The 72,089-nt window shown below is 36.8% G+C and overlaps 1 protein-coding gene and 1 long non-coding RNA gene across 2 annotated transcripts; both read right to left on the reverse strand.

The window, feature by feature from the left end:
- Nucleotides 1–4,765: 4,765 nt before the first annotated feature.
- Nucleotides 4,766–19,755, reverse strand: LOC140157382 (uncharacterized). Its single transcript, XM_072180560.1, has 5 exons — nucleotides 19,618–19,755; nucleotides 13,818–13,872; nucleotides 11,268–11,344; nucleotides 10,398–10,664; nucleotides 4,766–5,855 (listed from the first exon to the last, which is right to left on the reverse strand). The coding sequence occupies exons 1-5, from the start codon at nucleotides 19,737–19,739 to the stop codon at nucleotides 5,717–5,719; spliced, it is 660 nt and encodes a 219-aa protein (XP_072036661.1). The 5' UTR covers nucleotides 19,740–19,755; the 3' UTR covers nucleotides 4,766–5,716.
- Nucleotides 19,756–42,354: 22,599 nt separating this feature from the next.
- LOC140157383 (uncharacterized) lies at nucleotides 42,355–58,406 on the reverse strand. Its single transcript, XR_011859671.1, has 5 exons — nucleotides 58,265–58,406; nucleotides 56,314–56,379; nucleotides 55,316–55,387; nucleotides 49,097–49,354; nucleotides 42,355–43,947 (listed from the first exon to the last, which is right to left on the reverse strand). It is a non-coding gene; the product is annotated as an uncharacterized lncRNA (long non-coding RNA).
- Between the last annotated feature and the right edge of the window lie 13,683 nt (nucleotides 58,407–72,089).

Here is a 72,089-nt window from a genome sequence, read left to right on the forward strand (position 1 = left end):
ACTTCTTGTGTTAAATGTGGGGTAAATATTGTGTGGTTGTTACTTGGAACAGCACCTATCCTGATTTCCTAGAATGGGCAATTCCAGATAAAACTCATGCACCCCCTATGGGAGACATGATCTTAATCTCCCACACATGGGGTGTGGTTTTCAAATGGAGTCACCCATTCAGGTAACCCTATTTAAATTCATACTCCCACAATGTGGAAGATTAAGGTCAACTGAAATTGCCCAATGTAGTCTGGATTGAGTAGAACTCCTTAATTTAGCAAATTATTTAGCCATGTGTTTGCACACACAATGCAATTAAGAGCACATCAAAATTTGTGAGCATATGGCAAAATCAGACCTGTAGCCAGGGTGTGTGATGCACCCCCTCCCCATCAAAAAAGATGCACTTTTCAGGGGGAAATGTTAAAATGTACCCAAGAAGGTCCAAATAGTAACAAAATTTACGAACAGATTTCATGTTACCTTTCAAAATATCCCAGAAGTCAATTTTAAGGGTGGCAAGTTCACTATTATACAGTGTTGACAGTCTTCAGGAAATTTTACTCTTGATAATCCTGTACAAAAATGTATAGGCAAAGTACATTTTTCAGGAAATTTTTTGCCATTCTAGGATTTTTTTTGACAACACTGACTGGCATCACTGATTATAGTATAGCGTGTAAACAAATTTATTTGTGAAAAAGGTCCACTTTTTAGAAATTCTGCACAACACCAAAAACAATTCTAGTCTATGTGCCTGGGGTGCAGCCAGGCATGCTCTATAATTAAAATGAATGACAGGCCTATAGCAAGCAGGGTGCTTGGTGTAGCCATGCCTGCTTTGGTAATGAATAGCAGGCAGAGTACTTAGTTTAGCCAGGCCTGCCGTGGTAATTATACTGATTTTGATACAAATCTATAATTAATTTGTTTGGCTTATAATCGGTGGAAACTATTTGGTATTTGTTATTGGGCGAATCAAATCCCTACTTATGCTCACTGCAACTAGCTTGAGTCCTGCATCCAACTCCGTACATGCCATTCTATATGGCCTCTTTGATTGGTTATGTTACAAGTCTCTTTTTTTTGCCAAAGAACAAACTATAGCTACCCCAATTCTTGATGGCTGCCCCAATTATGTTTTCCTTGCCATAGTCCTGAACCAAGATGTTCCAATCGGACAATACAAAAAGATACAATGACCACAACAAAGAATGCACAGTGACTCCTCTTCCACTTCAAACACACCTAACCTGCTACATTTTGCAACATGAATCTGTAGTATGAACGAGCACAAGGTGTTGAATGGCAGCTAACAAGGTGCAGGGTTCACTCACAGTGAACACAAAAATACCTTGGATGCCCCAATTTTCATGGTATTTTGGGCCTATGTTATACAATGTGATCCAACCAGGCCGAAGGAGGCAGTTTTGATAATTAGAGTTACTAACTTGCTCTGTATCAATATGTGTTAGTATTGCTGGAATCTGTACATCCCTAACATACTGTATTTATTCTAAGGGGGTGATAATTGGCAGCTAATTTTTGTTTCGCCTGAAAGGAGGTGACTATATATCACTTTTCCAGCTGTATGTATGGCAGGCAGTTGCAAAAGCAGGCAAGACTTGCGGTTTTAGAAATGCCTTATTGATGATAAAAATAATGATATAAACTTAACCATTCTGGGGCAAAATACACAAAAATTGCTTTTGGGTCTGCCATTTTGAAAATTGGCCAATTATTCATGGTGATATTATCGGTAGGATATTGAACGTTATCTCTCCAAACTTGTGAGTGCATTTTCATAGTAGTTCTTTAAATGAACATTCTACCATGATTTGGTTGGTGCAATGAACAGAGGTTGTTGTGCAATTTTGCAATTCATCAAACACGGCAAATGGCAGATTTAGGCTTACTCATGTGACATGACATTTGTATTTCGGCCACTTTGTCATTGAAAAAAAACTCATTTATTAGGGTCCTAGGAGCCTTTTTAACAGTGCTGTACGGTGCGACCATTTTAGGCGCATTGGCGACTAGATATTTTCTGATGCGACTAAATATTAAATCCCTGGCGCCAATGGCGCCCAACTGTTTAAGCTTTTAATCGCCAGCAAATGCAAAACATGTATGTAGCATTCAAGAGTATGAGTGTATGCTATGAATATCCATTTAATATAATGATGTCTCGATGGGGACTTCCTGGATAACATACAGGCTTACACTGTACATGCTGTGTATGAAGTATGTAGCGTTCAATGGAAATACATGTATGTATTGAGTACAGCAGCTATGAACATTCAACACACGTGGCTGTTCAGTTGGCGCCTCAGATTTTTTTACCTGGGAGCAAAATATGGGTGCACAAATTTATAAAGTTAGGAGCCATTGGCGCCTCAATCAGTTTTTGCACCGTACTGCTTTTAGAGTAAATATGGTAGCTGATAATGTTACGAGTATTGTAGTGTTACATATTATGCCTATTGTCTGTATTCTACTGTTTTTGTCAAGAAATGAAACTTGATTTTTGCTTGGTAATGACACATTCTGCTTGACACTCTATATGTTGGTAATGTCACTGGTTGCAATGAACCAGGGCCTGCAATGAACAGTTGACTGGCATACTGCCCTCTGTTGAGGTTGAAGTGAAGAAAATAAACACCACCGACACTGACCTTGCGATTTGTTCATGCAGCCCTATGTCTGTAAGCACTTTTCATTTGGCATCGTGCTCTTTGTTGAGGGAAAGTCAAAGTCTTTAATGCAGAAAAGTAAGGTGAAATGCATAATAAAATGTGTACCAAGAATTTATATATTAGGGGTGCGATTCCTCAGGATTTATTCAGATTTTTTGTGGCTAAAATTTACGCAATTTTATTGATTTTCAGCCCATTTTGTGGTATTTTTGCTCAATTTCACACTGTTTCATGATTTTCTATTCTTCCCTGGATATTTCACAAGCTTTGAACCACACCCCTGATATATATCCAGATGATGTCCTCCAAAATATGTTTCTGGAATAGTTTCTGGTACTGTACAAATATAATTGTTTGGGCAAGAAAATCACACACAACTAAAGTAGTAGGGCTGCATAAAATGAAATTCAATGATATAGGATCCTAGTGCATTGACTGGATGACACTGAAATTACTTTCAATTTCAAAATTAAGTTGCCACACATTGACAAACCAAAAAAAAAACAAGTGAATGCCACAAAACCAACTTTTTCAATATTTCGCAGGATCATTACCAGTTTGGACAAGACAAAACTAAATATTATTACAGAGAGTTCAATTCAATGATTTTGTGCATTGACTTGACGACACAAACAATGACATTGCATAACTTTCAATTTTAAAAATAAATCCTACTACATTGAAAACAAGTGAAATGTTTGAAATACAGAATCATTTACTGTACAAAGTTTGGACAAGACAAACACAGTAGCATAGACTACCCCGTAGTCCACTTGTCCATTGTGCATACTCTGGATATTGTATTTAAGCTTAAAACTCTGATCTAATTAATGTGTGCACAATTGATAGATTTTCACATCTGATCTTTTCAGTCACCCTACTCCCTCTGTTTGTTAGCTTCCCAAGTGGATTTTTAACCTGGAATTTCGCGATTAATAAACTGGCAGATTCTAAAATCAGAATTGTTCAGTATAATTATGACATTATGATAGGTTGCATTCAATAATATAAGCCTACGTACACTTTACTTTTACTGTCACTAATATATTTATATAAACTTTTTCATAACAATTTTATACTAGTATTTTGATGTAATAAATATCAGTATAATTTCGAGTTCAACAGAATGCTTTCATCATGATTAACATTAATAACATGCTTTTATTTATCAAGAATATACTATGGCATAGTCTAACAGTTGTAGAAATGTAGTAAGTCCACCCTGTATAAACTTTGTTTGAGTATAAATATATAAAAAAAAGACCTGTTGTTAATATGTATGGCACAAACGTTGGGAATGTATAATACTCTTTCAAATTAGCAGGTGGAAATATTATTATGCCTCCACCGGAGGTACTTTAGTATTATGTTTCCTGGTTGTCCGTCCATCTGGCCGTCCGTCCGTCCGAGTGTAATTTCTGGTAAGGCGTATAATAATGCAATTTGGTGGAGGGGTGGCAATTGGTGGTCTCCAAATTTAAGCAGGGTTTCATCGCAAAATATGGTAATTAAGTACCTAATTTGCATAATTTATATATCAAGGAAAATAACCTTGTGCACAGATTTAGGGGGGATCTGTATGAGATACAGTGATGAAACTTGGTGGAGAGTAGCAAATCCAGGCGTTCTTGACCTGATTTGTTTTTCAGCCCAAAATATGCGTAATTGCAAGGTCATTGTGAGGTCATCCGGGGTCAAATCGCCATATATTGTTTCAGGTTCATGATATTTGGTGGGAACGACCACTGTAGGAAGACAAAAATGTCAAGGTCATTTTGGGGTCATCCAAGGTCATCCGAGGTCAAATTGCCATAGATTGTCGCAGATTCATTAAATTTTGTGAGGACAACCACTGAAACAAGGCAAAAATGTCAAGGTCATTATGGGGTCATCTGGGGTCAAATCGCTATAGACTGCTGCAGGTTGATGAAATTTGATGGGAGCAACCTCCTTAGTGAGGCAGATAATGTGAAGGTCATTTTTGGGTCAAGTGAAATCGCACAGGTTAAAGTGATGGCCGTCAAGGTGGAGGTATTGCGGCCGACGCTTATGCGTCGAGAACTGCGCAGAGGTCGAGAACCGCTGAAATTCTCATAATATGCAACACATTGTCTATGGAGCAGTGTAATACACATAATCATGCATAACTCGCTAACACAAAATCAGAATCAACTGAAATTTTGAAAATAAGCTTTTTTCATGGATATCTAAGATGCCAGGATCATGAAAAACAAAAATAAATCAAGCAAGTTTTCAAAGTATATGATTTGTAGAATGAACTTTTGCAAAACATCAAAGTGTTATTTTTCAATAATATATTGATTTAAAGAATGAAAATAAATTTTTTTTTGGCTGCTTCGACCGACCAAGAATACATCGTGTACCCTTAAATGTGTAAATAACCAAGCTCCTACATATCTCATTGAACTTGTCCAGCTACTTTAGGTCGCTGCTTCTGACGGATACAGCCAGACTTCGCTCTTCTTTTGTTTTCCTGTTAAAATTGTTTGTGACGGTGCATTGCTCACCTTTGTTTCATAACCATTAAGGTATAGGACGGGTTTTTTTGTGCAATAGCCCCCGAATGAAATGTATTTAATTAATGTTGGTACTCACTCAGGTAGCATTGTGTGCGAATTTTATGACAATTCTATGTTCTATTCTTTTTTATGGGCATTTTAATGTCTAAAATGGCCCAAAATGAGGGTTTTTCAATATTGCCATCCATTTGTAATCCTCATCCCCATAGACTTTACATGGAGAATAACAAGGCCCATAAAAATTTAATAGCACTTAGTTCTGATGTAAAATTCGCACAAAATGCTTTTTGAGTGATTGCAAAGATAATTGAATACTTTTCATTCGGGGGCTATATGGATTTTTTTAATGTACTGCTTGTACAATGAAATATAGGGTCCTTTCACAATAAAATGTCCATCTGAAACAAATTAAAGGTGTGCTACGTTTTGATGCTTGTTTTAACAACCCCCCCCCCGTTCACCAATGCTTCTATGCCACATCACAATTGATTAGCAACAACAGTTTGAGGGCACTTTCGCTGAAATTATAACAGCATATGGATTGGTGCATGATGGCCACCACCATGGACAGGCAAGGACTCTGTGCAAGACATACTTCTGAGTACAGCCACAACCACTTCCAGGGTTCCTGCAAGAAACAAACGAAATCAAGAAGCATTAAAGGATCCAGATTCTATCGCTTTAATAGAAATTAAGCTGAATTATAATTTAGAAGGAGGTTGTCTCAAAACATGTGACAAAATAGGAGTGGAGAGACCTGTGTGTAGGCCTAATATGTACCGGGTATCTCGTTTTATTTTCTGACAAAAAGATAAGCCACAAGCCCGGTCCCCGCACTCCGTGCATCCGCGGGTATTCATGCTTGTCGGTGAACTTTAAAAACACCCCCTTTTGCATCTCATTTCGCGAAGTTTTTAGGGGAAAAACACCCCTTTTTTTAGCGATTTCGCGAATTATTTGCCCTTCGACAATACCCCTATTTTCGCTAAACGCGAACGATATTTCTAACATACCCTTTTCTGACAGAAACACGTAGACTGCTCCATGAAAATACCCTTTTTTCAATTTCGCGAACACGTGGTTTGAAAAACACCCCTTTTTGTGTGTTTCGCGAGTCGCATTTCTTCATCTGAAAACACCCCCTATTTCGCGAAATTTTCGACGAGCATGAATACCCGCGGATGCACGGAGTGCGGGGACCGGGGCCACAAGTGGACTGGTTCTCTGGTCAATGCTCCAAGTGGAGCCAAACAAATAGGGTTGTGTGCGACTGCGGTTTATTGGAGAACTTTTGAAGATGGTTAAGGTTGGTCTGAACCCTGGAATTATGGAAACGGGCCTCATAACTGCTAAATTGTTGGTATAATATATAATAAAAGTATACATATTTAGAATGGCAAAGACTTGATCAATTCATCTGTGAGGTCAAATTTGCCAAAATGCAGGGCCGCCGCTATAAAGGGGTGGGGGTATGGGGTGTAATTAAAAACAAGATAAAAATGGAGCTGTTTTTTGTTGTTGTTGTTTTGAATTTTGACCAACTTTGAGAAATTTGCACCAAAAATGGTCAAAAAATGCTGAATTTTCGCCCACATTTCAAATATGTATTTGATTTGATTTGATTTGGTACTATAATAAGAATAACATACAAATTACACTACATATACAGTATTATTATAACAAAATAAAATAAATTGCACATCAAAATTGTATAACGAAATTACAAATCAACACAAGTACCAAAGATAGCCCAAAAAGCCTTGGGAAAAGCTTATTTCCATTGGGGTCCTTTACAAGCAAGAGAAAATAAAGGAACAAACTGCCATACTTTTTACAAGAACAGAGACAACGTGCACAAAGGACGCAAAAAGCAGATATGTGAGACCAGCTCAAACTCAAAATCAAATAGACCCTTGATCAGCTAAAAACTTTAACAGATTGTTTGTACAATTTAAAATCATTGATGTTCTTGATTTCATTTGGCAGTGAGTTCCAATGATGAATTGCACTATTAAAGAAAGTGAGGCTATTTTGGCCCTTGGAGTGAGGAACCTCAAAGTTGAATGGACTACCCCTGGTACTGTAATTATGAAGAGATGATACTCTAGTAAAATGCATTTTCATATATTCAGGACAACAGTTATGGAAAATTTTAAAAACATGACTAAGTTTTAATTGAACTACTCTGTCTTGACTTGATAGCATCCGGGGATAGCATACCCACCATATCCAATTCTTTCTGCCCAATATGAGTACGTGGCCCCACATCCAAAATAAAACGAACGATCTTGTTTTGCATAATTTGTAATTTGTTTTTGTAGTATTTAGATAACCCTGTATACCATGAAGAGCATGCATAATCGAAATGACAAAGAATTGAAGCTGAACACAGTGTCTTGCGTGTTTTCATGCATAAAAAGTCTGCATGTCTGTACAAGAATTTTAGTCTCCCGCTTGCTTTTTTGATAATTATTAGAAGCAATTGATTCACCGGAAAGAGTATTATCGAGGGTGACCCCTAAATATTTCACAGACAGAGAGGTATTAATTAGCTCCCCATTGCAAGCAACAGTAAAACTATCAACTGAATTTAGCTTCCTTTTGGTACCAAATAAGATGGCCTCAGTTTTACCAAGATGAAGGGAGAGCTTATTATCTATCATCCATTGCCTGCAAGAGTCTAATTCGAGACTCAGTTTATCAGCGATCTTTTGGGGATCTTTATCAGAAACAAACAAGACACTGTCATCAGCGTATAAAAGTGATTTGCAGTCGACACTGGTGGGCATGTCATTCACATAGCAGAGAAAGAGGAGTGGACCAAGGATACTGCCTTGCGGAACTCCACAGGAAATATCAAGTGGGGCAGAATCAACCTGGTTAACATTGACGATTTGCCTCCTACCAGTTAAATAAGATTTAAACCACTCAACCGAGGACACTCCCAAGGCCTCTAATTTTTTCAAAAGAATGACATGGTCAACAGTGTCGAAAGGCTTTTGCAGATCAATCAAAACCATACCAGTAAAATTGCCAGAAGCGGTCTGACTATGAATATAGTCAGTAAGATGAGTCAAACATGTGCCCGTTGAAAAAAGCCCCCTAAATCCAGACTGGAAGCTGTAGAGGATGTTATTCTTTGTTAAGTAGTTCTCAAGCTGGACATAGACGGCCCTCTCAAGGATCTTGGAAGTGACACTAAGAATGCTCACAGGACGATAGTTACCAACTTCTGTTCTTACATTTTTCTTAAAAAGTGGTTTTAATAAACACGAGCCATTTTAAAATCGGTTGGAACTGAACTTGAACTGATAGATAAATTGATAATGTGCGTTAAATGATCTTTGATGACTAAGGCTCCATCCCTAAGAAATCTTGCTGGGATACCATCGAGCCCAGTACTTTTAGATGTGTTCAATGAACAGAGTTCTTTAAAAACAAAATCAGAAGTGATGGATGAGAGTCTAAAACTGTTTGGTTTCACATCCTTTTCTTAATAAAAAAATTTTTTAAACTTCAGACTCAGTCGAAAAAAGACCTTTCGATGGTGGGAGATCTTTCACTAGGTTGCCAGCAACAGTAGTGTAAAAATCATTAAAACAATTGGCGACTTTTTTAGAATTAAAACACTTCTCACCATTCACAGTTAAAACAATTTGAGAATGATCTTTACCTTTGGAGCTGTAGCCAAGAGATTTAAATTGTTTCCAAAGACCTTCAGGATTGTTTTTGTTTTCTTCAATTTTGTTAGAAAAATATGAAGCTTTTGCCTTCTTAATATCCCGTTGAATTTGATTTCTGATTTTACAGAACTTTGTGTAAACCTCAGGATTGTTATCACGTTTAAAATTGTGCAAAAGCTTATCTCTTGTACGGATGTTATCCAAGATGTCATGTCACATTTCAAATATGTATTTTTTGAGTTTGCTCACGCGGTACCTGAATTAGCGTCGATCCCCATGGGCAACATGCCAAGTTTCCACGGTATGCTTGAAACCATGCACGCGCAAGCTGTAGCTGATGTATTTCTAGTGATATCTTATAGTTATACACGGGCAGTGGCGTAGCTAGGGGTTGTGGCACCCAAGGAAACATAATAGAACTCATAATGCCCCTCCCTCAATTCTTGAAACAATTGCGCGCGCGAAATTTTGGACACATAAGCCCTACCACTAATTAATTTTGGTTACTATAAGTTGAATATCGGTCTTAAAATGTTCTTTCAATTGATTTTGTCTAAAATTAATTGGCAACATCTGTAGATTAAATTCAGACATCCACTCTCCCCATGATTCATTTAGAATTGGGTAAATGAATCATGAAAGTACTCCGTCCTTCGGAGAGGACGTTAAGCCGTCAGTCCCGTGTACAGAGAGCTATACCTGTATATGTATCTCGCAGTCAGTTTCGAAAGGAGTAGGGTGTTAACCACTGACTGTTCCCAACCCGTCCCGGTGTTCAAATGGACCCCAATGGAAATAAGCTTCAATGCAGGCTTTATTGGGTTATCCAGGGTTGTCAAAACCCAAACAAATCAAATCAAAAGCCACTTATAGGGTATAGGATATTTTATGTTTTAGCTCTAGCCCCCTCTCCAGAAGTATTTAATTATATTTGTACTTGCTCAAGTAGCATTTTGTGCAAATTTTATTACACAATTTGTTGCCGTTCTTTTTTTTTTTTTTTTTTTTTTTTTTTCTTTGATCATTTAAATTTAACTGCTTTTAAGTGCCGTTTTAAAAAACGGCCCAAACGGCCTAAATTTTAAGTGCTTTTAAGTGCCGTTTTAAATAGCGCCCTTTCCAGCCTTTCTAATATTAATCTCCATAGACCTTACATGTAAATTGAAAAGGTCCATAAAAAAAGAACGGCAACAAATTATGTAATAAAATTTGCACAAAATGCTAATTGAGCAAGTGTGTATGCAATGCACTAGTTTTCGTGAGGGGGCTATACGAAATATTTATTGTATGTATGGGCTATGATCATCCGGTAAAATGTCCATCTAAAACATATGTGCCCATATTTATAAACTAAAACTTAACATTGGCCACTTGAGTGCACATGCCTTCCTCACGGTTTTGGGGCCTCCAAATTTAACCTGCCCCAGGGCCCCCAAAAAGGGTGAATCCGGTCCTGACTAAATATATACTTTGCCGCCAGCTCATACCTGCATGTGCAAGAGTAGAAATATTGACGTAGTGAGTTTCCAGTAACTGGAACCCAATTATTGGTGACATGATCATAGACACCCGATAACCCGCTGATACCAGGGACGCTAAAAATTGGCCTCCAACCACAATCTTCTTCGCAAGAGCTTCCAGGACTGGTGGTGTACGGTAAAGCAGCAATGTCATTTTCTGTCTTGAAACTGATTGGTTCAGACTCGAGTGAACATAACCACAAAGAGGTTGCAAAGGCTCTAACTTGAGTATCACTGCAAGACATAGGTTCAAAATCGTTTATTGAGAATTTTATTACAGCATTTCATTTTATACTTTAAAAATCTAGAAACATGACATTTTAGGCACAGAATGCCCAAGAAAAACTATTTTCAAAATATTCAGCAACAGCTTCTATTGAAAATCAATATAGTTAAATTGGAAGAAGGGCCTAGTGTGCACCCTCGGAAATATATACTTCTAATCAACGTTTCTAGATCAGAAAACCTGTGGTGTTTTTAAGAACAAGATAAGATATGTTAAAAAATTCAAAAAGTGTCCCTAGGGGCCAACAGGGGTCAAATTTCATATAACAGGGTTGAAATTTCAAATTAGCTCAGATTTTGTCAAAAATACGCAAAATTATTCCTCTGGTCATACGGATTCAGAAAAAGCAAAGTTGACCTATCTGCGACTTACCGTTCAGATTACAATAATTATAATCACAAATAGGCCTCAAAAACACGTACAGTAGGCCTATACGTGTACATTGAACTAAAACCGTTTATAAAATTATGTTGTTGGGTTTTTTAATGAACAATAGCCAATTACTTGTTACATCATGTACACAAAACACATTTTTTAATTGATAAACTTACGTGTGATAATGTGCATCGACTGCTACGCAAGTTTTAACAAACATACACGTACACACTATTAGGCCATAATACAAAGCCTGCAAACAAGAAACATTGAGGTAAATAATTGGGAACAAATCAAAAGATCGATGACGTCTTACAGGCCTGTACGCAGGAGGTGGGGGAGGGGGGGGGGGGTGCGGAGGCCGCATCTCCCCCAAATAGGCAATAGTATTTTTTAAAGTCCCAAAATATCATAATTTGCAAGCGTATAGCAAAAAAAAAAGTTTTTTACGCTCTTTTGGACCCAAATTTCGGGATTTAAAAGGGGATTTCGTGATCCACAGCCTCATCCCCCACTTTTCTCCAAAAAAAATGAGATTTTCATACCACTGGATACCTCTGGCTACATAATGCTTATGTACCAAAAAATTTTTTGCAGATTAACTCGTTTAGCAAAAATATCGCCAAATTTGAATTCCGTTCTGGTAGCTATACCAGAACGAAATTACAACAGTCTGCTATAGAGCAGTGCAAAACACTAAATCATTCATAACTCGCAAACGCAAAATCGGAATCAACTTAAATTTTGGGAATAAGCTTTTTTTGTGGATATCTACTGAAAAATGTCATAAAAAGAGGATGCTAGTATCACGAAATCCTCCTTTAAGTCCCATTTTTCACAAAATTGCCCCCTCCTCTTGGAAAAAAAGTCCCCTTTTTCAAAATCAGCCCCCCAAAAAAAAAACCCTGCGTGCGGGCCGCTTAATTTCTTTCTGCAACCATAATGGGCCGCAATATATCACTAACCGCATAGTCCGAGGCAAGGTTCATTATTGCCAGGGTAAGGGTCTTATGGTTAGGGTTAGGGTACGGGTTAGGGGTTAGGGTTAGGGTTAGGGTTAGGGTTAGGGTTAGGGTTAGGGTTAGGGTTTAGGGTTAGGGTTTAGGGTTAGGGTTAGGGATTAGGGTTAGGGTTAGGATTATATACGTATTTATTAGTACTAATATACTAGTAATAGTATATTGTGTGTATGCACTTTATTCCGTAATCAATAAGTATCATAAACAAACACCTTTCTGGCACAACGAATCATAGCACAGTCGTGTAGGCATTAGACTATGGATACATAGATTGTGGGTTCGAACCCCCAGGTAAACCGTTGTAGAATTTTAATTCTATCGATTGCTTTTTATTTTATTAAGTAAGAGGAAATAATAATAGTAATAAACTCGTGTTATATCTAGCCTCATAGGCCTATAATTACATGTATGTACTATGTGTTATCGCATTGCGGCCCATTATGGTTGCAGAAAGAAATAACGCGTGCGGGCCTGACGTCTTTATAGGCCTATATGAAGTTTTTCTACACCGATATTTGACCCGTCTTTTTACAAAATGTAGACATGTACGCATTTTTGGTCCCAAGTACCCATTGTCTTAACGAAACTACATAGACTTATAATGACAAGGGTTAGGGTATTTAAGTTTGGTTGGGTATGGACGTGCTAATGGAGGCCTGTATAGGGACCAATATTAAAATGGGACCCTTGTCTATAATACCAGAGACCCAGATCTAATTTTAGTAAGCAGTAATTGTTGGGGAATGAAAATGACTCATTTGTTGTTGAAAAAAAAAATCTGCCCATGCAACAAGCATGCTCATTCTCCTAATTTTTAAGAACCCGGACGAGAAACATATTTTTATTTTTACTTGGCCTTACTTCATCCAAATTTTCTTGCAATTTAGACCTAACCTTAAGGGGGTAGGCCTACTACACCCCTGGCCAATTTTGTGCCTATTTTTGCATTTTTCTCAAAAATTATAGCACATTGGTGACAAGTAAGATATATATATTATAGGGCAAGGACTACAACTACTGTACTGAAATTCAGCAACTCAAAGCAAATAGTTATTGATTTATTGATCAAATATTGGTTTTCCTCATTTTTGACTGTAACTCCACAACTGTTGTCTGTGCTGAAATAAAATTTCCAGTGCAGTAGTTGTAGTCCTTGCCCCTATAATATACACATCTTACTTGTCCCCAATGCGCTATAATTTTTGAGAAAAATGCAAAAATAAGCACAAAATTGGGCAGGGGTGTAGTACCCCCTTAAAACCCTATCAAACGTGCTTCATACTGGTATACATACTTTATTTTATTGACCGTAACACAGGGTGTATCCCATAGGCGCGGCGTAAATCCGGGGGGTGGATAGGTGATAAATCCCCCTCCAATATTTTGATAAGGGGGTGCAGTTGCGATTTTACCCTATTTGGGCCCAAAACACTGAGTGTTGCGTACTAAAAAGGCAAGTGCAGAGGGCAATTATTGCTTTATTTGTCTTCTGTTATGATTTTTAGGGGGACGTTCCCCCTTGCAAAAATTTAGGGGGCGTCCATACAAAACCAAATTAAACTCATATTTTGGCGTGCATTTGTACATGTACTTATTCTGTCGCCAAAAGGTGCTTCAAGACATTTTTTCCAATCCCCCCTCATGCATGTCAAAAAGAAATCTACGCCACTGGTTGATCATGATCCTGTACTATAGGCCTATACTTACTAATCTTGTTCTCATGTTCATCATGCTGAATTTTCTTGACTTGGAGTAAAATATTCTGAAATAAAGAAGATCACATCGCAATAACGATTTTTAACACCTGGGAAAACATAATACAAATTACTAACTTCACCTTCTCATATCTTGTTTTATATCTTATTCTACTTCATCACTGGTAACATCGAAAATCGGAAATTAAATAAATACAAAATATTGCTAATTAAATATTATAAAACAGAACATAGGCCTAATATAACTCCAGGCTTTATTCAGCGATACCAGCGAAAGTGTAAAAAAATATAAAATTGTGAATAAATTGCCTAAAAATGAAGAATTAAGTCATTACAATTTATTGTTATTACGTATTTTTAAAATGAAAAATTTGGCAACACTGAAAACATTATTTCGTAAGTTCTACTAAATAAAAGTTAGTAAAAACGATGTCTCGTTCTACTAATTAGTGATTTGTAAGGCATGTTTAGCGATGCTATTATATTGGTTGGGTATGCCGAACAAGTCTGCTTTACCAATGAAACTGTTCGTACGGCATACGCTTTACGAATTTCAAACCTGCCGTACTAAGGCCGTGTAAAATTAATATTTTGGTTCTCGTCCCCCCTCCTCAATTTCTGGGATTTGTCAGATTTTTTTTTTTTTTTTTTTTAGATTTTTCTTTTTTTTTAGACTTTGGAATGATTTATGAAATCTTCATACATATAAATAAGTTTATTAGAGAACAATCAACACTTCCAAATCTTTTTGTGGTACTCTAAGGGTTTATCCTCAGAATCTCACATTTGAAAAAAAAAAGGGCCACATCGTTTCCCCGAGCACTGTTGAAAAAAACCAAAAACAACTAACAAAGATAATTTTACATTGAAAAAAAAACAAAAAAAAAAAAATACCTCCCTCCCTCATCAATTCATGAAAATCCTCTGGACGAGAACCAAAACATTAATTTTATACGGCCTAACGTTATAAGATCGTAAAAACGATGTCTCTTTCTACTAATCTTGGTTAGTTCGACAGGCTCAACAAAGTTTAGAACTCGTTTGTCTGGTCGAACGAATCAATTGTACAAATGTGATGTACGATGGTTGTGAAAGTGGAAAACTATGCTAACAGATAATATTTCAAGTTCTTTCTCTCAAAATGAACACTAAATATTGTATTGATGGTGTAAGCTTCTTTTCTGTATGATCAGAAATGCTGTGCCACATGTGCAGTGTGCAAAGTCACAACTGCGTCACATCGCATGTAAGCTTACAGCTTTAAGCTTACATGCGATGTGACACAGCATCATGACTTTTAGTCTTTACGACCACACTGTACATGTGGCACAGCATTTCTGATCATACAAAAAGAAGCTTACACCATCAATACAATATCTAGTGCTCATTTTGAGAGAAATAACTTGAAATAGCCTATTATCTGTTAGCATAGTGTGCATATTTTCTCACATTAATGTAGTGTGCACGTTGACGTTAAAGAACGTCACAGGCTATTCGAAAAGAGCAGGGGATCATCCCGGTCATGTTGACTGTACTTCAAAATACACTCATCTACTCTAGGTTCCAGAGTAAAAAAAAATAAGTACAGCTTGTCTGTACGCAGTGCGATAATACTCATACATATGAGGGAGGCACTTATAAGGAAGAAGAGAAGTTTTCCACTTTCAAGTTTGTCGCTGCACAACCGCTACTCGATCAGTCGTCTGCAAGCACGAGCACATGATCGAAACAGCGGGAATGTTTAAACATCGTAAAACCACCAGAGATTTGTAAAACCAAATGGTACAACGAGTTCGTAAACGCCGCGATGACAGCGTTTACGAACCATCGATGCTGTACTAAATGTTGCATTGTCGTAGAACTTCCAAATCCAATTGGTAGGACCTACTCCACAACTATTATTCCTTCATTTACGAGTCTTGCATACGTCTGCTTAGTATAAATATATCGTAAGACATCGTAAAACTGGTAGCATGCGCTCAAGCAGTTTATTTTACTAATTTAAATTAGTAGAACACAACGAAATACAAGCTTTTGTTTTCAGTGAAGAAACGAGGAAAACAGCAGTATTGACAAAGTTGAATCCCCATTCAAATACATGTATAGGCCCAGGTAATTTCTCTACTTAAAAGTAGGCCTATATAGAAATTACAGATTCATATAAAATGTCTGATACAGCTTCTTATTACACGGTTTTCGGTTTAATCACTTGCATGCTATGTATATATATATATATGACAATAACACAAAAGTACCAAATTCTGAATTTTGATGATTTTTACGATTACTGAATATGCCTTATATGGGTCCCGGTCCGGTAAGAACCTGGGTTCAATACCCGGCGGTGGTAACTTGTGGCGTAGTCAAGGGAGGGGAGGGGTAGCTGCCACCTGTCTGAAGTCTTGTCCCCCCCTTGCCGGTCCCTGTGGGATGTTGGCCGCCCTGATATTTAAGAATTTTATGCCAATACTTTTTTGCCAATTTCTGACCATTTTCGTCCAACTGTGCCACCTTTGAAACTTGCTTTGGCCCCCTTTGCCTTATTTGGCCTTAACCGGACTTCCGCTTTCCCCATAGTTCATTTAGAATTGGGCAAATGAACCATGAGCTAATGAGAGCTTTCCTTCCTTCAGAGTGACCAAAGTTAAGTTAAATTATGTTTAGAGTATTAGTATTATTGCCTATAGGCCTATCACGTCAGTTTCGAAAAGAGTAGGATGAAACCCGTGCATGCACAACTGTCCCAATCCGTCCCAATTACACAGAGGGTTCATATTGAAAGCAATGCTTCAGTACTGAATAATGGCTACCCTCTGTAAACATGTAATCAATAAAATACAGGGTGGTCCAAAAACTGAGTTCATATAGGAGTATACTGTGTGAACTCAATCTGATCAAATGAGCGTACACTGAAAAATATGGGGGTGTAAAATGACACTTTTCACGTGTATATTTTTTCTTGACACACTTAGCTACTGAAAATGACACCATGAAATGCTGAAATTGAGTACCGCATAAGATTGGAGGTGTTATTTGACACCTTTAAAGTGTTTTGATAATAGTACCAAAATGCATTGACACCAGTGTGTTGTTAATTGACACGCCAGCAGTGTATTCAAGGGTGTCATTTGACACTCCGAATTACTCCAGTAGTAGAACATGTCAATTACACTCCAAGGGAGTATGTCACTACACCCCAAGGGAGTGTGCTTCTACTACATACTCTTCTTCAGTGTCAACAAGCTTGACACCTTTGGAGTGTTAATTTGAGCTTGCCGTGCTGTGCGCATGCGTATTTTGATTTTATAGCACTGATCGTCTGCGCAGCGAAGTGGTCGTGTGAAATCGAGAGTTCCGTCTAAAAATGTGAGTATTATCATTAATTTCATGTTTTTGGTATAATAAAAAAGTACAATGACAAATATGGATATTATAGATTATACAGTATTCGTATAAATTCATGAAAACGTGTAAACTACGGCGTTATAGTATAGCCTACTTTTAGTCCCCATCAATTGCACGTATGCCCAGTAAGCTTATTCTACATGTAATGTTCATGTAGGCATACGACTCTTGAGTCACGACGGTCCATGTAGCAACAGTAGCATGCAGTCTGTTATTGTCTAATCACTCTGTTCTTGTCTGATTTTTTTTTTCATCATACAGTTGAGTGTGGTATCTACAACCCTACAGTATACCTGACAATGTGTGATTTCACATATCAACCAACGTGACACTTTTACTTGGTCTCTCAACCCTTGGAAAGCGTCATTTTGACACCTTTCAAAATGGGTCCTGAGACGAGACCCCAGTGGTGTCAATTTAAAATGACACCTTTAGTTGGTCTCCCAACCCTTGGAAGGGGTCATTTTGACACCTTTCAAAATGGGTCCTGAGACGAGACCCCAATGGTGTCAATTTAAATTGACACCCTAAAGGTAGTCAATCATGACACCATTAAGGTGTCAAGATTACACCACATAATTGTCAAAATGACACCATAGCATGCTCATGTGGGGACCCATATGCGACACCTCTAGTGGTGTAAAATGACACCTTTATTTTTTTCAGTGTATATATAGCGAATACCTTATATACCGTATATCAGTACACTATGTGAACTCAGCATGGATGCAAATTTGGTGAGAATCAGAGAATCGATCCTAGCAACGATTCTCCTAACCTTAGTTTGAGATACTCAAAATGAATTCTCCTAATGCCTATTCTACACGCAATAACGTTTGTGAAAAATTTCGACAACATTGCACCTCCTAATTCCACACTCATCTGGCTTACGCGTGGTCAAACTTAACCCTTTGACTTAAAGCCCGGACTTAAAGCTAGCACTGGGAATTCGAATCATATCGTCTGCAGTCGACACCTGTGTGGAGAGGGTTAAGTTAAATTCCTTTTCAATAATTTTGTCACTAAATGCTCTCAGAATGATATTCTTTCAGAATATGTAATATCAAATTCAAACAGACTTTTCAACTTTGAGAAAATTAACCTTTGAAATTAGGTAAAGCTCGTTTTGGACCACCATGTACCTACCATCTCAACTTACTTACTTACTTACTTACTTACTTACTTACTTACTTACTTACTTACTTACTTACTTACTTACTTACTTACTTACTTACTTACTTACTTACTTACTTACTTACGTACTTACTAATAAATAAATAAATAAATAAATAAATAAATAAATAAATAAATAAATAAATAAATAAATAAATAAATAAATAAATAAATAAATAAATAAATAAATAAATAAATAAATAAATAAATATATAATGTTCAAGGTAAGTAAATCTTCAACACTGGAAAATATATATCAGTCAGAGTTAAAAAATTAATGGAGATACACGATACACGTGCGTCAATGTAATTCTTTTGTATTTTGTATTTGTAATTTTATTATTTGCATCTGACGATTAAAGAAACTGCAGTAATGCAAAACTCCGTGTATCGTGTATCTCCGTTTATTTTTTAAACTCTGACTGATGTTTGAGCAAACACGAATATCTATGCCCGTGCCCACTTTCCCTGCTCACAAACGAAAACTTGGTGACCATCATGTAGAAGCCCTTGTTAAAAGCTTTAATTGATATCAGAATCGTCCTCATAGCACCTTGAATTTTTTTTAAACCGGCCAATTGGTGGCCAATTCCAAAAATTGGTAGCCATCATGTGGAAGCCCTTGTTATAAACTTTAATTGATATAACCATTTAAAGGAGGATTTCGTGATCCTAGCATCCTCTTTTTATGACATTTTTCAGTAGATATCCACGAAAAAAGCTTATTTCCAAAATTTCAGTTGATTCCGATTTTGCGTTTGCGAGTTATGCATGATTATGTGTATTACACTGCTCCATAGACAATGTGTTGTAATTTCGTTCTGGTGCACCAGAACGAAATTCAAATTTGGCGATATTTTTGCTAAACGAATTAATCTGCAAGAAATATTTGGTACATAAACATTATGTAGCAACATTATGTAGCCAGAGGTATCCAGTGGTGTAAAAATCTCAACTTTTTTTGGGAAAAGTGGGGGGATGAGGCTGTGGATCACGAAATGCCCCTTTAAGTAGCATGATACTTAAACCTAAGTATTATAGGATGATACTACGTTTAAAAACGTAACAAAAATACATACATAGCAAAAACAAAAAAATACATTATAAAAAATACATGTAGGCCTAACTAAAAGCGAAGTATATCTTCATAATTAAAATCGAAATGAAACAATTTTAATTGTCTTAAAAGTCTTAAAGGACTTAATAATACTTACGTCGCTATAGTTGAGGCAACACCGGTGGTATCTATGCGTTCTTGCAAGTTAATGAGCAGTTTGCTGTCAAAGCCAGAGCTAACAAGTTTCTCTCGGGATGTGCAGTATATAAACATTTTCATACCCGGATTCAGAAGGTGGCAAACAATATGTAGGCATAAGCGTAGGTGCCATCTTATACATTACAAAATTACTATAAATATTTATTGACGTCAGTCTTCTACTATTAAATATAAACGAGAGTTGTTTACTTCAACTGTCTGGTGTTTGGAACACGGACCTGGAGCAATATTTTGTTTTTCTTGATGCACTTTTGCTTTTGTTATTTGACTTTTGACACACATCTTTTATAAGCATCAAAATGTGTCAACAGAAAATTGTGTTTTTTGAACTCAACAAAAATTGTGTACTGGAGTAAAAAATTAAATTAGTGTAAGTTGTCAGGTAGGTCACGCGACAGGTGCACACATAACTTAATGGGTGAATTTGTTGAGGCATTTAGAATGAAAGGCCACGTGATATCATAAAATGATATTAATAAAATTCTATAGTTTAGCATTTTTGGAGTACGTAAAATGTCCTAATATAGTGCAAATATCAAACACGAAAGCCCACTAACCAATCTGATATTAACATGAAGGTATTATAAAACTACGCACGTCGCAAGTGCATGGAGCGTAGTACAAAAGCGAGTTGTCGAAGCTGGTGATCGCCATTAACCCTTGCAGGAAGAGGAATGCGTGCAATGGGTTACGCCATACGCATCATGATCAAAGAAACCTGTCATTTGTAAGGCCAACGTAATAAACTTGAAAGACTAAAGGACTGGATGTTATCTACAGTAGATAGCATTCAGACAATACCTATACTGTATCTGCTTTTAAGATAATTGGTCAATATCTGTTACCTACCGGGGCTACCTACTATAACTTAAGGTAGATAGCAGATCATATCTGCCTGATATCTACGGTAGATAGCAGGTATTGTCTGAATGCTATCTACGGTATAGATAACAGATATTGTCCGATATTGAATGATATCTACGGTAGATAGCAGATCATTTTTTGCATGTTATCCACGGTAGATGGCAGGTATTGTCTGAATGCTATCTACGGTAGATAACAGATATTGTCCGATATTGAATGCTATCTACGGTAGATAGCAGATCATTTTTTTGCATGTTATCCACGGTAGATGGCAGGTATTGTCTGAATGCTATCTACGGTAGATAGCAGGTATTGACTGAATGCTATCTACGGTAGATAGCAGGTATTGACTGAATGCTATCTACGGTAGATAGCAGGTATTTTCTAAATGCTACCTACGGTAGATAACAGATATTGTCCGATATTGAATGCTATCTACGGTAGATAGCAGATCATTTTTTGCATGTTATCCACGGTAGATGGCAGGTATTGTCTGAATGCTATCTACGGTAGATAGCAGGTATTGACTGAATGCTATCTACGGTAGATAGCAGGTATTGACTGAATGCTATCTACGGTAAATATCAGGTATTGACTGAATGCTATCTACGTTAGATAGCATTCGATCAAAACCTGCTATAGTAGATGGCAGGTATTGTCTGAGTGTTTAGTGTCTGGTTGTCAAGCAGGTAAGACGTGTTTTCACGCCTCTCTGGCTGACCATATAAAATCAATGGCAATCAGTTAAGCTTATTATAAGCTTTACCTGCATGTTGTATTACAAGTTTATACACTGTACTGAATATGCTGTTGTTGTAGTATAGTATACTGTTGTTGTAGTATAGTACTATTATAACTCAATGTTGTACATTTTAATATCGCTATGATTGCTATGGTCACAATATTGTAATACCTTTTATATTAATTTTTCCACATCTGGAATATAGTGTGCATTTTGTTTTCTGTATATTCATTGCTTGTACCAACATCATAATGGCTGATCAAGATAAGGCCGAAAAAATAAGTGCCAGTAGTTTTATTGGGGAAGTCATGGCAAGTTCTGAGTACAGAAACTTCATGAAAACCATAATTGCTGTTGTTGATGAAAAAATCATACCAAGGTTAGAAAAATGTGAAAGTGATGTACATGACCTATTTGGTAGAGTAGAAGCTCTTGAGTGTAGTAGTAAAGATAACGATGATCTGGTCGATGTAATCACCAACCTAGAAAAAGAGTTAAATGAGCTTGAGCAGTACAGTCGTAGGAACAGCTTACGAGTGTCTGGTATCCCTGAGAAATTAAATGAATCCACCAATGAAATTGTGAAAAAACTGGCTCAGGAAAAGTTGAATGTTTGTATAGAAGACCAAGATATTGACAGAAGTCACAGAGTTGGTAAAATTATTAACGTAACCAAGGACGAAGGTAAACCAAAGCACAGACAGATACTTGTCAAATTTACAAGCTATGCCGCAAGAAATGAACTAATCAGTTCAAGGTTTAAATTGAAAGGTTCAGGTATCACAATCCATGAAGACCTAACCAGAAAAAACCAATCCCTCCTGATTAAGACATCTAAAAAACAGGGGGTTGTGTCTTCATGGAGCACAGATGGGAGAATCTTTGCTTCGGTTCCAAGTACTACGCCTGGCAAAACAATCAAGTTGTTGATCTCAGGTATAGATGACCTGAAAAAGATACCAACAGTTGATGAAAAAATTGTCGAGAAATGTAGAAGAGAACAAAAATCAAAATCAAGACATCACAGCTCTCCTATGCAACCAAGGGGTGTGCAGACCAGAACAAGAACTGGTAGTCTGAGGTAGTATGTGTTTATGGTAAAATGAAGTTGTGGTGTACAATATGCATCCTTCATGTTTTTCAGACAACAAAATCGTGTTATATCCTGAAAATAAATTTTGTCATTTATGTTACATGAATGGAACTGTCATGCTATGTGAAATTGTTATTTCTTCATATTCTATTGTGCATAATGAGATGATGTTATATTTCTCATGTTATATTGTCAATCTCCTATCATACAGTTTGACAATCAAATACACATTGTATATTTGATAGTACCCTTCTTCATAGGATATGTAATCTATTATATTTAAATAAAAATTGTTTACTGAAATTGGTAAAGTTGAAATACTCTGGTGGTATCAGGTGTGATTAAAAATGGTGGTTGTTTTGATGAATGTGACACATGAAAGGGGTAAATAGCCCATACATCCATAAAAGCTCAAATTGTCACTGGTAGTCTGAAGTAGAAAGTTTATATTATTACTGATATGTGATGTGTGCAATGCATTCATAATATTTGGATATAATACTTGTTATATTTTGATGGTTGAAACTGAAAGTTAAATTACCCTGAATGATTGAAAGTATTATTGAAATCTTCATTCATTTGATAATCGGTTATACATGTGACATGTAATAATGGTCTTGGATATGAAATGATGTATTTCCATTCTCTTGTATATATTTTTGTCATTATTGATATAATATGATATTATATGCTGGTCATGATCCCAAGTTTAACTTTTTATATATTTCCACTTAACATGGTGCTTGTCAAACAGACACACATTATGAGTGATGTTACAATTATGATTCTTATGAAAAATATAATATGGGCCTATATGACGCATGATGTATGATTGTGTAAAATATATTGCCATTATTAATATTTGCTGTTTGTTGGTCATGTTCCCAAGTTGAACTGCTTGTATCTCCTTCTAGTGTGGTGCTTGTCAAGCAGGCACACATTATGAGTGTTGTTACAATTATGATTCTAATGAAAAATATAATATTTGCCTCTATATGGTATAGGATTGTGTACAATATATTGCCATTTAATTATGATATTGTTTGTTGGTCATGTTCCCAAGTTGAACTGCTTGTATCTCATTCTAGTATGGCTTGACAACCAGACACGCATTATGAATGATGTTATACCATTATGTTTCTTATGAGAAATTTAATATGGGCCTATATAACGCAAGATGTATGATTGTGTACCTATATGATGAATGATGTACAATGTATCAAATTTTTTTGATATATGATACTGTTTGTCGGTCATGTTCCCAAGTGGAACTGCTTGTATCTCATTGTAGCATGATGCTTGACAAACAGACAAACCTTTTAAGTGTTGTTACAATTTATGCTTCTTATGAAAAATAGAATATTTGTCTCTATATGGTATAGGATTGTGTACAATATATTGCCATTATTAATATATGATATTGTTTGTTGGTCATGTTCCCAAGTTGAACTGCTTGTATCTCATTCTACTATGGCTTGACAACCAGACACGCATTATGAATGATGTTATACCATTATGTTTCTTATGAGAAATTTAACATGGGCCTATATAACGCAAGATGTATGATTGTGTACAATATATTGCCATTATCAATATATGTTTATATATATAGGTTGAATTTGCCTAGATTATCTCAGGAGTAATTGAAAATTTTGATAATGTGTTTGGTAAATTATGATAAATATGACAGGTGAAATTGGGTATGTTTCGTACATCTATTGGAGAGTTAATGGTTTTCTAAAATGTGTTGTTTGTGTACATGCACATTAATGTTTGTTGTATGACATCTCTAATACAATAATCCTGTCAACTATTATAAAATGATATTATGATAATTCTTACAAATATATGATATTCTGGTTGAATATGAATATTATCTGAAATGAATTGTTTCTATCTTCTTCACTTGTCTTTTACATATGAAATTATCTTTCTATATTCCTAAGTCGTTCTAGTTGTGCCATCATTTGTCATAATGATTGACAACCAGACATGTTGAGGATCATGTCTTTTGTGAGAATCATTTTATTTATTTTTTGTTGAAAATTGCCACCTACATGAACATGTATCTTGGGTTCTTGTAAGTACCAATATTATTGTAAGATGAAATTGATGATATTAAATGATGTGGGTAATCCCAGGAAATATCGAATGTATTGGTAATGTGTTTAGTAATCTTTGATGAAAATGACTTGTGAAGTGTGTATGTTACAGTGCCATCACTAGTAGACTGAGATGACGAGTTAGTGGTATTACAGTTCAAAGTTGTTATACTGTACAGCTTTTCTCTAAAATCATATCATGATATTAATGGTGCACTTTAATGGTCATGTTGTTACAGTTATGTTTCTCTCAATGATAAACTAAATAGGCCTATTGGGCTATATTAATTATTATAATTTTATAATTAGTTGGTTGAAATGATGAGGCTGACATTGTTATGGTTAAACACATTTATGATTGCAAATACTGCTTATGTGTTTGGAATATCTGATGAGTGTGACAATATATAACTTATATTATGTTATAACTTTGTTGTTGTATACATACCTTTGTACTTCAACAATTCAGCTTGTAGTATGGTGTTAGATTTAAAACTTATTTCTGTATGATGCAGGTAAAGTGAAATCTAATTCAAATCTTATTGATCGCTGTAGTAACAGCATCTCTGAGTAATTTTTTCCTATTTTTCTTTATGTCTTGTGTATGCAGTGTATGTTCCCATCTTGTTAAAAGAAATCATAGAAAGCTAACGTGTAAATTATGTATGAAATATGTTCATAAATGCTGTAGTAACCTCACCGCAAAAGAGTTTAGATGTAGTGACACTACTAAATATTGGCATTGTGCTAGTTGTAACGAAAGTCTTACATTACCTTTTAATCATATAACCAATGAATGTGAATTCCAACTTCAACTATACAGGTGTTTTGAAAATGGTGATCTAAACACTGACCATGTAAAACTCACTTTGAGAACATGAAGTTTAATCCTGTTGATGACAATGTAGGTATACCTGAAAATATTGATTGTAATAGTAACTCGAAATATTATTTCACTGATGAATTAAAAGATACTGCTGGTATCAACAGTAACAATTTAACAATGCTTTGTAGTAATGTAAGAAGTGTAAAAAGAATTTTGATTCACTCACAGAGTTACTGTCAGAAGTCGACATCAATTTTCAAGTCATTGGACTTGTTGAGACTTGGTTGGAAGACAAGCCTCATGATTATTATCATCTTAAAGGCTACAACCTTGAAGTATGTAACAGAATTAATAAGAAAGGCGGTGGTGTGTGTATGCATGTTGAGGAGAATATTGTTTATAATATGAGAAATGATATCAATGAGCTTAATTGCCTCAAAGACACAGAATCTCTGTTCATTGAAATTGAAAAGCACAAATCACAAAACATTGTCATTGGTGTGATATATAGGCCACCTGACCAGAATATGAAAGAATTCAACAAATGTGTTGATACGATATTGTCTAAAATCACAGGTCAAGAAAATAAGCTTCTGTATATAATGGGTGACTTTAATATAAACCTGTTAAATAATGACGTCCATGAATCAACTGGCGAATTTGTTGACATTTTGTCTTCATATTCCTTGTATCCGAGTATCATCAAGCCAACTAGGATAACACGTACGTCAGCAACTCTTATTGATAATATATTTACCAACAATTATGCTAAGCAAACCTCTGGTATCTTAATAAGTGATATAAGTGATCACCTACCTATATTTGTATCTACAGATGTAAGTGTCTATGACAGAAATTCCAGTACTGTCGATATAGAAATCAGGGACATGAGTAAACATAATATAGATGTACTTAAAGACAAACTGAGCCAGGTTGACTGGGATAATGTGTGTGAAAACGAAAATGCTAATGTGTCATACAACAATTTTATAGATAAATTCCAAGAAGTGTTTGAAGAATGTATCCCCAAAAAGTGCTTAAAAACATAACGCTAAAAAACAAGACGCCAAAGGCACCTTGGATAACCTACTCATTGTTGAAATGTATACGCAGGAAGAACAGGTTGTATAAAATATCTATGCAAAAACCTACTGAAACTAATGTATCTAAATATAAGATGTATCGAAACAGATTAAACTCCCTATTAAGGAGAGCAAAACAAAACTACTTCAGTTCTCAACTGGATAAAGAAAGATACAATATGAGGAATACCTGGAAAATCCTGAACTCAATACTCAGAAGTCCAAAAAAGGTACAATGTCAAAAGTTTGTAGGTAACAATAAGACCTATACTGAGCCTAAAGAAATTGCAAACAATTTTAATGAATTTTTTGCCAGCATTGGACCAACATTAGCTGGATCAATCAAACATCAAGGTAAAGATTTTAACCAGTACCTAGCTAATAGTTGTAACTCTACATGTTTTTTCCAACCAACAGATGAAAATGAAATCTTGAAAATCATCAAAAACTGGGTAACAGAAAAGCCCGGGTCATGATCTTGTAAAATCTGACTTAGTAAAATTGGTTGCAGCTGAGATTGTGTATCCGCTTAAATTAATATTCAATAAGTCGCTCTCAGATGGAATTGTTCCAGATACCTTAAAAATAGCAAAGGTGGTGCCAATTTATAAGAAAGAATCTCCTGAATCATTTGGTAACTACAGGCCTGTATCTGTGTTGCCTTGTTTTTCCAAGATTCTAGAACGAATTATACATGATAGATGTTGTAACTTTTTAGATGCCAAAGATATTCTTTACAACAGACAGTATGGGTTTAGACATAATCATTCAACATATATGGCGGTATTGGATTTTATTAAAGATGTAAATAATGCTATTGATGATAATATGTACACTGCTGGTATTTTTATGGATTTATCGAAAGCTTTTGATACCATCAACCATGAAATTTTATTACACAAACTATATCATTATGGCTTTCGTGGTGTATCTCATAAATGGTTTAAAAACTACCTGTCAAACAGAAAGCAATTTGTATCCTTTAATGGTGCTCAATCATCATATGAAAATGTACTTTGTGGAGTGCCACAAGGGTCTATCCTTGGTCCTCTTCTTTTTATTATATATATGAATGATATATGTAACACATCAACACTTTTATCATTTATACTGTTTGCTGATGATACAACAGTATGCTACTCTGATAGTAATATACAAAGATTATGTGATACTATGAATGTAGAGTTAAAAGAGGTTGTAAATTGGTTCAAATGTAACAAACTGTCTTTAAATGCCACCAAGACAAATCTTATGTTCTTTGGAACACCTCATCAGACTAATGATATTACCAATGATTATCAAATATATCTTGATGGATGTAAGTTGACACGTGTATATGATGCAAAATTTCTTGGTATTACTCTAGATCATAACCTCACATGGAGGTCGCATATAAATAGTATTTGTAAAACATGCTGTAAGAATATTGGTGTACTAAACAAACTCAAACATTTCTTACCAAAACCCAACATGTACCAGTTGTTCTGTACCCTTATCTTACCATTCTTAACTTATGGTATAATATTGTGGGGCAATGCCAATAAAAATATTTTGGATAGAATTGTAAAGCTTCAAAAAAGAGCTGTAAGGGTCATCTCTAACAGCTCCTATTTGTGTCATACAAAGCCATTGTTTGAACAATTTAATATTCTTGATGTGTATCAACTTTATAATAAGGAATTGGGTCTATTTATGTACAAATACCACATGTGTCTATTACCAAGATCTTTTGATAATACTTTCATCAATATGAAGTCTATCCACAATTATGATACAAGAGGTAAAAATGATTATCGGGCCGAGGTCCATCGACTTAATAATGTTTTGTCACTTGGCCCTAGGCTGTGGAATAGCTTACCAAAGGAAGTCAAAGAAGCAAATTGCATCTCCAAATTCAAAACTGGTATTATTAGAATCGTTAAAGGTGATCACTAACTCTTGATTATCGCATTCATGTAATAATTCTGTTTTTACTCTATTGTACAAGTTACTGAAGTTGTTACATATAAACACTTTAAAAAAAAAAATTGCATTAATTTGCCTGGTTAATGTATATAAGTGATATTCAAGATGGGTTCCATGCTGTCTCTTTTTTTTTCTGTTTTTATACTGATTTTTTTTTTCTTGTGTAAATATCTTAACTTATATATTATTTAATGTAAAGGTGATGCATTGTCTTTCAGGCCTTTGGCTTTGTAATGCATCTACCTCATCACATCATTATTTTCAACATTGTTTATATCTGTTATGCTGATTATGTATGTATTGATGATGATGAAAAAAATAAAATGAATGAATGAATGAATGAATGAATCTACGGTAGATAGCAGGTATTTTCTGAATGCTATCTACGGCCATATCATGCAGGTATTGACTAAATGCTATCTACGGTAGATAGCAGATATTTTCTAAATACTATCTACGGTAGATAGCAGGTATTTACGGAATGTTATCTATGGTAGATAGCAGGTATTGTCTGAATGCTGTGTACGGTAGATATCAGATATTGCCTGAATACTATCTACGGTAGATAGAAGGTATTGTCTGAATGCTATCCACGGCAGATGGCAGGTATTGACAGAATGCTATCTACAGTAGAGAGCTGGCATCTTCTGAATGCTATCTACGGAAGATAGCAGGTATTGACTGAATGCTACCTACGGAGGTTACGGTAGATAGCATTCGATCAATACCTGCTATCTACGGTAGATAGCAGGTTTTGTCTGAATGCTATCTACGGTAGATATCAGATATTGCCTGAATGCTATCTACGGTAGACAACAGATATTGTCGGAATGCTATCTACGGTAGATATCAGATCATTTCTGCATGCTATATACGGTAGATAGCAGGTATTGTCTGAATGCTATCTACGGTAGATAGCAGATAATTTCTGCATACTATCAACGGTAGATAGCAGGTATTGTCTGAATGCTATCTACGGTAGATAACAGGTATTGACTGAATGTTATCTACGGTAGATATCAGGTATTGACTGAATGATATCTACGGTAGATGGCAGGTATTTTCTGAATACTATTTACGGTAGATAGCAGGTATTGACTGAATGCTATCTACGGTAGATAGCAGGTATTATCGGAATGCTATATCTACGGTAGATAGCCGGTATTGTCTGAATGCTATCTATTGTAGATATCAGGTATTTTCTTAATAATATCTACGGTAGATAACAGGTTTTTTATTGAATGCTATCTACGGTAGATAACCGGTATTGTCTGAATGTTATCTACGGTAAATACCAGGTATTGTCTGAATGCTATATACGGTAGATAGCGGATATTGTCTGAATGCTATCTACGGTAGATAGCAGGTATTGTCTGAATGCTATCTACGGTAGATAGCAGGTATTGACTGAATGCTATCTACGGTAGCTAGCAGGTATTGACTGAATGCTATCTACGGTTGATAGCAGGTATTGACTGAATGCTATCTAAGGTAGATAGCAGGCATTGTCTGAATGCTATCTACGGTAGATAGCAGGTATTGTCTGAATGCTATCTACGGTAGATAGCAGGTATTGACGGAATGCTATCTAAGGTAGATAGCAGGCATTGTCTGAATGCTATCTACGGTAGATAGCAGGTATTGTCTGAATGCTATCTACGGTAGATAGCAGGTATTGCCTGAATGCTATCTACGGTAGATAGCAGGTATTGACTGAATGCTATCTACGGTAGATAGCAGGTATTGACTGAATGCTATCTAAGGTAGATAGCAGGCATTGTCTGAATGCTATCTACGGTAGATAGCAGGTATTGTCTGAATGCTATCTACGGTAGATAGCGGGTATTGACTGAATGCTATCTACGGTAGATAGCAGGTATTGACTGAATGCTATCTACGGTAGATAGCAGGTATTGACTGAATGCTATCTACGGTAGATAGCAGGTATTGACTGAATGCTATCTAAGGTAGATAGCAGGCACTGTCTGAATGCTATCTACGGTAGATAGCAGGTATTTTCTAAATGCTATCTACGGTAGATGGCAGGTATTGTATGAATGCTATCTACAGTAAATAACAGGTATTGTCTGAATGCTATCTACGGTAGATAGCAGGTATTGACTGAATGCTATCTATCAGGTAGATGGCAGGTATTGTCTGAATGCTATCTACGGTAGATAGCAGGTATTGCCTGAATGCTATCTACGGTAGATAGCAGGTATTTTCTAAATGCTATCTACGGTAGATGGCAGGTATTGTCTGAATGCTATCTACAGTAAATAACAGGTATTGTCTGAATGCTATCTATGGTAGATAGCAGATATTGACTGAATGCTATCTATGGTAGATAGCAGGTATTGTCTGAATGCTATCTACGGTAGATAGCAGGTATTGTTTGAATGCTGTCTACAATAAATAGCAGGTATTGACTGAATGCTATTTACGGTAGATAGCAGGTATTGTCTGAATGTAGATAGCAGACATTGACTGAATGCTATCTATATTTGATAGTAGTTATTATTTGAATATCTACGGCAGATAGCAGGAGTTGTCTGAACACATGGCTCTATAATTTATATTGTTGTGCGTTGTCATGGTCTCTCCACCCCCTTTTTCTCTCTCTCTCTCCCTCTCTCTCTCTCTTTCTCCCACCACCTCCCCCCTCTCTCTCTCTCTGGCCTACCGAACCGTTGAAGTGGGGACTGTCCCCACTATTTGGACTCCAGAACGAGATAACCAGAGAATATACGATTATTTCGCTGCCACAGTCTATAGAGGGCCCCCTACTTCCATTTGAAGTTTAAAATATCTCTTGCCGATATGCGTTTCCTTTAAAAAAGTGAGATAAAATCAGTGGGGTCCGTGTGTGTTTTGACCCCATAATGGGGTCAAATTATTCTCGTCCCCACATTTTATTTAAACAGTCATATCTTAAAAATATTGTATCTATACTCTCTCACTCGCTGGCAGGATAACGACCGTAGTAGGGGGGACCCCTACTACAGTCCCCATATTGCAGTCCCTCCTATAATGCAATTAAGAAGCTCACCGTTGAAGTGGGGTCATCGCAATGTCCCCACTTTTCGCCCGTGTCCCCACTATGTCGGTGAAAACTCCAACATGAGTCCCCACTTCAACGGATCGGTGGGTTCTCTCTCTCTCTGTGTGTGCTTATTGTGCTACCCTCGTAAAATATGACTCAATAAAATGAAGAAAATTAATAATAAAATAAAACACGGTGTTCCCTGCATGGTAACACATATCAGGACATAAAAAAGGTCGGTAGGTCGAATACCTTTTTTTTTCTCATTTTCTTTTTAGGAAATCAAAAGAGCAAGGTTATATCAGTATTATACACACAACTTATTTCTAATAATATCTTTTAAATGAATTTTTTTTAAAGAGAGATTTGGCAAATTTTATTGTTTGAAACATGAATAGTCGGGTGAATTCAGAAGACAGCTTTGAATAGCAAACCAGCCAAAGCTTGTCATCCAAATTGTACCAGCCAATATGCAGAAGTTATAAGACTTGCACTAGACTTATATATACTTAAATGCCCGCTAAAAGGCAAGTTTTAATGGAATATCCCGTTTTTTAAATGAAAAAGTCTTCATCTGAGAGTAAAATTTATTTACATAAATTTGTTCATTAAGGTTGAAAAAATAAGCAAATATACTCAATTTCCACTATTTTATACCGAACACTGAAAACCCAATTAATGCGTTGCATGCGTGTTACTAACAATAACAATTACACCAAGTTGTAATTGTTGGCAAATTTTAATTTAAAATTGTTGGCAACAATTACACCAAGTTGTGTTGTTGCTCAATACAAGATAAGGTCCGGGATTTTTTATTGCAGTTGAATTGTTCGATTTAATGACAATGCTAGAAATTCCACTTTCCTAATTATTTTTTAAAGAAGCACATGTCACCTGAAGAAAGTCCTTGAATTATCCATGAACTTGAATCCACCTACACCAGACGTATTGTTTCGTCTCCCGGATTTCTATTTTGTTTATATTTACCAGTCCATATCAGTGATATCACCATGGGCAACCACGCGACGTATGCTTCAAACAAACGGCTAAATTCCCAGGTATGATAAGGATAATGAACTGAGTGCAATGCATTCGTCAAGATAATCGCACGCGCCGTGGAGTTATTGCATTTAGCTCGAGAGCCGATAGGCTCAAGAGCTAAATGCAATAACTCCATGGCAAGTGCAATTATCTTGACGAATGCATTTGCACGAGTACATTATCCGTCATACACTTTGAGTGTAGGCCTATTAAAACAATAGGCAATATTAATTGCTGCATTCATTATATTAGTTTTAATATTAGGGAAAATATCTTACATTTTAAAAACACCGTCAGGTCATTGACCAGCTACGTAGCATTTAACTGGTAAAGAAAATCAATCCCTGTAAAAGTTAGCTATCAATGGTATCGATTGCGCCATACGTCATACTTTAGTAACTTATTCACGCATGGTTTGTAACCAATTGACTTTATGTTGTGATCATTTAGAACACTGAACCAGTTCATCTGGAAACGATCGATTTAGATGTCCGACTAGTACTACGGTGAATATCAACTGGACTTTATAGCTCTATAATTTGAACTTTAAAATCTACTTATATTAAAACACACGACATTGGGATTTAACAATTTGTTCAGTATTATCATAGGCCTTCAACACATGTGTTTGAAGGCCTATGGTATTATAAAGCATGATCATGATATTATGCGCTAGTGTGTGTTTCCTGGCCCGGCTATGTTATTTTAGATATAGGCCTACATGTATTTCATTTGTAAAATGCTGAATATTTTGCAATGGTGTCATCTTGTATAATTATGATCCACCTGTTTTTGGCCCTTTTTAATTAATAGAAGCTCGATTTGATTTATTTGAGGTCATTAATCATAGTTTATGACAATGATATTTGCATAATAGGGTGCAACTCTACTAGTCTTATTACAAGACTGCCCTACCCCAACCCTAAACCCTAACCCTAAACTCCGTAAACGAGGACTGGACTCAAGTCTAGCGAGTTGCACCCTATTCGGTAATTGTACCCTATTATAGAACACCGTTTGTAACTATACCATTTTAACACCACAGAATGTATATTCGTACTTTTTGATGGTATATATATCGAACAGACAATTATATAGTTATGTGACCTCTGTGTCGAAAGCGTCACCTAACTCTACTATATGGTTATGTGAAAGTAGTATTTCTAGTATTTGAGCGTGCACGTATTATCTAGAATCTATTGTTTAGCGTGCAGGTTTTAGATAATGCATTGTTTAGCGTGCAGGTTTATATAATTTGGGCTGTGAAGGGTAGTTCGCGAAAATAATGCACGGGAGAAGAATACATAACGATGAATAGAAACGGGCACTAGAAGTGTATATAATAATAATGTTAGTTTATGATAAACTGTTGTTAGACAGTCGTCATTCACAAAAAATTAACCTACTAAACCATGCAGGTATATTGGAGGAGTAGGGGAGACCGGGATGGACGTTACAAAATTTACATTTTGACCCATATAATTCCAATGATAGAACTCAAACACTCCATCTTGGGTCTGTGGTTAGCGCATTATGTTTACTAAAATTTGGGGCATACAAAACATGAAAACGTCAACCAACTAATTAACTACTAATTGATTAATGAAGGTAATGTTTTGGAACAACTTACCCCGCATACCGGGTAAGTTGTTACACCATGTGGGGTAAGTTGTTACAATGTTACAACATTTTATGGTCCTTTTATAGGCCTTAGAAGCATTTAGATTATTTTTATTCTATAATAAGTTCATTTATATTAAACTATGATGCTCTTATATTATGATCAGCCGCTGCAACTCGCAAAGAATCACTATATTCAAACACACGTTGGACAGCTGTCTTCCTTTCCAGGTTCTTGGCATCATTAACAGTAGAACAATAATAGCTCTAGGTAAAGAAAAATACACAGTAATCATATGAAATATTTAAACCTGAAAATTGAAACAAAATTTATTTAAACACATGCAAAATGTAATTGGGGTAGGTTGTTATATGGGGTAGGTTGTTACAGTGTAACAACTATCCCCATAGGGAGTTTTACACACATAAGCCATTATTACACATACTGAGGCAGAATTACAGGTCATGACAGTCAACTCGGGATATATTAGTGACCTACACATACTATATTTATCATAACAAGCTAGCATTATGCACCTCCAGTTGTTAGAGCTATTACAATATTACAGTTTTGTCAAAAAGTTACTAGGAAAGGACAAAAAAAGTTTTTTTGACTTAACTTTTTAGTAGAACAACGGAGAAAGCTCGCGATTGGCAGTATCCCCAGTGATGTGTATAGGCAACATATGGATGTCAGTTAGCCTGCCCTATCTTATTCCAGCTTGGCACACTGAGAGGTGTAACAACTTCCCCGTGTAACTTCCATCCCCGGTCTCCCCTACGTTAATAAGCCTACTAAATGCAACTTCTGCTGAATGTGCTGATGCATGCTTCTGCACTGCAAAAATCGGTAAAAAGTAACGAAAAGATACCTTGTAATTGATGCATCTTTTCTTTGCTTTATTATACTGACCAATTAAGGTCTCTTTTCTTTGCTTTTTATGGGGCCTCTATATAGGGTCTCTTTTTTATAAATCTTTACGAGTCCATTAATTTATCTTTTCTTTGCGTTTTTAAGTGCATCTTTAGGCGACGAAAAAAGAAAACTATAGATGGCGGATAACTTCAAAATACGCCCAAGATAATACGCCTAACCTTAGACGTCTAAGATGCAATCTTAGACGTCTAAGATGCATTCTTAGACGTCTAAGATGCAATCTTAGGCATGTTAGGCGTCCAAGAATTTCGCGGTATACTTAAATCAACGAATCACAGGACCAGAAATCCTAAACAACCAATCATCTTAGGCGTATTCAATTATTGAACAATGAAATCTTAGACGCCAAAGATTTTACACGCCTAAGATTTCTTACACGTCTAAGATTGATATTATAGTGGTGGACGGTATCACAATGTGGTAGCTGGCCTAGCTCACAAAGCACCTTAGAAGACTTCTAGCAGCTCATAATTACAGATACCATGCGCAGTGATCGATCATAAATATTCTTACTAGTCCCGTGACTTGAAATAAGTCTACGGCTCTAAGGGAACAACCCAGAAGTTCGATGAAGCCCTATAAACGAAAGTCCTTTCGTTAGAGCAGAGTGCAGCTTAATCGTGGGAACACTCTTTTAAATTAAATGGGAGATGAATTTTGTGGCTTACGATGTTACGATATGAGATTAGGCCAATTGTCAACCCAAATGGGTTTTTGTTAAAAGGTAAATTTCAAAATTATAGGCCTATAATAATGTGTTTTAGTGAAAGTTGCCCGGGAAAGTTGATACACTGCAAAATTGTTAATTTTTACAGTATTTTATAGGCCCTACCCAAATTAAGGTGTTTACCAAATGTGTACATATTTAAACAGAACTAAGAACAAAGAATTTTGCCTTTGAGTGGGGGGGGGGTGTGTACATATCTAAATAGAACTAAGAACAAAGATTTTTTCCCTTTGAGGGGTGGGGGCAAAGAAAGAACATTAAGAAAGAAATAATATTTAGTCCCTGCTGATTAATATTTTACTCGGCTTCTCAACGTGTTGGTGTATCTACTATTTTAGCCCCCAATCAAAGTGAATTTGAATGTATAGAGGATGAAGTGCGAAATTACAATTTCATACTATTTTAGCCAGAAATCAAGGTATAATACCGATTATATTGTCTGTATTTTACAGTAAGCCTACTAGACCCGTATTTGCCGAAACGTGGGGGGGGGGCATTTGATATTGTGTCCCGCCCCATCCCAAAATGTGGAGGGGACCCGGGATTGACGCCAATGAGACATATTAATCTCTGTTAAAATATTAACTTCAAACTATAATTGGCCTATACGACACATTAGAAGATAGTAAGCAGATAGAAATCATAGAATAAAAAAGGTTCCAAGCTTTTTTGCACACAAATTTATGTCTTCCGAATTAAATCTGGAACTCTGCAAGAAATAATGTTACGGGTTTTCGTGGACACACTACATATTGCCCGCATTTCTGCTCTCAAGTTTGAATCGCGCGCTAACCTAATTCTACAGGACGTTTCTCCGTAGTCCACTCTTGGCTATTACATTTTACATAAAACTCTTAATTTGTGATAGATTTTCACACCTTATCTTTTCAGTCGCCGTACTCTCTCTGGATTTTGCGATCAATTGGTAGCCCATCGAGCCCTCATTATAAATATTCCAATATGTTGCATTCGATGGCGCTATTAGGTGATTTTTGAGTTAGCATCTAGATTTCCTACATAAGTGGAACACATCCTTACACCACAAAGGATAAAACCCCGGGGATAAAGGGGATAAAACCCCGGGGCCACTCCCATATATTGACATACGTCATGCGCCCATGAAAAGACCCGGTAGTTTTGGCAAATCCTACACCCAATGTCCCTGTTTTTTTAGGATCGTACACTGAATGACCCCTTTTTTTGAACAATTGTCCTCAAAATTGAAATTTCAACTGGCAACGCGCGCATTTTCAGCAAAATGAACGAGTTTTGTCTATTTTATACTGTAAAATTGGGTAAAAAGCTATTTTTGATTGTCAATGATGTGCAATTTTGGGCGCTCACATACAAAATCACCCCATTTTTGATGTTGCCAACACCGAATGATCCCTTTTTTCTGAAAATTTCTACACCGATAGACCCCTTGTTTCTCAATTAAATTATTTTCCTATTTGGTTTGTCTTCTGTGCATGCGATATTTGACACTTGACCTTATTTACTCAATAAATCCAGATCTAAGCACCGTGCAATATGACAATTGACTTTTTTGTTCCTAGCAAATGAGAAGAACTATTTGAGATAGGCCTATATTACAACTTGATAGAACAAAATAATTTTAAATTTTTGCTCTATTATGACCTTCGATCCCTTGTGGGAAGCATAGGGGGCATAGAAAAAATGGAATAAATTCTAGTTTTATCCGGGGGGGGGACTCGAATATGAAAAAGACGTACCTGTGCCATCTACGGTAGATATCATGTATTGTCTGAATGCTATCTACAGTAGATGACAGGTATTGTCTGAATGCTATCTACGGTAGATAGCAGGCATTGACTGAATGCTATCTACGGTAGATAGCGGGTATTGACTGAATGCTATCTACGGTAGATAGCAGGTATTGACTGAATGCTATCTACGGCAGATGGCAGATATTGACTGAATGCTATCTACGGTAGATAGCAAGTATTGACTGAATGCTATCTACAGTAGATAGCAGGTATTGACTGAATGCTATCTACGGTAGATAGCAGGTATTGTCTGAATGCTATCTACGGTAGTGTAATCCCAATCAAAAAATATTGTATAATAATAATACATGTAGGCCCATTATGAATAGGCCTGTAAGATGATAACATGAGGTAGGCCTATTAAACATGAAATCCCAATCAAAAAATATTGTATGATAATAATACATGTAGGCCCAATGTAGGCCTGTAAGATGATAACATGATGTATTGAACATGAAATCCCAATCAAAAATATTGTATGATAATAATATACATGTAGGCCCTATATGTATAGGCCTGTAAAATGATAACATAATGTATTGAACATGAAATCCCAATCAAAAAATATTGTATGATAATAATACATATAGGCCCAATATGTATAGGCCTGTAAAATGATAACATGATGTATTGAATATGAAATTCCAAATCAAAAATATTGTATGATAATAATATGAGTAATGTCAAGTGAAGCATGATATTATGTATTAATTATAATATAATAAGGATATATGGAAAAGAGATAATAACAAAGAAATAAAGGCAATTTGCCGCACCTCTTTAAGGTTAAAAAAAAAAAAAAAAAAATCTACGGTAGATAGCAGGTATTGACTGAATGCTATCTACAGTAGATAGCAGATATTGACTGAATGCTATCTACGGTAGATAGCAAGTATTGACTGAATGCTATCTACGGTAGATATCAGGTATTGTCTGAATGCTATCTACGGTAGATAGCAGGCATTGACTGAATGGTATCTACGGTAGATAGCAGGTATTGACTGAATGCTATCTACGGTAGATGCCAGGTAATGACTGAATGCTATCTACGGTAGATGACAGGTATTGACTGCATGCTATCTACGGTATATAGCAGGCATTGTCTGAATGCTATCTACAGTAGATAGCATGTATTGATTGAATGCTATCTACGGTAGATAGCATGCATTGACTGAATGCTATCTACGGTAGATAGCATGTATTGTCTGAATGCTATTTACAGTAGATAGCAGGTATTGACTGAATGCTATTTACGGTATATAGCAGGTATTGACTGAATGCTATCTACGATAGAAAGCAGGTATTGACTGAATGTTATCTACAGTAGATAACAGGTATTGACTGAATGCTATCTACGGTAGATAGCAGGCATTGACTGAATGCTATCTACGGTAGAACACAGGTATTGTCTGAATGCTATCTACGGTAGAGATTGAATGCTATCTACGGTAGATGACAGGTATTGACGGAATGCTATATACAGTAGATAGCAGGTATTGACTGAATGCTATCTACGGTAGATGACAGATATTGACTGAATGCTATCTACGGTAGAGAGCAGGTATTGTCTGAATGCTATCTACGGTAGATAGCGGGTATTGACTGAATGCTATCTACGGTAGATAGCAGGTATTGACTGAATGCTATCTACGGTAGATAGCAGGTAATATCTGAATGCTATCTACGGTAGATAGCAGGCTTTGTCTGAATGCTATCTACGGTAGATGACAGGTATTGACTGAATGCTATCTACGGTAGATAGCAGGTATTGACTGAATGCTATCTACGGTAGATAGCAGGTATTGACTGAATGCTATCTACGGTAGATGGCAGATATTGACTGAATGCTATCTACTGTAGATAGCAGGTATTGACTGAATGCTATCTACGGTAGATAGCGGGTATTGACTGAATGCTATCTACGGTAGATGACAGGTATTGACCGAATGCAATCTATGGTAGATAGCAGTTATTGACTGAATGCTATCTACGGTAAATAGCAGGCTTTGTCTGAATGCTATCTACGGTAGATGACAGGTATTGACTGAATGCTATCTACGGTAGATGGCAGGTATTGACTGAATGCTATCTACGGTAGATAGCAGGTATTGACTGAATGCTATCTACGGTAGATGGCAGATATTGACTGAATGCTATCTACTGTAGATAGCAGGTATTGACTGAATGCTATCTACGGTAGATAGCGGGTATTGACTGAATGCTATCTAATGCTATCTACGGTAGATAGCAGGTATTGACTGAATGATATCTATGGTAGATAGCAGGTATTGACTGAATGCCATCTACGGTAGATAGCAGGTATTGACTGAATGCTATCTACGGTAGATGGCAGATATTGACTGAATGCTATCTACTGTAGATAGCAGGTATTGACTGAATGCTATCTACGGTAGATAGCGGGTATTGACTGAATGCTATCTACGGTAGATAGCAGGTATTGACTGAATGCTATCTACGGCAGATGGCAGATATTGACTGAATGCTATCTACGGTAGATAGCAAGTATTGACTGAATGCTATCTACAGTAGATAGCAGGTATTGACTGAATGCTATCTACGGTAGATAGCAGGTATTGTCTGAATGCTATCTACGGTAGATAACAGGTATTGACTGAATGCTATCTACAGTAGATAGCAGATATTGACTGAATGCTATCTACGGTGGATAGCAGGTATTGACTGAATGCTATCTACGGTAGATAGCAGCATGAAAGCAGGTATTGTCTGAATGCTATCTACGGTAGATAGCAGGTATTGACGGAATGCTACCTACGGTAGATAGCAGGTATTGTCTGAATGCTATCTACGGTAGATGACAGGTATTGTCTGAATGCTATCTACGGTAGATAGCAGGTATTGACTGAATGCTACCTACGGTAGATAGCAGGTATTGTCTGAATGCTAACTACGGTATATAGCAGATATTGAATGAATGCTATCTACGGTGGATAGCAGATATTGAATGAATGCTATCTTCGGTAGATGGCAGGTAATGTCTGAATGCTATCTTGTCTGAATGATATCTACGGTAGATAGCAGATATTGTCTGAATGCTATCTACGGTAGATAGCAGGTATTGTCTGAATGTTAATTACGGTAGATATCAGGTATTGACTGAATGCTATCTACGGTAGATAGCAGGTATTTTGTAGGAACTGTGGTTCTTGAGTTATGTTGTAAAGTGGGCTGAAACAACAACACTTTTGTAAAACGTACATATAACTCATTAACAACAATAAATCAAGCAAGTTTTCAAAGTATATATGATTTGTAGAAATAAATTTTGCAAAACATCAAAGTGTTGTTTTTCAATAATATATTGATTACATAATGAAAATTAATTTTTTGTGTGGCTACTTCGACCAAAATTACCTAGTCTACCCTTAATAGTAAAAATGAAGAAGGGGTGGAAAGAAAATTTTGATAAAGCGGGATCCGAACGCGGCGGATTCTGGGTTATGTTAAGAAAAATAATATTGTAAAAGAACAATAATAATAATAATAATAATGGTGTAGTGTAAGAATGGTCCACGTCGAGTCCATTGAGAGTGGGCACATCTCCCCTCAGCTGCTTATCGTATGGGTTAAAAAGGTGGGCCCTACCCGTTTTGGCTTGTTTTGGACAACCATACACTTTGGCTTTAAAGCGATAATACACTACCGTATATATGTGACCCCTCGGCATAACTGAGCCCTGAAGTCGCCAATCATCATTTTTGAGATATTCAACCAAAATATTCTGCTTGAAATTAGCTTTAAAATGATGTATATCGTGTCTATAGTACTTGACATTAAGTAGTGAAAAATCAATAAAACAGTCAATAAATCCTTTGTTTCCTATTGTTTATTGTTAAGTTCGATGGAGCATATCTCAATAGTGGCACTGGCGACATCCGGGCTCAGTTGTGCCGAGGGGTCACATATTGTTAAAAAATGGCGTCAACCGAGCTTTCATTTTGAAAAACAAATTTCGGCCCGCTAGATTGTCTCAAATGTGGCCACCACTTTCAAAATCGTTCCGCCGCCCCTCGGTGCGTTTGGGGGTGAGGAGGTACGGGTGGTGTAAGGGGGTGGGTGGGTGGTGTTTGGAGATGCGTTTATTTTGAATATACCTACATTCTCAAGTAGATTTTGCAACTTAATATTTGTAGGTTAAAAACATTTAGTCCAACACTGGTCAAATTTTCCAAATTAACAGTTATTATAGATGACATTTTGGGCTATAATTCCATTGAAATCCATTCACCCCTATGGAAGACATGATTGACCTTAATCTCCCACACAGGGGGTGTAGATTTTAAATTTTAGATTTCGCCTATTCAGGTAACGCCATTTGAAATTTACACTCCCTGTGTAGATTATAGGGTCATGTCTTCAACAGTGGTGTATGTTGATTTCATTTTTAACCAACCATTGTGTTGTTTATACGTGCCCCTTTAACAAAATTTGATAAAATATACCCAAATATTCCTTTTAACGAATATTGTTTATTGGCCAACACAGTGGTTTTAACCAACCAACTATAAGGGAGTGTTTTGAGAGTGTACTGTAAACTATAAGAAATAAAGGTTCTAAACTTTTGTCACCGAAGGAGAACCCTTCCTCTTGAACCTCAAAAAATGGTTCTTTAATTTTTGAGAATCCTTAAAGGTTCTCTAAACATGCTAAAGAACCGAAACGGTTCTGTATCACATTTTTGGGGCAATTTTCGAAGGTTTAGAACCATAAGGGTTCCCCTGAGAGGACAACTTTAGAACCTTTTCAGAACCTTTAGCACAAGTCAACAGTCAATGTGGAATAAAAACTCAAGTATACTCATTATAGCTTATGATGTCACATCGTATGTTTAATAATGCAGAACATGTTTTCACATTATATCAATAATATAAACGCTAATTTTAGGCTAAAGACTCCCAAATGCTTGAGTTGAGAAGTGACGTCACCGCCGTTTGTACAGGGAATGTCATTCCAGCAAACACAATATTTAAACGTTATAAACTTGTTATAAACGCGTTATGATTTTGGTAAAACGTTTTAAACGGGTTATATAAAGGTCATGAGAACATCTTTAACGATTAATATGAAAAACACTAGGCCTATTATATACAGCAACATTTTAAAAATGTTGTCAAAATGTTATCGCTCAATATTTTTGACAAACATTTATGCTTGCATGGTGCAAAATATTTTGTCAACACTTAATGTTAAAATGTTTTGCAGCAAGTTTTCAAAACTGTTCTTACTCGACATTTAAACGTGAGGTCCTGACTTTTGTTAATAATAATTACCAATTAATTAACACTTTTAGGGCCTGATTCCAACATGTGCATGCTATACGTGTGTACATATAAATGCCATTATGGAATGTGGGCCTACTTCTGGATATGATGTTTCAAGTTCCGGGGGAAGGGGAATATAGGGGGTGGGAGCAAGTGAGTAGTAAATTTCATGCTACATTTTTACGTTTTCTGTTTTATCCCGAAACCCTTTGCTTGCAATTCGATGCGCACATCGTCATTGCACACGTTAAGCTAAATTTATACTCCATCGCTGGGTGCGATTGGTATTTGACCAATGGGGTACCGCGCTATTCCCAACGAAACAAAAAGCGCTTTACCTCATTTGCTAGAAACAATCGCTATCGCTCAGGTATGATATTATAAATTCAGCTTTAGGCTGGTCGAGGGCGCGCCGATGCGCAGTGACGCTGTATGCATAGACATGACGTATACATCCTCTGTCAATTGGTAAAGACTTCGGAATTATCAAAATGGTAATTTTGTCTCCAGGCGTGCACGGAGCCAAATAGAGCCCTAAACACTGGCCTCCTCAATTTTCTAGATTGAAACCAAGGGATTGATATGAAAAGTAAGGTACAGGCCTAGGTTTTTTTTTTAATAGTACAGCACACACCCCAGGGGGGGGGGGGCTACTCAAGTTTCCCAGCGTACACGTGCGTGACCAGAGACTTTCAAAACATACCCTAAACAGGAATTTACTACCTTTTATATTACTGCGGTTTTGCGCAACAGATTTTACCCCCTATACAGGTTTGTACCCAAAAGATACCCCTAAGCAGGATTTATCTGAAAGGTACCACAGCCTAGTTTTTGACAAAATAAACCCTTAGTACATAATTTATTGTTGTTTATAAGTTTGATATTTGCTTGATTTCAACAGCTACATTTATTTGAATAATTTGAACACCCTAAATTTTTATTTAGTGTTCGGACGGTCGGTGTCTCAAATCTATTACCCGCGGAAAGGTCCATCGCAGCAACAGTCGGAAGGCAGACGAAATTTACGTACAGTTGGCGTGGCACCACACAGACCGTATGGTACAACGAGGACGAAATGATAGGAATACTTCTGAGTGCATCTATAAGCATCGCAATGAGGGCAATAGTCTCCTTCGTTTCTGTAAAAACAAAATACAATAGAAAATTTATTTTGTACACAATTAGAGACCGTTCAATATTTAGGCCTATGCGTAGTTTTAAGAGGGAATAAATAATGATCCGATTTTTTTTTGGGGGGGGGGGGGTGTTCTATCTCTTTCTTTTTACTTGAACCATGATTGAGGAATGTTAAGGTTTAAATGGAGAAAAAAAAGGGGGGGGCAAAGGGGAATCAAAACATTTTGAGCGGACGCGAAGGAGGAACGCGAAATGCTTGTCGATTTTTTGGGTCAAAACTTCCAATCCCCCAGGCCTACATATTGAACGGCCCCAAGCTAAGTAGCTAGGCAGGGGCGTGTCCAGAAACCGGGACCCCGGGGGCTGAAGTCTGAACCTAAGTCTAGGCCTATTATATGCATCTATTTATAGGAATATTTTCCATTCAGCTCCATTCTTGGGAAATTTGATCGAAAAAGTGGCTATAAAATGCGTTCAAATTTCCTTCAAAATTTGTGAAATAGGCCCATGGATCCACTTTTGGGGCGCTTTTTTTCTCTCCTTTTGATTTTAGGGGGTACTATGCCCCCCTACCCCCACTGGCTATACCACTCTCACTCCCTCTCCCTCCCTCTCTCCCTTTCTCTCTCTCTCTTTAAGACCCGGGGTGCAGCCCCAAAGCCCCCCCGGGCACGCGCCTGCTAGGTCTTACAACAGCAGTTATAGTTATCGAATGCTTTTTTTCAAATCAATCATAACCATTCCTAGGTAGGTCCTTCTCAGGAAAAAACTACTGCTTTTTCATACCAAAACCATACTTGGCATGTATGTTACTTTGGATGAAAGAAGTAAAATAAGTCTTAAGGCTATGCTTTGGGTCACCTCAATTTTTCCTTAAATCCAAAATGGCGGCCAAAATCACCCAAATCCACTAAAATCCCTAAAAACGCATGTTTACACTCTTAGAATGTTATGGAACTATTTCATTTTACCTTCAACTTACATACACAATATGTAACGCATAACACAAAAATAGTTGATTCACTAAATGGACTCACCGTTGACCCAAACCAACCTGACCCAACTCAATATTTACCTTGATATATATGATAAAATTACACATTGAGTCCATGTGTCGTTATGGTCATAGTTACTCGGTCATACATGTAGTACACAAGTACTAAAACTTCAAATGTGCTTGTATGTTCATTCAACCATGATCATCAAAATAACAGACTCAACAAAGTGTACTTGAGTCCAATTCGCGAACGGATCATTTCATGCTAATTTAAAACCAGGCGGCGAATGGCATGATAGAGCCGGCAACTTGTGAAACCGCCCGGCCGTATAGCATTTTCCATACTCGGTTAGTTTTGTGGGGTTCATTATCGAACCCCAACGGTTTAGCGTGTATTTATATTATACTGCCAATAAAGTATCCTTACACTTGGAACAATAATCACAATTTCAAAACTGAACAATATTGGGGTTAATTTGTTTTTTAATAGATGCACTATCTAATCATGCACATTATGACACCACATTGAATCCAATGTGACTTTAAGAAGCAAAGTTACAAGCATTTGATTAGAGGAAGGTCCAGTTTTAAAAGTGACAAACGGGCCTTTTCAAAACGCCACAGACTAGACATTTGGTTTGAGAGTGGTGAATGGCTAATTTATGCGTTTGGCTTGAATGAAAGTTATGAAAAGTACAGAGAAGTAAAAACTGAAATAAAATCTGCTTTAAATAACGCTTCATTGAAGAAACTGTGTTGTCTCTTTGTTGCGATTGTTGGAATCTTTTTGCGCCTTGTATAGACCAGTTTGTCATTTTTAAAACTGGACCTTCTTCTATTCAATTGCTTGTAACTTTACTTCTTGAGGTCACATTGGATTCAATGTGGTGTCATAATGTGCAGGATTCGATAGTGCATCTATTAAAAAAACAAATTTTCCCCAATATTGCTCAGTTTTGAAATTGTGATTATTTTTCCAAGTGTAAGGATACTTTATTGGCGCAGTATATTTATTAACATAGGCCTATTTGTTTGTGATATTTCAAGCGTTTTAAAATTTCAAAATAATCCCATTCAATTACACGGTTGACGATGAAAATTTACTGTATTTAGAGAATGCAATGCGACCACCACCTGTTTAAAACAGAATGTGTGTACCATGGAGCTATTAAAGATGGAGAAGCAATAGATTATGTAACGCATTGTTCACTTGTGCCGATTTGAAATCTGACAAGCTATTCATCGAAAGGTACCTTTTGTTTGGGACAAAGGGCTTCCGCCATTAAATCGGTAAGCTGGCCCGACAGTGTTTTAACGCTTTACCTAGCAGGCTACTGTCAATAAGTGATCAAACGAAAGTCGCGTGAAAGCGCCTATTGGAACGAAAAGTACCTATTGTTACCATAAAACTCAAGGGTGTGATTGAGTAACCGTAAGCACAAAAGGCACACATTAGCCGCTGAAGTACAGTTCGTTGTCACCCTACTGAATTTAGGTGCTTCATTTAAATAAATTGAATGCGCTTGCTGAATGATTACACATCAAGGCTGCCATGTCTGCATGTCTATAGTACTGTATAATGGTAATAGCTACGTATACATGCAACATATAATAAGTATACCGGTATAGGCCTATATAAAAGTTGTTTCACAAATTGACATTTTATTTTATTTTAAGAAGGAGAATGTCATAAACAGTGGCGTACTGAAGGGAGGAGCTCTTCTGTGAGAGGTCTTGGGAGGGATGAGGGAGGTAGAGGTGGAGGAGGGATATGAAGAATGAGAGGGGGACTGGAGGAAGAGAGAAAGAGGAAGAAATGAAGAGAAATAAGTAAATAGATGTAAATAAATAGAAAGGTAAGGAAAATGATAGGAATGAGAGGGGACAAAAAGTAAGAGGGGATTGAGAAGGGAAGGGTGATAAGAAGAGGGAGTGATACTTTAGCAAGGAAAGAATAAGTACAGAGAAAGGAAAAGAAAGGAATGACAAATAAATGTATGCCTTATAATAATTATTATAGAAACTAAACACAGCCCCCCACATAGGCCTAACACTAACAGTACTTTAGGCAGCCATTCGATGGTGTCAATGCCTTTATGCGTTACGTATTTAAAATGCCCAGTCAGATGTATTTTACACCTGCCAAGCACAAGTCACCCAATTTCGAAAATTGGACGTTGAATGTACACTCTCATGAATATTGATTGGCAACATTTTTCAATATGTCAGCGCTCAAATCGGACACAATAGAACAATAGACCATTCAGTGCGTTGGTGTGTATACCCGACCTCTTGGATGTTGTTCTACCATTGGCCGTGGGTACCTTTTCAGTCCAAAGTGAGGTCATAAGAAAAAGGCAAATTTGCCGAAATTTCGCATGTTCAGCTGAATTTGGTCAATAGCAGACCACTTTACAAAGTACCGGCCCTTTTTAAAGGGCAATATCTCAGCAGCATCTAAATCAGCGACCTTCTTATCACATAGAGTTAATAACCAGCTGGTTATAAATGAGCAACTGCAAAAAATATCCACTCATTTTATGTCTAGCAAAATATTTGATGATAAGATAATGGATAATGAAATATATGTAATGATTTGTAGATTAAGGTCTAATATAGGCCTAAAACATGCCCTCAACTAGGGGGGGGGGGCGGAACGGGTACCCACGACCAATGGTAGAATAACATCCAAGAGGTCGCGTGTTTTTCTGTTTTAAATTAGCATGGAATGACCCGTTCGCAAATTTGAGCGCCATTTTGGATTCAAGTACACTTTGTTGAGGCCTCTGCATTTATAGCTATTTATTTTGATCATCATGATTCAATGAACATACAAGCACCTTTGAAGTTTTAGTACTTGTATATTATGACCATAACGACGCATGGACTCACTGTGTCAGAAGTATCATAGTCATATTGAGTTGGGTCATTGGTCAACGATGAGTCCATTTTAAGGATGAAATCAAAACTCAAAGGATGAAAAAAAGCACGGCGCCGTCCGGTTGCTATTGTTCTAAACAATTGGAACCGGGCGGAACTAGGTGGAACCGGCGGTTAACCACCGGTCGAGTTTCGACTTTATCCCTTAGTGAATTACCTATTTTTGTTGTGCGCATATGTTATCCGATATCATACATTATTATGTTTTGATGGATCCAAGTTGTGATAATATTGGATCCAAAACATAATAATGATAAAATGGATGCTTTACGCCCAATATTTATTGTCTCGCTATGAGTTGTAAAATATTGGACTCGACTACGTCTCGTCCAATATTTTAAAACTCATAGCTCGACCAATAAATATGGGCTCAACCGATCCAATTTTATATCAATATTAGGGCCTAGTCGCAAAATAGAACACAATTTGTAACCTAGGATTTACATCATGCGCTTGAAAAAATACAATAACTGTAACCTATAATTATTAACACCACAGAATGCATATTCGTACTTTTTTGATGGTATATATCGAACAGACAATTTATTAGTTCTGTGAAAGTAGTATTTCTAGTATTTGAGCGTGCACTTTTTCGTCCTGAAAATTGGGCGCGTTGCATGGACTTAGACATGATGTGAAATCAGCATATTTCAACGTAGCATCTGCGTTTTATTTTACGTTGGAATCCCATGGGAAATCGCAATGTCATTTTTTGTACGCAAAGTATCTATCACACACATTTCAATGGGCAATCTTTGCGTATGAATATTGCGTTTAAATTAAGTCCATTTTTAACACATCGCTGTATCTTTATTATAATGATTTGTTACAAACAAAAAGGATCATAATAATAATTAGACTTTCCTTCGTATGTTCATTATCTTTGACTGCCTTTAACATATTGTTATATATATATTATTATATATTATATTATATTATATTATATTATATTATATTATATTATATTATATTATATTATATTATATTATTATGAAATGGACACATTTTGTGCATTTTCAACGATGTAGGCCTATCTACGTCGATTTCGCATGCACGTGGGATATCTTCAAAAATAGCTAAATACATGACCTCGCTTCGATATACAGGAGAGTGGTTTTGAATAGATCAACGTACGTCCGATGTCTACGTTTGGAAATCGCAATATCTCTATTGCCAAACTACCATTAACACTACTAATAATGCAGAATACTTACGTGCATCTGCAGGAGTAGAAAAATTGCCATAATGATCCGCCATTCACTGGTATCCATACACCGTTGTAAGCATCAATGAGAGTATTGACTCCAAACGCAATATACCACGGGGTCCAACGGCATTGCGTTCCGCAAGGCTCTCCATCACTGACAACAGTGTCTACATCTGCTGTTTCATGTGCAAATCTGCCACCGACATCTGCTGTCATGAAACTTACTTGTGGATTTCTTTCTGCATATGCTTGGACCACTTCATCCCTGCAAGCAAATAATAGATGTGAATCAATTTCCTATATATATATATACAGTAAGCCAAATAATTAAGGTACCAGTTACGTTCACCCCTGTAGGACTAATTGGAACCAACAGCCAATATAGCTGCATCTTTTAGCTTGAATTTAAGACCTCATTCGTTGAAATTGTTCGAGAAATAAGGACACGACGATCCAAAAACCCAAGGAAGATGCAAATTTAAAAGAAGAACAGAAGAACTGCATGGCGCCGTGCTTTCATTTCACGAAAAACTACCGTCGTGCTTTCAATTCATTGACAAAATTGCAACTTTTTCTTCATTAGGTTTTGGATCACCGCATACTGCAGTTATTGTCCATTTTCCTCATCATTGACGCGTGACCTCTCATATAGTGCATGTTATAGCCTATGGGCATTGTGTGAAAAATAACCGGCCAATATTTAAAGTATTCTCTGAAATTCTAGAAAATATAGTTTTGTAACATGTCCTAAATTTGTAGCTAATTTAGGTGTTTGGAAATATTCGCACTTTGGTGTTTTAGGAAGGATTATGTAAACGACAGATAACACCAAAAATATGAAGAAATTATTTCCAAACCGTGTTAAGTCTGCAACCATTAAGTTTCTCATTTTCAAGAATGCTGGTTAACAATATGCACACTATTGTCTCATTTCGTACACAAAGGCACACAGTATTGTTACATTTCGTTTGCTTTATTTCGTTTGCTTTAAAAATGTTATGCTCATTGGTAGTGAGCCTAAGTTGCGTAATGATAAATGCTCTGCTTTTTTAGTTTCCATTGATGATTGTCAACTTGTAAGAGTTCATAGTGCCAAATGTCTTGGTGTAAAGATAGATTCTAAATTACTTTGGCACGATCATGTTAATTCAGTCATACAGAAATTATTTTGTAAAATAGGACTCTTGAGACGTCTAAAAACATTTCTTGACGTTCGCACTCTTAATGTTTTATATAAGGCTCTTATCCAACCGCAGTTCGACTATTGCAGAGTAGTTTGGTTTGGTCGCTTCAATGAAGATGTAGGCCTATACGTAAATTATGTGTTTTACAATTGAAAACAAAAGCTTGTTTTTCGTTGTGTTCTACTAATTTAAATTAGTAAAATAAACTGCTTGAGCGCATGCTACCAGGTTTACGATGTCTTACGATATATGTATACTAAGCAGACGTATGCGAGACTCGTAAATGAAGGAATTATAGTTGTGGAGTATAGGTCCTACCAATTGGATTTGGAAGTTCTACGACAATGCAACATTTAGTACAGCATCGATGGTTCGTAAACGCTGTCATCGCGGCGTTTACGAACTCGTTGTACCATTTGGTTTTACAAATCTCTGGTGGTTTTACGATGTTTTAAACATTCCCGCTGTTTCGATCATGTGCTCGTGCTTGCAGACGACTGATCGAGTAGCGGTTGTGCAGCGACAAACTTGAAAGTGGAAAACTATGCTAACAGATAATATTTCAAGTTATTTCTCTCAAAATGAGCACTAGATATTGTATTGATGGTGTAAGCTTCTTTTTGTATGATCAGAAATGCTGTGCCACATGTACAGTGTGGTCGTAAAGACTAAAAGTCATGATGCTGTGTCACATCGCATGTAATGATGTAAGCTTAAAGCTGTAAGCTTACATGCGATGTGAGGCAGTTGTGACTTTGCACACTGCACATGTGGCACCGCATTTCTTATCATACAGAAAAGAAGCTTACACCATCAATACAATATTTAGTGCTCATTTTGAGAGAAATAACTTGAAATATTACCTGTTAGCATAGTTTTCCATTTTCACAACCATCGTACATCACATTTGTACAATTGATTCGTTCGACCAGACAAACGAGTTCTAAACTTTGTTGAGCCTGTCGAACTAACCAAGATTAGTAGAAAGAGACATCGTTTTTACGATCTTATAACGTTAGTACGGCAGGTTTGAAATTCGTAAAGCGTATGCCGTACGAACAGTTTCATTGGTAAAGCAGACTTGTTCGGCATACCCAACCAATATAATAGCATCGCTAAACATGCCTTACAAATCACTAATTAGTAGAACGAGACATCGTTTTTACTAACTTTTATTTAGTAGAACTTACGAAATAATGTTTTCAGTGATATATATATATATAAAAGCGATGTGCTAGAATAATATTGCGTGCCAACTACCTTACGTCTTCTGATATAATGTTTCCTATATTAGGATGGGAATCACTTTCAAATCGTGCAATGTATTTCAAATCCCTGTTAATGTTTAAATGTCTTAACGATATATATATCCCCACAGTACCTTATCAACAGGTTTTCTTATGTACATGAAAAGCATAATGTGAACACCAGACAAGCTGCGTCCAATTTATTGGCTCTACCGCCTTGCACAAATGGTTATGACACTGTGTACTTTAAATCATCTTTTTCATACAGTGGGGTTGAGGTTTGGAATAAACTGAGTAATGATGTAAGAAGTTCAATAAATGTGCAGACTTTCAAGCAAAGTTCAAGTCTTAAATAAAAATTGAGCATGTACTTGTTTATGATGTATTTCAATTTTACTTTGAAAATTGTATATAGGCCTATTTCTGTATTTTAATTTTGTATTTAATATTTGTATAATTTATATAAATGACATGTTGAAAATTGTTGCCTTTTAATGTTATGTAAATGTATTGCAGGGCCCCATGTAACAGCTATCGGCTGAATTGGGCTACCCTGGATAAATATGAATAAAATAAATAAATAAATAATGACTTGTGAAGCCATTGATGGTTTTCATGGCATTTCTCAATGGTCACATAAACACTGTACCTTTGTCTTTCAAACAACACATGTAAAAATTATAATACACACATGATTTTAAATTACAGCAAAGGCACGTGTTTAAAATGTCCGAGAACTGCAAAAGTACAATGTGCATAGGCCTATGGCTAGTTTTGGGCCGGAATAAACACTATAGGTCCTCAGTTTGCTTTTGGTAAAATATGAGACATGGAAATGGGACGCCTGGGAACTTCAACAACTTTAGGGCTTGTATGAAAGCAACATTATTCTGCAAAAATGGTGAAAATGAAAAAGCAACTATTACAAACGACATTAATTATCTCCAAAATGAAACAGATTAAAATATAATGACTGGTCACGTGTGAGAGCTGGTACTCAGTACGATGATAACTGGCGCAAATCAAACAACAATCTGCGCATGCGTAGGTGGGATGACCGATACAACATGCTGGAAATGCACGAAAATTGCAAAATTCAATGTAAATAGGGCCTAAAATATTACAAAATGCTAAGAAAATTTTAATTTGAATATTCATATGAATTTTTATGGATGATCTCAACCTCAAATAAACAGAAAAGTTTTAAAAATAAATTTATCATTCAAACAATGGCCTCTCTCTATGTACCACTACTTTTTGTATAAATGTAACAATTGTAGAATAACAGTTATATTTTAATCACGGTTTCAAATATTTTCTAGGGAAACTCCCGTTTTAATGTCAACAGAACTGGCAAAAAAACTTAAATTTCCACGTTTGCTATTTTTGGCAAAATCAAAATGATTTCTAGAAAAAAAGCCTTGTTTTTGTCAAAAATAAAACATATTTGACCACGCATTTTAAATAAACTAAAACCTTTACAGCCCAACAAACATGGTTTAATGAACTGGAAGTTTGTGTTCAATTACTGTTCCAAAAGGCAGTATTCTGCCCCGGGGGGTATTCTCCATACTTTAATTCCAGAGAAAATATAAAATATACAACAATACCACATTTCGGCTTCTTACGGTATTTCCCGTAGCAAGAACGACTCATTTTCAGCCTCGCCAGTTAGATCATTGATTTTATGCTAATGCTGTTACGTAATCATGTGTGTGATATAAATTTTACATGTGTTGTTTGAAAGACAAAGGTACAATGTTTATGTGATCATTGAGAAATGCCATGAAAACAATCCATATATGGCTTCACAAGTCAACTCTTATTACATGCTGACCGACCCTCGTATAAGGTCAAGAAGTACGATTTCTATGGTATTTCCATGATTTCATTCCTATAGCCACGACATGTTTCTTCTTTCTTGTTTCTGCCACAAATACGACATATAAACGTGTTACCTCATGATTGGCCAAATGTAGTAGGCCCCTGATAGTCAATCAGTTTGACCAGGACTGTCAACTTTTCAGAATTGCATGGAGTGAGCAGCATAGGCGTAGATCCCGGGGGAGATGGGGATTTATCCCCCAATATTTTGCCAGGGGGATGAGCCATACAATCATCCCCCCCAATGTTGACGCCTGTATATGGGTTTCCAATCAAATTAACCCCATATTTGGCCATTTCAACCTAAAAAGTGCTAAATTTTTCGCGCTCCGCGCGAATTTATTCAACTTTTGTACAATATTTCACCAGTTTAGCTTTAATATTGCAAAATTTTTCGCACGCTTCGCGCGCATTTGTACCATAACCTTATTTTGTCGCCAAAAGGTGCTGACTTCAAGAATTTTTTTCTAACCCCATCCCCCCCAATGGCGAAAAGAAATCTACGCCACTGGTGAGCAGGGGCGTAGCAAGAGCCTCGTGGGCCATGGACAATGAGCAGTGCAGGCCGGGAGTGCAGGGCCCTTTTAACATCTCCTTTATCATGTTTATCAGCCCAATTCCTAACCCCCTTCATTTGGGGAGTGAGATATTAGAGAGTTCGCGAAATGCAGCTTGCAAATTTAATTTGACTTATAAATGTCGGGTATAAATATCATGAAAACGTTTTTAAAATGTTTTATATATGACAACACTGCAGCAAATGTTATTGTAAGTAAATATTTATGGCAAACATTTTTACAAAATATTTTGTTAAGGCCGTGTAAAATTAATATTTTGGTTCTCGTCCCTCCTCCTCAATTTCTGCGATTTGTCAGATTTTTTTTTTTTTTTTAGATTTTTCAATTTTTTTAGACTTTGGAATGATTTATGAAATCTTCATACATACAAATAAGTTTATTAGAGAACAAGCATTACTTCCAAGTCTTTTTGTGGTACTCTAGGGGGTTTATCCCTTAGAATTTCACATTTGAAAAAAAAAAAAAAAAAAAAAAAAATGCAAAAAACGACAAAGCAAAAATTTCAAGACCGAAAATACTGAAATGCTAATTTTACATTGAAAAAAAAAAAAAAAAAAAAACCTCCCTCCCTCATCAATTCATGAAAATCCTCTGGACGAGAACCAAAACATTAATTTTATACGGCCTAACACTTATTCAAATATTAAAACGTTTCGTAACAAGTTTCCAAAAATTACCTTTATATCGTTGGAGTTATCGTACAAAAACCACATTAAGGTAAAATGTCACTTTTTTGGTTGTACGGGGGTAAAATTTCAACTTGCTCCAACTTTGATGGCAAATTGTTCGGACAGGAATCATAAAGAATGTACTGTGTTCACCTACTGAGATAGAGGGCAAACAAGGTCAAATACTAGTACTACGCAAAATTGAGTTATCGTCAACACAAATGAACACATGGGTCCTGGAGCACTAACTCTATAAACCGATAACTATACCATGCGTGGCGAAGGGGTTAGTCAGTACAACTACAATGCATTGGGGAAAGGGCGACGAAAAAAACCCCATGTTCTACGGGCCCGACCGACCCAGAATTCGCGTTTTAAAAATCATGTAAAATCAGTCGTTTTGGGGCCAAAATTTATTAATTTTGGCTGAAAATGTATTAATTTTGGCTGAACATCTAAAGATTTTTTCAGAAAGTTTTAGTTTCAGATTTTTGACGATGACATTTTAGGGTAATTTTTGGTCTTTTATGGTAATTTTGGCCTCCAGAAAAAAAACACCCGACCGACCCTACTTGAAAGGTCCGTCCGCCCGTAGGGCCTATATGTAGAACAGTCATAGTTTTTTTCGTCGCCTTACCGTATTGATTATTAAGGTGTAAACTTACTCGAAGGTGCAGCCTTCAGATACAGCTTTAGCATCTACAAATACACACACACAGTGCAGATAAACAAACAGCCTGAGTCATGAAAATGAATAAAATATGGCATGAATTAAAAAATACTCGCAAAAGTGTCAAATGTGAGTATTTGTCATATCATGATGACAGAACCACGGTTGATAAACTATCATAATAATTATTTAACACAGAAGTCCATGTTTGGATTATGATATGTCCGTGGGCTGTGACTGAGACTAGTGATCAGTCCGTGGGTGTGTGTCCACGGTTCCACTCTTAAAAGTCTCTGCTTAAAAGTTAAAGCCATAATATAACATTTCTTTGCCATAAAAATGTTAGTTTTATGCTGTCAGATATATTCCTTTTACTGAGCCGAACAACTAAGGCAAAGCAACGAAAATTGGAATTAACTACCAGCGTCGATGTCGCCAATTATATATAATGTTGGTTTAATAAAGTACAATGTAATCATGATAATCGTGTAAAAAAAAAGAATTTTGAAAAATATTGAGGACATCCTCCTAGATCCTCGGCAAATGTTATAATATGGCTTTAACAACCACACACCGAATGATACGGGTTCACGGTTGTCGATGAAAACGGATGGGTGTGTGGTGTGTGTGTGTGGGGGGGGGGGTCGATATTCTCATTTAAATAGAAACACTTGCTACTGACCTAATGGGGTGTGGGTGTAGGACGGGGTGTGGGCCGTGGGTATGGGGTGATCAATGTCCTCTAAACCAAATAGAAATATCATGAATATTGGCTACATACAGGCTTGGTTTGTTGGGTGGGGTTGAGCGGCGGGGGGAAGGAGATGTGTGGTGGGGTGCGTTTGTGTCGGGGAGGGATTCGGGTGGGGTATGTCACGTATGTGTGGGGTGTGGGTGTAGGTGTAGGTGGTTTGTAGGGGGTTATAAATATTATGCATGGGGATGGTATAAAATATCAAAAAATAGGCCTAATCCGTTTTGGAGCATACTTACGATTATTTTCATGTCCATGTTTGTGTTCTTTAATTGAAATCAGTGAAAACGTATGGACAACGTATTCTGGAAAAAAGACGATAAATGAACGAGTGAGTTTACACTTAAGACCAATGTCACCTCAACAATTTGGCGTTACAAAGTGTCTTACATAATTAAAGCCATAAACAACGATATATCAAAAGTTTTCGTTCTCCCGAGAATCATCATGATGCATGACACTCTATATGAAGCCTTAGTATCTCCTTTATAGAATTCATATCATTTCTCTTGTGTGTCAGCTTTATTTGTCTCAATATTTGAGTGCAAACACCACTAGGCCATGCTCCACTCCAACCCGCCTTAAATGCATAATAATTATACGACTTCATGTCGAAATTGCCCTGTTGACCTACAAACACAACCAATTTGGCTGATTGCTTTTAGGTGTAAGTTGTGACATATGAAAACATTACAATAGCTTTAAAAAATCAGGGTTTAAAAAATGAAACAATTTCATATTACAAGATCGCTTTGTACATTAAGTCTAAAATAAAGGACCGATCGTTATTTACGGCAGGGGGAATAAGCGTTTTAGAAAAAATATCAACAAAAAAATCGCCCCCCGCGTCCGCTCAAAATTTTCAGATTACCCCATTGTTTTCTCGAATTTCTCCATTTAAAATTTAACAACCCCCCTCCTGGTTCAACGACAAATTTCGCGTTCCCCCCTCAAGACCCCAAAAAAAAAATTCGGGTTCCCCCCTCAAAATGCCCATTCCCCCTGTCGTAAATAACGATCGCTCCCTAATGGCAGTATATCAAAATGTCTATACCACGTACCAGGCCTATACCAGGCCTGCACCACTTTTTTTTCAAAATCAGCACCCCCAAACAAAATCTTGCGTACGGGCCTGGTCTATGCACTGATACCGTGACGTGTCTTGTCAAAACAATTCAACCACCAAGTCTTTTTTCGGTTTAGCATAAGAAACCATCCATGGCTACAAGGATGTAAAGCCCACTAATTTGGCAAATTTCTCCCGGTTAGAGGAGAAGTAGCATAAAAAAATGGCAATTTTAATTTTAATTAAAAAAAATTAAAAATGTATATCTTCAATACGAAAGATCAATATTTTCAAATGATACACGGCTTATAGGAAAAGTACTAAAAAGTACATATCATTAGATTTATAAAGTTTACTTCGAGGACTGTTAAAAATATCAAAAATATCAATATTTAATACTTTGCCATTAAATTTGTATTATATCGCAAATTTAAAAAATCCAAATTATTTGATATCATCAGGACATTCTTCGTATTCAGAATGCAATTTGGTATGTCTGATGTGCTCTCAGATCCCCACAAAAAAACTGTGCAAACGTTGCACATTTTACCTGAATCTATAGAAAAAATAACCACATGTATTTGAATGTGGCTTTTATGTTTGTTTGGTGTTAATGGCAATTTTAATGATTTATCCTTTACTGTATAAACAATTTCAACTTTTTTACACCATCGCTGGGATCACTTATAGGCCTTTAAGCAGCAACACATTCAGCTATCTACTGAAGATAGCATTATTCCTATACCGTAATTCTTATATCGAACCGGCTAAAGGCACAGTCCAATGAATATGAATAATATAACCTCTTGGGTATAATGTGATGTTATGTCCGTGAAAACAAGCCGAGCTTTAAAACAATGTTTTGCTGTCTCATCTCGTGAATCTCTTCTTGAATTACCATTACTTTCAAGAAATAAAAGATTTCTTTGAAGAAATAAAAGAACGGAATCCGAAATCCTAAAATAACGTGCTTAATGTCGAAGTTATCATTTTCGTTTCTTCCAAAACGATGTGTTTCATTTTCATGTCAATTAAAGAAAACAGAGAACAAATAAGCAAGCACAAAACAACAACAACAAAAACCAACAACAACAAAGGCAACCCATGAAAAAAGGTGTACTTACATAAGTTGGAGTAAACTATCTGATGGTTGTAGCAACACTGTTGCTTTCTTGATGTTCAGATAGTGAAGAGTTTGCTGGTCCGCGTCAGAACTGAACTGATCAGTGCGATGCCGCAGCTTTTATGCATTTTCTAACCCGGATTCAAAAATTAACAAACAACAACAGGTAGTCTGATCTTACGGTACAAACTTATGACGTTAATATTTTGCATAATAATAAGAATTCATTGAGTCATCGTTCTGATATTTGACAATGTTTGAAACACCTTTCATTTGACAATCACAATAAGGATATTGCTGTAGGCTATTATAGGCCTATGTCGCCGACAGGTACCATGATACTCTTCGACCTTTTTGCTGCAAATATAAAAGGGTGTTGTTGTCACAGGCCACACGACTGCATGTCGGTATAGAAAACTTATTTTCTACCTCCATGTATACGACGCTACAACCGTGAATTTGTAGTTTGGAGTATTGCGGATCTGAGGGAAGCATAGACGGCGACAGCGAGGGGGGAGGGGGCACGCACCTTCATTTGGGGCTAAAACAGTCTGAAATTGACATTTTTTGCGAAGCGCCGCGCAAAATAGTCCCAGAAAAAACAAGAACAAACTATTCTTGTCCCTCGACTCCCCTCCTAAATTTTCGCCGCCGCTGGAATGAACCAGATCCCTATAGAGTGGCATTGCATATTAGGCTGGGGTTCTAGCCCCGAATTCGAAATCCTGTACTATTTTGCTAACCAGTTTATCTTACGAACAACCCGCGTCGTCAATTGTATCCAGCACACACGGGTATCACGGACGCTTATAATAATTCTTTCTGCACACATAGGCCTATGGGCCGCAATAACCTAAATTTTACCTAAACTTTATAAATTTGGTCAAGACTTTAGGATTAGCGTATTGCTGCCTGCCCGGACGGGGAGGGGGTGTATTAGAGAGAACAAGTTCTTTAGGTTAGAGTTTACTAGGGCAGTGGTTCCCAAACTATAATGGGTCATGACCCTTTTTTTGGGGGGGGGACTTGCCGGAAAACATAAAAGAATACATCTCTGTGCATTGAAGTGATGGGTACCATCGTATTGGTCGGTCGGGTAACCCCATTTGGCCCATTTTAGCATTTTTAGCCCTTTTATATACTTTTTAGCCCTTTTACGTCAAAGTTTACCCCCTTAAAAGTTGGCTTCTCCCCCTCCCTTGCCCCCTCTGAAAAAGTGCTGACTACGCTTCTGCATAATATCCCTACCACAAATCATCGCCAATGATCGATGTCCAAAATTATGTATTGGTATTTCCGGGGGAGCCCATGCATGCACCTGCCAGTACTCATATGGCTTCATCAGTGTCAGGTTTCCTTATTCCTGCATAGTCTGGATGCTACTTAGACTACCCCGTAGTCCACTTGCCCATTGTGCATACTCTGGATATTGTATTTAAGCTTAAAACTCTGATTTAATTAATGTGTGCACAATTGATAGATTTTCACATCTGATCAGTCACCCTACTCCCTCTGTTTGTTAGCTTCCCAAGTGGACTACTGACATTGCCTTGCGGTTAAGATTTTTAACACGGGACTCTATGTTGACTGGCCCCCAGTCTCGGTTCGGTTCCATCTCTGGATAATGTAACAATAAATAATTACGTGATGCCCTATGAAAAAAAAAGCCAACTCCCCCCCCCCTTATTTTCTTCAATGCCAAAAACCCATTCCTCTTCATCCACAAATCGACGCCACTAATTACACCCACCACAGTCAACCATGCAGCAATATAGAAATATACTCGTATTATAAGTGAACGCGAAAGTCCATTGAGCGCTGATTCAGGGTTGATTTTTAATGCTATGTAATCTACATTACCAGTCGTTCTCCATGGACCCGAGGGAGGGTCTAGACTCTATGGAGAGTTAGGCCAATTTCTGGCCTAACTAAAATTGTCCATGATGTAATGCATCTTTAAATGGATCTGCCTTGTGATTGGTCGCCCATACCTCGCTATGGTTTAAATCGTCTGGGCCCGCGCCATTACCATTAACTACACCGTAAACAACTGTCTGTGGTATTTGCGGCGCTTTTGTGTTGACGCGAAAGTTAATCTCTCATCAAACATCTAGCGCGTCCATGCTTAGTACTTGTGGTTAATGGACTGATAAACAAGTATGCTTGACAGTGTGTTTTAGAGAGCAAAGTCCAGGGGTAAAGTTCTGCTTACAATTCAAAGTTCATAGTCGAAATTTCGGGGTTCGCTATCAATAAACTGGTAGATTCCAAAATCAGAATTGTTCAGTATTAAAGTGAGCCGTTATAATTATGCAAGATAATGTTGCATTCAATTACTTTTATTGTCACTAATCGTCTGATATTTTAACTCTTTATGACCATTTTACTATTGAATACTTTAATTTTAATAAACATCAGTATAATTTTGAGTTCAACGAAATGGGTTCATCATGACTAATAATAACATATTTTTAATAAAATTCGACTATGGCATAGTCTAGATGCTACTGCAAATACCACAGATTCAGATATGCCTCATATTTAAGCAGCTTTTGAACACTATACAGATTTTCAATTTAGGTGCGTTTATACCTACCATGATATCAATGGTCTATGCATGTTGTCTATATCAATCTACCGTAAAATGGGGTAACTTCGGTCAGCGGGGTAACTTTGGTCAGGCTATTTAAACCCCTCGGACACCCTTAAAAATTGGGGGTTTTTTTCAACTTCAAAGTGTAGAAGGGAACCCTAATGTTAATTAGAAATATAATTGGTTTTGCTGGGAAGCAGTGGTTTAATAAAAACTCTGAAAATTGACCGAAGTACCACAAATATATGGGCGGGTCCCATTTTCCATAGAGGGAGTAATACTTGTACTCCCCCCTGTATTATGACTTTACCAATATCTTCTACAACTGGAGTGAGTACAGTAAAAAGAAGTTACCCCAATTGTCTATTCTATTCAAAACTCATACTCCCTCTGTGGAAGACTAGCTAAGTCTTCCACAGGGGTAGTGTGGACTTTAAATAGAATAGGTCAAGTCGAGCCAATAAAAAACGTTGTCTTTGTTGGAGCTAAAAATGTTCAAGTTTCATGAAGTATTTTTATATTGTCATATTTTCATAATATTCAAATAACAAGGCAAGTCAGTCGTTTCTATATACTTAACGGTACCTTTCCATCATTAGAGTGCTACCCCCGGATTCTACTGCCGCTATAATATTATTATTTCAACTGTATTCCTATAGTACGGTCTACCTTTGGAACAGGTGACAAATTTCAACATAAATCGTGTCACTATTGAAACATAAGGCGATGATTTCAGCTGTATGGTCAGGGCCGGATTTACCTTTTTGGGAGCCCTGGGCCAGGCCAAAATTTTGAGGCCCCCAGCGCATTGTAAGGAAGGCATGTGTCTTCAAGTGGCCAAGTTTTAAGATTTTACTACATTTGCACGCGAAGTACGCGAAAAAAAAAATTTAGACTATTTTAGCCCAAATTGAAGCTGAAATGTACAATATAACAGGTTAATTTTGGTACCCTATTTTGGCCCAAAACATAGTGTTTTCGGCTAAAATAGAAAATACACACTGACAAGGCAATTTTGGGGGCCCCCAAAATTTGGGGGCCCTGGGCCCGGGCCCATCTGGCCCTATGATAAATCCGGCCTTGTGTATGGTATGCGGACACAGTCTATTTCTAACCTAAAATTGACACGTCATCCAGGATAGAACTGTATGTTCTTGTCCTTTCTTCACTAGAAATTCTGGAATCAATTTACAGAGTAAATTTTATTCTGGTTGCATAAGACTGGGGGGAGGGGGTATCCCTAGAAGATAGCAGATATTGTCTGAATGCTATCTACGGTAGATAGCAAATACTGTCTGAATGTTATCTACGGTAGATAGCAAATATTGTCTGAATGCTATCTACGGTAGATAGCAGATATTGTCTGAATGCTATCTACGGTAGATAACAAATATTGTCTGAATGGTATCTACGGTAGATAGCAGATATGTTTTGAGTGTTATGTACGGTAGATAGCATGTATTGTCTGAATGCTATCTACAGTATATCAGATATTGTCTAAATGCTATCTGCGGTAGATAGCAGATATTGTCTGAATGCTATCTACGGTAGATAGCAGGTATTGTTTGAATGCTATCTACGGTAGATAGCAGGTATTGTTTGAATGCTATCTACGGTAGATAGCAGGCATTGTTTGAATGCTATCTACGGTAGATAGCAAGTATTGTCTGAATGCTATCTACGGTAGATAGCAGATATTGTCTGAATGCTATCTACGGTAGATAGCAAATATTGTCTGAATGCTATCTACTGTAGATAGCAGATATTGTCTGTATGCTATCTACGGAAGATAACAGATATTGCCTAAATGCTATCTACGGAATATATCAGATATTGTCTGAATGCTATCTACGGTAGATAGCAGATATTGTCTGAATGCTACCCAGTGGGCACAGGTTAGGATTTCGACGTTGTATCAACGTTGATACAACGTCGAAATATAACCTAACCTGATTTCAACCCGATTTCAACCTAGAGATTGGTTGAAATCAGGTTGAAATTTCAACGTCGATACAACGTTGAAATTTCAACCTGATTTCAACCATGTTTCAACAAACTTTCAATGCAAAAATTAAGGAGGTTGAAATCAGGTTGAAACTTCAACGTTGATACAACGTTGAAATTTCAACCTGATTTCAACCAATGTTTCAATGCACAACTTAATGATGTTACATAAAATAAATATGCATATGCCTAGTATAATACATGTTTAAAGGTCGATAGCATTGAAATTTTAGCCAAGTTTTTCTATATATCCAGGCCGCATGATCTAACGATTTAAACCGAACTTCCGTTCCTTCTTCAAGTGGCGCGCGCGCGTGCACTACCTCAAATACTTACGCGAAAACACCGGGTGGTACGGGGTATGCCCCGTCGCCGCTCAATTGGCGGGCTGATGTTGATATGGGAATTCCTACAACATGGTGAAGTTGGTGCAAAAGACGTTCACAAACACTTGTTAGGGGGGGGGGCTGATGCAAAAGGGTGGGGAGGGGCTTTAGTTTTGACCCTCCTAGGGGTAGAGGAGGGGCCTTGAAAAAATGACCAAAAATTTTCCCAGGAAAATTGAGTTTATATGATTTTCTATGGGATTGACCCATAATTTTCATGTCAAAGGGGGGGGGGGGGCTGAATTTTTAGAGATCTGAAAGGGGGCGGAAAACTTTCGCGATGATATTTTTTTGCATCAGCCCCCCCTAACAAGTGTTTGTGAGCGGTCCCTAATATGCCTATTCGCATATCTTCAAACTATTTTACTAACCCGATCATATCGCCCCGGGGAATTGCCCGGGTATCGCCACGGTGGCATAGCCGGTGTAGTAGCTACAAGGTCGGCATATCGAGGTCGGCACCCATACGCGGGAGGCAACCGGGTGTGGGAGTGGGTGGGCCGGCCGCATCATAGGCCTATGTTGTCGATCATAGTCGGAGAAAGCAGGGGAGAGTTAGGGGGGCACGCCCTCTCTAATTTTTTTTCATGGGGGACGGCAAGTGTTTATAGGTAGGCCTATACCGCACGTTTGCAAGATATTGTGGGTGGGTATGTACACGCGTGCACAATTATTGTGTTAACAAGCGTTCGCAAATGTTTGCGAGTACGCACTCATGTTTACAAGTGTTCATGGGTACGCTTGCGTACATTGCCGGTACGCACGCACGTTCGCAAGTGTTTGCGAATACGCATGCGCGTGCGCAATTGTTTATGGGTACGCATGCACATGTTCAAGTCTTTATAGGTACGCACATGCGTTTGCAAGTTATTGCGGGTACGCACGCGCGTTCGCAAGTGTTTGCAAGTATACACATAATGCATACACAAGTGTTTGCAAGTACAAACGCACGTTCTCAAGTGTTTGGGAGTATACGCATGCACGTTCGCAAGTGTTTGCGTGAATACACTCGTTCTCAAGTGTTTATGCGTACGCATGCACGTTCGCAAGTGTTTGCAAGTACGCAAGCGTATGCGCAAGTGTTTACGGGTACGCACACGCATGCGCAAGTGTTGATGGGTACGCACTTGTGTTCGAAAGTTATTGCGGGTACGCACGCGAGTACGTTACGCAATCGAGTTTGCAAGTGTTTTCAGTACGCATGCCCGTTCGCAAGTGTTTATGGGTACGCGAAAGTTATTACGGGTACGCATGCGAGTTCGCAAGTGTTTGCAAGTGCACACTCGCGTTCACAAGTGTTTATAGGTACGCACGCACATTTGCAAATTATTGAAGGTATACGTACGCGCGTGCACAAGTGTTTGTGAGTACGCACACAAGTGTTTATGGGTAGGCCTACGCACACGCGAGTGCAAAACTGATGCCACTGCCACGAGCGGGACGGCGCATCAATCAATGACATAATGCCTTGAATGTGTCCGTTTGTTTGAACTTGATGTAGGATCTGGATTTGGATCTGGATAGGTAAGCAGTGAATTCTGCATCACGCTAGAGTTGTAGGCTAGTCGGCCTAGGCCTATGAAACATGTTGAAAAACAATTTCAAATTTGTGGAAATTCGTTAGTACTGGTCGCATTTTTACCTAAAAACATGTTTCTAATCCTAGATCACCATGTTTGGACATCCGGGTTGGACATTCAAAAGTTTAAAAAATTTTGGATTAAAATTGTAGTAGTATCGCTTTCGCCCAACACTTTTCCAGAACGGATATTGCCCAATGTACATCAGTAAGCAAAAGGAGTTGTACGCGTACGTGTGACGAACATAAACTTGAGGCCTAAATTTGCAAATAAAACAGGTTAGTAAACATTTAAATTTTTTTTAAAGGTCTACTTGACTTTTGGACACATTGCTGGATTTATATTTCAACTTGGTTTTCCATTTTGTATCATCAGGATATGTTAAAATAGTTAAGCTTACTGAGCAGTTAAATTACATGCCTGCTGCACATGCCATGCATGCTGTACAATCATGAATGCACCATTCGAGACACGAAACAGTGCCTTGAAGTTGACATGCTTAATGACTTGTACTTGTACAAGACCCAGTCATGCCAGTTTGGAATATTTGCTGGGGGCAATCAGGCCCGTAGTCTGGATTGATTGGGGGGTATTGATTTTGAAAAAGTGGACTTTTTTCAAAATTTGGAACTTTTGGACTGGGCGGATTTGGACATTTTGGACGGACCAAGATTACAGAAGGCATAAAAACCTCTATTTTTTCGCTCGCTGCGCTCGCAAATGGGACTTTTGGGTTCAAAAAGGGGAACTTTTGGGCCTTTGGCATTTGGGGGTGGTGCTGGCTACGGGCCTGGGGGCAATGCAAATGTTTATTGTATAATTAAGAAACTAGGCCCTCTAGCCTAGCCCTAGTCATATCATGCAGCAATGCTCATGTGCTAGGTCATTACAATCGCAAATTTTCAATTTGCGATTGTACTGTTTTTTTGGTCAGTTCTTCTTTCGTTCTTTCTTCTGTCAAACCTATAACGAGTCATCGTAGCCATATGCTCTAGGCCAGTGTCCAACTCAGGGGGTCAAAGGTCATATGTCATTTATGGCCAAAATGTGATTTTCACTAAAATGCTTCATCTTCCACAAATTACATAATACAATGACGTCACTTGCATACCTGCATCGCCTTAGCCAATGTCTAAAAGTTGTACAAAGAATTGGGGTCAAAGGTCATTAAGAGGGGGGGGTCTCACAATTGCATTATCTCGACATCCGTAATGGGTATGGGGCTCAAACTCGGTGACAACAAATCTCATGACCAGGGCCGGGGGACATTTTACAGGGGTCAGGTCAAAGGTCAAATTTTAGAAATGCATTTTCTGTAAGGGGTAAGGGACTCAAACTCTGTGACAACAAACTGACCAGGGGAATATATTTAACACTTTGCAGGGGTCAGGTCAAAGGTTATCTTGGGTCAAATCTTATAATTTCTTCTTCTGGACTCAAACTCATTGACAGCAAATCTCATGACCAGGGAAACATTTTGCAGGAGTCAGTGAGTTCAAAGGTCATGCAGGGGTCAAATTTTAGAAATGAATTTTTTGGACATCTGTAAGGGGTACGAGGCTCAAACTCGGTGACAACAAAATTAATGACCAGGGGATATGTTGGAACACTTTGCAGGGGTCAGGTCAAAGGTTAACTGGGGTCAAATCTTATACCGTAATTTCATTTTCTGTAATGGATATGGGGCTCAATTTCGGTGACAACAAACTTCGTGGCCCGGGAAACATTAAGGTCAAAGGTCAGGTCAAATGGTCATTAAAGAGTTACATGCCTTGCGATTGTCTGCGCTCTGTAAGCGCAAATCATTATCTCTAGTGTATTTTTTTTAGACATTAAGTTACTGGTAGGGCAGACTAGATGTGTCTTTGATGATTTGACATGAATTTCAATGTCAAAATGACAATTATTTTAAAAAATAATAAACTGAGTGATAGTGATACCAAGTTCGTGGAAGTCCACATCCCACTGACAAAATGATATTTTAATAAGCGCAGAATTATGAAGCATACATGGCCCAGGCCTATAAATATGGCTAGGCGTAAATAGTAGTACCAGTAATATTTAGTTAGACTAGGCTAGTGGAATTTGTGGAATAAAGTTCTTTTCAAATAGATAGAGCTTAAGAGCTCGGATAGCAACGTTTTCACGTATTTTGTGTGGGACCTGAGAGCACATCAGACATATCTAATTGCATTTTGATTTGAATACGAGGAATGTCCTTCTATTACGGTATCAAATAATTTTTTGAAATTCGAGATTAAAAATTGATATTTTTGAAACAGTCCTCGAAGTAAATTCTATAAATCTAATGATATACTTAAAGTGTATGTAGCTGGGACGAGCGGCCGTCAATCATATGAAGATATAGATTGTTCCCCAACAAAATTTAGGTCTTTTGGGGAAAAATCTATATATGAAAGGTCAAATTTGTCAATTGATAGTTGGCTTTTCATCCCAGCTACATACACTTCAAGTAGATATCATTCGATTTATTAAGTTTACTTTGAGAACTGTTAAATGTCAAAATTGCCATTTTAATAATTTGCCCCAAAATTTTTATTGCATCGCGAATTTCAAAAAATTTAAATTATTAAATATATCAGAAGGACATCCCCTATTCAAAATTAATCATGTTAATGTTCGTTTGTGCTTCCTTGGTAGGCCTAGTTGCAACCGTTTAGTAAACATAACGGGTAGGCCTATATCTAATCTTTTCTGAGAGACTTAAGGTTAAATTACAAATATACATCATATGACCCTAATATTAATAATCTACTTATCTTCGTTTTTAATAGGCTAAATGAATTATGAACTTTATTCAGTATTTGTATTCACGAGATTTAGACCCTTAAAGCTATAGGCCTATACCTTCCAAGTTATTAAAGGTCGTAAAGATCTTCCTCAAATAGATTCAACATTAAGGTGCAATCTGCAGTTCTCTAGAAAGAAAGTGAGGCTATTTTTAATTTTTCATTAAACTTATCACTGCTCTATGTCAAAAATATCATGTTCTCTGAGTATGCCTACTTTAAACATGTGCAAGCATGAGCCAATTAGTGTTGAACACTCTTTAGGCAGATTTTTTAGGCAGAAGATTTCACATCCCCAAATAATTTCTCTAGTCTAAAGCATGTGTCTAAAGGAGCAAAGATAAGTTATACTTTCCCTCTTTTTGGTCCCAAGAATGGCCCTAAGAATTGTTCAGCAGAATTACCCTAAACAGTCAGGAGTAACAGGTCTACCTTCAGTAGGCCTATGCCTATTTTACATTAAGCATATTAATCGTACTGTAAGTCTATGTCAAATATAATGTTTTTGTATGTGTAAATTATGGAAATAATTGTATTTTTAAATCCCTAAATTGTTATTTTTGTCGTTACAGCTGACCTGTTGTTGTGCCACGTGACAATGGAATCAAAACAAGATTGGCCATGCAATAGACAGACTATAGTCCATGACAATGTACAATGTATAAAGCATCAAGAAAATTGACTTAACTTAGAAAGTTTAGATGCAGCCAAAGATTTCGGATGAACTGACAACTTGAGAGAGCCATAATTTTAATACAAGAGCACGGTCAAATCAAAGATGGAGTAAACTGGCACGGCATGGCATGGACCAACTCCTACACTGAATAAAGTCCATTGTTGAGCAGTTGCTGCCACATACTACTCATCCGTTCAAGATCTAACTTAAGTTGTTAGTCATCATTCATTCCATATAGCCCGCAGATGGAATGAACTCACGCCTCACATTCCAGGAACTGTGAAATGGACCAGCTTCAAAAGTGTTTTGGTCAAAATGTGATTTTTGGTCAAAAATGTGCAAACCCATCAGCTTAATGACAACAGCTGTTATTGCTTTGATATGTGTCTTGACATAGAAAGAACTAAGCAAGCAAATACAGATTCTGGTCTAGATTTTCTTAATATTGGTATTGATGACATCATCAATGCGATATAAGCCTACTGATAGGGTTGACGTTTTCGATGCTTATCTCCTTCAGCTTAAACTGAGCACGACAAGGATCCTTTGAATACGTTGAAGGGTGGATTGCAAACGCAGAACACTTCCACAGCTATTGATCACACTATCTGTATATGATCTGATCAGCAGTCTAAGAAAGTTCTGTGAAGTTCTTCGATGAGAAAAATAGAAGTATTCAGTTGTATAATCTGTCAACAATTTCAAGTTTAGTTATACGTGTAAAAGTCAGGACTTAGAAACCATAATTATGTTAAAGATATCTTACATGGTATCAGAAGTTTTAAGTAAGTTGTAACGTGAAAAGAAGAAAAACTTGAGATTTTTACTCAAGATTTTTACGCAAGCCAGGGGAAACCCTATATTAACATTAAGTATAATGGGCACATTGCATCCAGTACATTCTGAAAAGGTTCCAAAAGGGTCAAGTTCTAAAGTGTCCTCCTAGTACATAGGCCTATGGATAACCCTCGCACTTTAACACAAACAGCTTTCTGAAAATTCACGAGTTCTTTTGAGAACCATAACTAAATCTAATGTATTTAGGCTCTAAATGTCCAGCTCTAACACTTTTTAAACAAATACACACGTTTTAAAGGAAGGCTCCGCCTATCACAACATTATGCCCTATTATATGTAAGAAAAGTAATTATCAAGCACGAATCACGTGGTTTTATCTAAAACAAACTCATGGCGACCATGTGATTCGTGCTTGATTATTATTTTTCTAACATAAATTTATAAGGCATGATGTTATGATTGCCGGAGACGAAGTGCTTAGGAATAAAAGAAAATATTGTTTTCCACATTTTCACGAAACGATAGGTATTTTTTTTTTTTCCAACTCCTAAACATCACAAATCACAAATAAAAAGCTTACATATCTAATTTCTAAAAGTTTAAAATGACTTTCAGCCCAAAATTCCAAGCAACCTTGAATTTTCGATGTGTGACACACATCTCCATGGTAGGAAGTCCTATGATGTTGTTACTTGTTACATACATGTATCTAAACATGCATGTCACTTAGCCAAACGTTAACAGTGTTGAAGACGGGATATAAGTGTTCAGGATGCGTTTATATACAAATTGTATCAAAGTATGATACATGTAACCATGGTAACGTAACTTGAAAATCAAAAGGACGGAGCTGATTTTATTTTGGATTTGCGATGTGTAGGAGAATATGTTTCAAAATATGAAACCATAACTTACCCTGAATTCAAACTCTATTAAGGGATGGAGTATGCACGTTTGGACAGTATTTATTGTGGGACATTAGAGCACATCAGACATATCGTTGCATTCTGAATACGAAGAATGTCCTTCTGATATTAAAAAATTTTAATTTTTTTTAAATTCGCAATGTAATACACATTTGAGCAAATCATTAAAAACTGATATTTTTAATATTTAACAGTACTCGAAGTAAACTTAATAAATCTGATAATTTTTTCCCCAAAACACCAAAAAAATTAGGTCTTTTGGGGAAAAAATCTATATCTTCAATATGAAAGGTCAAATTTTTCAATTGATCGTCGGCTTTTCCTCCCAGCTACATACACTTTAAGAATATATCATTAGATTTATAAAATTTACTTCGAGGACTGTTATATATCAAAAATGTGAAAAATATCAAATTTTAATAATTTGTCATAAAATTTGTATTATATCGTGAATTTAAAAAATGAAAATTATTTGATATCAGAAAGACATTCTCCGTATTCAGAATGCAATTCGATATGTCTGATGTGCTCTCATGTCCCACAAAAAATATTCATTCCAGATCCCTTAAAATTGCATATTATGTTCTAAAGACACAAAATAAAATTAGAAACAATTTTCTCAATTTCTTGAATAAGGACCTTAAAATATCCCAAATTTTGGTCAAAATTTTTGACCCATATTTTTGATTAATAAAAAATTATTGAGAGAACTGTTTCTAGTTTTGTGTCTTTAGAACATGCATGTTTTTTTAAGACACACAAAACTATTTAAAGTGTTTTTGGTGTTTTCCAGCTAAGGCGGCAGCCACTATGAACGTGGCTATACCATCTTGAAAAAAATAATGGATTACCTTGTTCTGCAGCTAGAGCACTATAATATTCCTGGTTGATTTTATACCAATAATAGGTGAAAGAAGTGTCCTGTATGTACATGTGTTTGTTGTTGTTTTCAGCTAAGGCAGTTGCCATTTATTACTATTACTTGCATTATAAAGGTACAAAAATGCTTTGTCAACTCTATAATAACATGTTAATATATCGTGCATCTATTTTTCAAAAGTGTTTTAGAACGTTATTAAAACGTTTTTATACCCTTTATATAAACCAACAATAAAACGTTATATGTAAAATGTTTTGTGTTTGCTGGGCAACTCAACTTGCAGGTTCTACGACGACGTTGAAAAATTTATATGATGATGATATCAAAATAAATTTCAAAGTTCAAGGTAACTCGACTTATGGCCTAAAACGCGACGCTTACTTTGCACGTAAAATCTTTGGAAAGCTATTTAGGATTTGAAGGTTAAAAATAGGTCAAATCATCAAATTGAGGCTTTTACGATAAAAAGGTGAGAAATTAGCAAAATCGAATACTAAGAAGATTGCCCAAGTTGCATGTTTACTCAGTGGTGGCCATCTTGAAAAAAAATGTGATTTTTGGGCAAAATTTGATTTTTGACAAAATGTGTTTTAGTAAAAATGTTATTTTTGGTCATAAATGTGATTTTTGGTCAAAAATATGGTTTTTTTCAAAACATGTGATTTTTGGTCAGGGGTCAAAATGTGATTTATAATAAAAAAAATGTGATTCATGGTCAAAATGTGATTTTGGTTTAAAATGTACTCTTGGTCAAAAATGTGATTTTTGGTCTAAAATGTGATATTTGGTCAAAATTTAATTTTTGGTCAAAAATAGGATTTTCGGTCAAAATGTGTTATTTGTTCAAAATGTGATTTTTTGGTCAAAATGTGATATTTGTTCAAAATGTGATTTTCGGTCAAAAATGTGATTTTTGGTCAAAAATAGGATTTTCGGTCAAAAATGTGATATTTGTTCAAAAATGTGATTTTTGGTCAAAAATGCGATTTTTGGTAAAATTGTGATTTTTGGTCAAAATGTGATTTTTGGTCAAAATGTGATTTTTGGTCAAAAATGTGTTTTTGGTCCAAAATGTGTTTTTGGTCAAAATGTGATTTTTGGTCAAAATGTGATTTTTGGTCAAAATGTGATTTTTGGTCAAAAACATGACCGCCGCGCACGGGCCCGCGCACC

The sequence above is a fragment of the Amphiura filiformis genome, chromosome 7 (genome assembly GCF_039555335.1).
Source record: "Amphiura filiformis chromosome 7, Afil_fr2py, whole genome shotgun sequence".
NCBI lineage: Eukaryota > Metazoa > Echinodermata > Ophiuroidea > Amphilepidida > Amphiuridae > Amphiura > Amphiura filiformis.

Excerpts from the sequence above, each read along its gene's own strand:
- LOC140157382 (XM_072180560.1), bottom strand. The coding sequence starts at position 19,739 with ATGAAAATGTTTATATACTGCACATCCCGAGAGAAACTTGTTAGCTCT. Across the intron at positions 11,345-13,817 it reads TGAACATGAGAACAAGATTA|GCTTTGTATTATGGCCTAAT; the intron begins GTAAGTATAGGC and ends TCTTGTTTGCAG. Across the intron at positions 10,665-11,267 it reads GTCGATGCACATTATCACAC|TGATACTCAAGTTAGAGCCT; the intron begins GTAAGTTTATCA and ends TATGTCTTGCAG.